General features: G+C 45.4%; 2 protein-coding genes and 3 pseudogenes across 2 annotated transcripts; all 5 read right to left on the reverse strand.

Annotated features, from left to right (window-relative positions):
* Window positions 1–5,197: 5,197 nt before the first annotated feature.
* Window positions 5,198–6,273, reverse strand: LOC129339231 (olfactory receptor 12D2-like; annotated as a pseudogene).
* Window positions 6,274–14,782: 8,509 nt separating this feature from the next.
* On the reverse strand, window positions 14,783–18,648 carry LOC129339232 (Golgi-associated RAB2 interactor protein 5A-like). Its single transcript, XM_054993825.1, has 3 exons — window positions 18,565–18,648; window positions 17,123–17,301; window positions 14,783–14,993 (listed from the first exon to the last, which is right to left on the reverse strand). The coding sequence occupies exons 1-3, from the start codon at window positions 18,646–18,648 to the stop codon at window positions 14,783–14,785; spliced, it is 474 nt and encodes a 157-aa protein (XP_054849800.1).
* Window positions 18,649–23,898: 5,250 nt separating this feature from the next.
* Window positions 23,899–24,851, reverse strand: LOC129339233 (olfactory receptor 12D1-like; annotated as a pseudogene).
* A 16,793-nt stretch (window positions 24,852–41,644) lies between these two features.
* LOC129339234 (olfactory receptor 12D2-like) lies at window positions 41,645–42,720 on the reverse strand (annotated as a pseudogene).
* An 8,632-nt stretch (window positions 42,721–51,352) lies between these two features.
* On the reverse strand, window positions 51,353–55,217 carry LOC129339235 (Golgi-associated RAB2 interactor protein 5A-like). The gene is made up of 3 exons (XM_054993827.1): window positions 55,134–55,217; window positions 53,695–53,873; window positions 51,353–51,563 (listed from the first exon to the last, which is right to left on the reverse strand). Exons 1-3 carry the CDS (start codon window positions 55,215–55,217, stop codon window positions 51,353–51,355), a joined length of 474 nt encoding a protein of 157 aa, XP_054849802.1.
* Window positions 55,218–71,805: the final 16,588 nt, after the last annotated feature.

Here is a 71,805-nt window from a genome sequence, read left to right on the forward strand (position 1 = left end):
TGCTAAATGTTTCAAAGGTCGTGCAGGCCACTGAACAGCCCATGGGCATGGCCTTGTCGATATACCACTTGTCCTGGAACTTAAAGCCCAGAAGTCAGTGGTCAACTGGGTGATCAGGGAGCAAGCGGAAGACTGACTGAACATCACACTTAGCCATGAGGGCACCCCGCCCGCATGCCCTTAGCAGGCAGACGGCCTGATCAAATGAAGCATATCTGACCAAACAACACTCAGGGGGAATCAAATTGTTCACCGACAAGCCCTTGGGGTAGGACAGGTGGTGTATCAGGCGATACTCACTGGGGGTCTTCTTAGGGATGACCCCCAGGGATGAGACCCTAAGGTTGGGAAGAGGGGGGGATGAAAGGGGCCAGAAACCCGGCCTGCCAACACCTCTTTGAACACCTTGGCCGCAACCACCTCAGGCAATTCCCTGGCGGATTTTAGGTTGCTGGCGGTTGTGGCAACGCGGGGGCCTGTGAAGGGGATCCAAAAGTCCACCGAGAAGCCATCCCATAAGTATTGGGTGGCATGCCTGTCTGGATATCGTGCAAGGAGGGGAAGGAGGGCCGCCAGCCAGACGGGGGTGCTGGAGAGGCCCAATGCAAACTGGCCAGAACTAGGTGCTACCACCGGCGGCCTGGGGCGCGATTGAGGCTGGTCCTCCATCCTTTTGTGCAGCTGCGGTGGAAGATCGGCCCCCTCGAAATGGCTGAGAGGGGGCTGAGCCCCGAGGGCACGACGGGCAAGCGTGGGGACCGCCACAGGAATCACAGTTGTGGTCAAATCGACACTTAGGACAGAAGAACTTGCCCTGATTGTATTCCCTGCAGGGGCCCCTGGGCCTGTCACGGCAAACCGAACAGGGCATGCCGCAAGACCCCTCACCCCTACCCTTCATGTGCGGCCCCACCAACCAGAGCCACAGCTTCTCATTGATGAAGTCCCACTGAGCCCTGGGGTTGTGAGAAGCCCTCTTACAGAAGGCCTCGTCGTAATCCATGGCCACCTGCTCCCCGGCCAAGGCTCGGGCCCGGAGAACATTGCTAAGGTGGTTGGAGAGATGCCAACCCCAGTCTGGGTAGGCCACCTGAATCACCCCCATGTATACCGAGAAACCCTCCAGCCAGTTAGCGAATGTGCGATCGGCCGTTGCTTTCCTCCCCACCTTTCTGTCCCGCTTGGAAGAGGGGGCAGACCTCCCATCTTCCGCTTCCAGTTTTAAGAGCAAGAAGATGTCCAAATAATAACCATTAAGAATACGTTCCTGCACCCTGCGGGATAGGTGGAGGCCTGGGGGGTCCTCATCATCCATAAAGGATGAGCCCCGAGGGGGGTTATCATCCACACCCTAAACCTCCTGGGGGTGCACTCCCCCCTGTGGCCCCCCACATGCTGCTGAGCCCAGGCTGGTAAGCCCGGGACCCCTAAAGCCACCTCCCAATACTCCTCCCAGAGGGACCCCTCCTCCGAGGATGAGAACTCACTTGAGGTCTCCCCGCTGTCTGAATCCTCCCAGTGACACTGGCTCCTCTTCCTGCGCGATGTCCGTCCCCTTTTTGCAGGCCTCCTCCGTTCCCTGCTACTTGAGTCTGATGAGCTGGCAGAAGAAGACCGCAGCGCTTCCTCGCTTGGAGCAGAGCGCTTCCTTCCTGGCTTGCCTCTGCCCTGTTGAGGGACCTCGACAGGCCCTGGGGCCCCAGGCCCGGAGGTCCCCAGCTGCTCGACCCAGGCCATGAGGAGCTCCAGGGCCCGTCCAATACTACTCAAGGCTTCAGGTGCAGGCCTATGGTCTGAGAAAGCCTGCCCCCTGGCCCCTTCGGCAGACCCCCGCCCCTCGAGGCTGTCTCCTGTGCCTGTGCAGCTGCAGAAGGCCCCCGAGGCTTGGCTGATCCCTTAGAGGGGCCCCTTGCCTTGGAGCTGTGGCTGGCCCTCCCCCTGGCCAAGGAGGCAGGCAAGAGTTCCTTGGTACCTTTGTTCTGCTGAGGCAAAGGGTGGGGCCTACCCCTTGGGGCCCGGCCTGATGCAGGGGGGTTCCCGGCCCTGCACGTGGAGGCAGTGCCCTTGCTCCCCTGCCCCGACGCAAAGGTGCCTGAGCCCTTGCCAGAAGAGGGGAGGTTGTTCCCTTGACTGCCGCCGGCCCATGCTGGCCGCGGGCCCTTCCCCCCAGCTTTTGCTTTCCTAGAGGGAGCCATGCCGACTTTGCCCTGCAATGCCCAACGCACCCCTGCTGAAGCGGCTCCATAAGGCCCGAAAGAGGGAGTAAAGGGATTTCCCCACTCCCTCCCTGCTGCTCTCGCCGGCGGTGACCAGCTCGGGGTTTTGCCTCCACGCGTTGCGCTTGCCGCAGCGCTCACTTCTGCTCAGCTGGGCACCGCCACTGCGCCGTTTGCTTCCACGAGGCACGAGGCTCAGCTAGACCTCGTGCCTTCGTGCTCTTCAGGCGCTCTTGCCAGGGGTCTTCTGCCAAGGCCGGGCCGACGACAATCTTCTCACTAGGTCGAGGCGGGAGGCTCAGCTCCAACCTCCTGCCTCTGCCCGTGCCCACTCGGACTTCCACTGCTCCGCTCATTCATCCCGCGGCACAATCCGCTCTCCACGTTCCTTCCTGTTCAAACTCCGCCGGCGACTGAAGGGCAGCGGGGCCGGCCTCGGGGCTATAAGCCGTGCAGCCGGACCTGAGGGAAGACTGAAAGCCTGCAGTCTGCTCCTCAGCCCCGCCACCCTCGACCAACCCCGGCCACCAGATTGGCGGCCGTGGTTCAAACCAATTGGCCGGGGCTCACCGCGGCCCGCCGGGCGAGCCCCACAAACATGGCGGCCGCCATGCCTCGCCCCTTCGTCGTGCCGGCAGCAACCTTGCCCCAAATAAGTCTGAGGCCCCTGATTCTTATGACAGCTAATCAGATAAAAGAAGGGAGTCTCCAGAATACTGCAGCTCACCTATGACCCATTCCAGGGCATAGTGCAATGCGGGTTGCTTAGGTAAACCTGCTGGTAGGTGATGGAGCATCAGTGTGGTAAAAGCGCATAAGTAGAACAGCCGTACCCACTGCCAAAAGATACAGTCCAGTTTTTGAGGAGGAGCCTGAAGCTGCAGATAGAACGTGCGGCCGCTGGCCAAGCTAACTTTGAATTGATATCGTCTCGCATCATGGCACCCACCCGGCATTCATTTTCTCCCCCCACAGTCAGAAATGAAGGCAAAAGAGTGCAGCAGAATTAATCCAAGCACCTTGCCTTTCTTTGGAGCCCAGGCCAGCACCCACCCGGCATTCATTTTCTCCACCCCCCCCCCGTCAGAAATGAAAGCAAAAGAGTGCAGCAGAATTAATCCAAGCACCTTGCCTTTCTTTGGAGCCCAGGCTAGCACCCACCCGGCATTCATTTTCTCCCCCCCCCCGTCAGAAATGAAAGCAAAAGAGTGCAGCAGAATTAATCCAAGCACCTTGCCTTTCTTTGGAGCCCAGGCCAGCACCCACCCGGCATTCATTTTCTCTCCCCCCCCCGTCAGAAATGAAAGCAAAAGAGTGCAGCAGAATTAATCCAAGCACCTTGCCTTTCTTTGGAGCCCAGGCCAGCACCCACCTGGCATTCATTTTCTCCCCCCTCCCGTCAGAAATGAAAGCAAAAGAGTGCAGCAGAATTAATCCAAGCACCTTGCCTTTCTTTGGAGCCCAGGCCAGCACCCACCCGGCATTCATTTTCACCCCCCCCCCCCGTCAGAAATGAAAGCAAATGAGTGCAGCAGAATTAATCCAAGCACCTTGCCTTTCTTTGGAGCCTAGGCCAGCACCCACCCGGCATTCATTTTCTCCCCCCCCCGGCAGAAATGAAAGCAAAAGAGTGCAGCAGAATTAATCCAAGCACCTTGCCTTTCTTTGGAGCCCAGGACAGCACCCACCCGGCATTCATTTTCTCCCCCCCACCCCAGTCAGAAATGAAAGCAAAAGAGTGCAGCAGAATTAATCCAAGCAACTTGCCTTTCTTTGGAGCCCAGGCCAGCACCCCTCTGTTTTCACTCGGAGGGAAAGAAATTACATGGGCGGAGCCAAAACCCACGTGACTTCTTTTTAGACCTACTGGAACGCCGTTCCTCTGCGTTCTGGCTCCAAATGAGCCTTGACGCCAGCCTAGCTGGGATCTTCCAACTTGTCTGCAGAGGAGGCAGTTGTGCAGACAGCAAGTAGGAAATCCTGAGCCCACCTCAGTGCTTCCTGTTGCTTGGGAGAGTGACTGGCGTTCCTGCGGGGGGGGGGGGGTGTTGCAAACCTCGCGAGCTGCCATTTGGCCACCCCTGTTATATCCCATTCCTATCCTCAGGGCCACATAGAACCACGAAGAAGCCTGACGGTTAACCACATTACCAAAGGGAAAACTTAAATAAAATATATTGGAATTTAATATTCCTGGTGGCAGCTAACTACCCAAAGGGTGTGAAGGGAAAAATTAAAAGAAATATCTGCCCCCCCCCAAAAGTAAAAGTCATAACACAGAGCTATTCCACCAAGCGTTCGGTGGTTGAAGGGAGTGGTGTCATGTCAGCCTCTCACCTTCGGGGTGGGGGTGGGGGTGGGGGTTCTCCCCACCATTGCACTTGGTTAATTAATTTCATTATTGTTTTGTATATTGATTTTAGTATTGTTGTTTTCTTGTTTTAATTGATTTTAAACTGTATAAACTGTATTGATTTTAAACTATATAAGCTGATTCAAAACTGGGTGGTATATAAATTGAAATATAAATAAATAAATAAATCTCCTGGTCAAGCTATGTGCAAAACCTATAGAGCCTCTTCTTTTGTGTAACGATAAGATAAATGTTCTATTTCTCACTGTATTATCAGCATTTTGTCTTCCCTTCTTCTGCCTTATTGGATCCACTGTTATTACTGGATCTTTTGTCCATGTGATAATGTTCTCTGTGTCCTGTGTCTACTACTTCATGACTTAGTCCAGTGTTTGATCTTATTTGCTTAGGTTATTTCTATGCCACTTTCTATTTATATTTCTATGTCATTTCTTCAGAGCTCTGTTCAAGATGGTTTACAATTAAAAACACCACAATATTAAAAACAAGCCACTGGTCATAAGGAGCATAAAAACTATCCATACAAAACCCGACAGACTATTAAAAAGTTAATATCATAACCCCCTAATTAAAATCCTAAGTAAAAAGATGTGTTTTCGTCTGATGCCTAAAAGTCTGATGCCAAGTGAGCCTCAATGGGGGAGGGCATTCCCAGGAGAGGTGCCACTACTGAAAATGTCCTGTCTTTTGTCACCTTACTTCTGACTGCAGGGGTACAGAAACCAGGACTTGAGAGGCAGATCTTAACTGGTGTCCTGGATAGTATAGGAGGAGATAATCCTTCAGTAGCAGTTTTCACCTCTCGGTTCCTTAGGGTGTAAATCAGGGGATTCAGAGCTGGAGTAACCACAGTGTACATAAGAGTGACCATCATTTCCTGTTCCAGGGATTCTCCAGAAGAGGGAGGAATATACGTCAAGATGGCCCCAATATAGAAAAGTGTTACAACTGTGAGATGTGAGGCACAAGTGGGGAAAGCTTTACCTCTGCTTTCCTTGGATTTTATTTTCAAGAAGAGGACAGAGATGATATAGATGTAGGAGAGAAATGTAAGAAAAAAAGAAGAACAATAATTAGGCCTGTAACAATATTGAGAAGTCTGAGGTTGAGGGCAGTGCTACAGCAAGCCAACCTCAGGAGGGGCTTGATGTCACAGAAGAAATGTTGGATTAAGTTAGGGTCACAGAAATACAGCTTGGAAGTCATAATGGTGTGCATTAGAGCATGGAAGAACCCAGTAGTCCAGCTGGCCATTGCCAAAAAAATGCAGGCCTTCTTGTTCATGATGATGGTGTAACACAGTGGATTACATATGGCCACATAGCGGTCATATGCCATGACACCTAGCAATAAACCTTCACTTTTCCCTAGGAAATGGAAAAAATGAAGCTGAGATAGACAACCAATCAATGAAATTCTCTGACGCTCCCCGAGGAAGCTAGCCAGCATCTTTGGCACAGTGACTGTGGAGTAACAGATATCTAAGCAGGTGAGGTTTCCAAGAAAGAAGTACATTGGTGAATGGAGCCATGGTTCAATCAGTGTTATCAGCAAAATAGTCGTGTTTCCTAGTATGATGGTCAAATACAGCATCAAGAAGAGAAAGAAGAGGACATCTTGCAGCCCAGGGACTTTTGTTAAGCCCATGAGGACAAACTCACCAACATATATACGGTTGTCCATCACTGAAAACATAAGGAAAAGTTACTGTTAAACAGCGGGGGGGGGGCACTGAAAACATAGAGAAAAGGCTATTATTAAAAGATGTTGCCACTGTTGTGAATATTGTGTAAGTATGTATACAAAGGGAGAAAAACATGATTGATGTACAGCTGGAAGTATGAGACTAGAGAAATAGCAGAAATGAAAATTGCTTTTGTGGGCTTCAGTAAATCCCCAGTGAAAGAAGGAATAAAACTGATTCATATATGAAATTGATTCATAAAATTCACTTCTGTCTAGAGTCTTCTAGTTTATGCATGGGCATATAGCCATTCAAGAAACAACTGTGTCTCATCTCCCTTTCATATCCCAAGAATTACGATTGGATTGGGTATAAATTCTGGAATTTTGAAATAATTTTTGTTTTACTTGATTTCTGTTTTCCTCATAAGGTGGTTATCAGCCTTTAGCTGGGAGTTGTTACAGCCAGATTACAGGCTTATTTTGCAACAGCTTGGTTGAAAATATTGATATGGTTCCCAGGGTGAGAAGGATGTTCTAATTTACAAAGATAACTTTTTTTTCCTGAAGCTGTCATATATTCTTAGACCATTTGCTTATCAGTAGTGCCTTCTGGGATGCATGGAACACACTTTCTTTTTGACAGAGATCCTTTTATCTGGAGATAAAAGCTGCATGCCACTGAAATGTGAAATCTCTCTGCACAAAGGGTGAAAATACACTTTACTAAGTACCTAAGGATGTTCAAGTGAACCTCATTTCACTTTACATGTACTCACTCACACAGTCACACTTCAATTTGCTCTGTGTGAATACATTCACGCTTTCACTATCAGTTCCTCCTCAACTGCTAAAAGAATGCCAGTTCCCCTACATCCATTTGTTGAAATGCAGATCTTGACACTTTCTCACACCTTCAATAAATGCAAAATAGCAAGTTCAAGCAGCTTATATTTCTTGTTCTTGCAGTGCAAACAGAGCTAAATTGGCACCTTGCCCTCTGAAATCACTTGCAGATGCAGTCATACAAAGGGAACTCCCGTGAAAGCGGTATTCATGTGTGCCGTGCACATTCAGATGTGTTGAGCAAGAACAGCCTGCATGTGTATTGAGGACTACACATACAATCTTCCTTACACACACAAGCATCCCTAGGTACTTACTAACGTGCCTTTCCATCTAGAGTCTGGGGGCAGTTGTATACATACTATTGCCTTGCTTTGCATCATAACCATTCTTTGTTTTCCACCTCACACAGTTCTGTTTTTACATCCCTCTAAAAGTCATTTTCTATCAGATTTTCATTATTCCCCGGGGGTTGTTTGTATTCACAATCAAATAAATACATAATTGCCCTGTTACTTGAAAGCAAAAAGAGTCAATGAAATTAATTTTCCTCCATACTTGCATTTTTATAGATAGAAACCACTCTCTCCAAGTGTTCTTGCCATGCTCATCTGTGAGTAAGTTTAGTCCTTCTCTGTTAAAAACATTCAGGAGAAAATGGTATGACAAGCAATTGCTTCCTGACCCATAGTCCTTTTATCATAGTCCTGATGCCTGAAATTATCTCATGGGGGAAAACTGTTCTCTTTGGGAGAGAATGTGTGGATATATAAAAAAAAATACTGTGTATAAACTGCTCAAAAATAAGTCTTGTATCTCCTTGGGGAAGTGAAAGGTCATAAATTGGCAAATTATTAATTTGTTTATTCCTTCATTGTAAAGATTTATATCCTACTTTCGCACAGTTCAGACTCGCCAAGGGCAAGCCTCTTATGCTAGAACAAACAACTATACTCTCTCATCCTCCATTTGATGCCCATCTCACAGGAAAAATATGCTAGACACATGCAACATTGATAAAGTCTCAGCGATGGCAATGGGTCCAAAAGCAAAATTTCCCCGGAAGCACCTTCCTCCTACACTTACCAATTTCCAGTGTTGCCCTAATGAAGGATCTCCTTGTGAGTTGGGGGAATTAACATTAAAGGTAACGAAGCAAGAGAGGGTAACTCTGAAATCTCTACCGATGTATACCAGGATTATTTTCTTAGAGAACTCTCAAATAAACAGGTGGATGTACAACTGGAAAGGCTTCTTTATTTTAAGAGGAATAAAAGACAAGTAAGCATAGAACACACGTAATACAGGCAGAAGGCTAGCTAGAAAACAGAGAAAAAAGAGGGAGAGAGTAATTGGGATGGGATGATATTTACCAGTTCTGGTAGGGTTTTGAGTCCCTTCAAAGGGTGATGGTTCTCTGCATAACTTCTACAGCTTATTGTGTTTGGGGATCAGGTCAGAATATATACAGAAATGGCAATGCTCTATAGAATGGTGATAGAGTGTGCCATCAAGTCACAGATGACTTATGGCAACCTCTGCTGGGGCTTTCAAGCCAAGACACTTACAGAGATGGTTGGCCATTGCCTGCCTCTGCATAACAACCTTGGCCTGCTTTGGAGATCTCCCATTCAAATATTAACCAGGGCTGAACCTGCATAGCTTATGAGATGTGATGCAATCGGGCTTGCCTGGGCTGTCCAGGTCAAGATGCTCTTTAGGGTATGAGAAAGATAATAGAATTTGGAATGTATTATCTTTTGGCCTACCCTTAGCTTAAGAGAAAATACCACAAAAACGCTTCACCAATGACATTTCTCCACAGCTTGATTGGGAAGGACGTATCGAGGTATTAGTAACCACTGTTTATACTGTACTGAACCTCATGATATCGTACTACATTAGAGCAGTGAAATGTTTGGAGATGGTGTTTATAATGCTCTCCAATGGAATAGAAGCAGTGAAAGTTCACCAGAATTATTTTTGTTAAGATATGCAGCATTTATCGCAACAAGGTTCCACGTGATAACATGGTATATTATAACATCTGGTAGCTATGGTATGGAAACAGAAAATAAATATCAATGAGAAGAAATTTTCTGAACAAAGTAAAAGACTTTTATTCATATGTTAAGGCCTCATCTCTTCAAAAATTACATATTCCTATCTGAATTTTGAACTCTCATCAATATCAAGAGTCAGGAAGCGATATTTCGGTTGCAATTCTTCTTTAATATATAACACAATCCCTCTTTTCTTTTGCTTAGTTGTTGCCACAAATTGCTTCCCTAATTTTTTATTCTGTAAATATTTTACATCCTGTTCTCTTATATGGGTTTCTTGTAGACAAATCACATTACATTTTTGTTTGGACAACCAATGAAATATTGCTTTGCTCTTTGAAGGTGAGTTAAGTCCATTTACATTCCATGATATTAATTTGTATTCCATAGTTACAGCCTAGTTGATTTTGGTAAGTCCTTTTCAAATTCTGTCAAAAACACATCCATTGCATGTCTTGATTTGATGACTCGCCTCACTGATTGAAACTCAAAGCTCAACCCTTCTGGAATTTCCCATCTGTATCTTATGTTCATTGTTTTTAATTTTTGAGTCAGGTCTCTGTATTTTTTTCGGTCTTGCAAGACCGTTCTCTGTAACTCCTTCATAATTCGAACACGCTTCCCTTCAAGTACCAATGGGGATTCATAATGCTTTCTGATAGTCTCCTCCCTCATTCTCTTGATGGTTAACTGGACAATAACATCTCTTGGCAAGTTTTTTTTGCTCTGCATACATGGAATTAACTCGGTAGGCAATGTCTAGGTTGGCAGCCACTTCTTCCTGCTCTTTACTTAAAAATTCCACAATTATTTCAATTCAATTGAGAGTCTTTCACTTGCTTCTGTAATTCCTGGGCCATTTCTTGTGTTTTTTGTATAGTCTCATTTGTTTCCTTATTGCCTTCTGTTATTTTTTTGTCTAAACTTTCAATCGCTGCCTGCCACTCTTTGTCCTTTTCCCCCGCCATTGGACTCGCCTTGGGACCCCATGAATCGGCTCTCTTTCTCAGCTCCGTCTTTTCTATTTTATTTTACTTAATTAGTTAAGTCCAATAATATAAATGGGAAACTGGATGGTGGAGTTTGTAGGGGAGGAGCAGGCAGGCTTTCTACGAGATAGGCAGATAAAAGACAACCTGACGACAGTATTGAATGCGATAGAATATTATGATAAAAATCCAGGAAAACAAGTTGGTTTCTTCTTTGTGGATGCTGAAAAAGCGTTTGACAATTTGAACTGGGATTTTATGTTTGCAATGATGGGAAAAGTACAGATGGGTAAGATGTTTATTCAAGCAGTTAAGGCGATATATAAGAATCAATCTGCAGCCATAGTTGTCAACCGAGAAATAACAAAAAAGCTGGACATAAGAAAGGGAACAAGATAAGGATGTCCACTCTCTCCACAGTTATTCGTGATGGTGTTCGAAATTTTACTTAGACAAATATGAGAAGACGATGAAATTAAAGGTTTGAAGATTAAAGGATATACATACAAGGTGAGGGCCTTTGCAGACGATGTGATGGTGATAGTGGAGGGCCCTCTACAAAATATGCCAAGGTTAATGGAGAAGATAAAAGAGTTTGGAGATTTGGCAGGATTTTATATAAATAGGAAGAAATCTAAACTGCTTTGTAAGAATATGTCTAAGCAAGAACAACAAGAGTTAATGAAGATAACGGACTGTGAAGTGGTTCATAAATTAAGATATTTAGGTATTGAGTTGACTGCAAAACATATTGATCTATTTAAAAACAATTATGATAAGCTTTGGCACCAAATAGACAGAGACGTGATGGTGTGGAATAAGTTAAATCTATCGTGGTTGGGTCGTATTGCTGCAATTAAGATTAATGTGTTACCAAGAATAATGTTTTTAATGCAGACAATTCCAATTGTGATAGATGATAAGCAATTTGAAAAATGGCAAAGAAAAATATTAACCTTTGTGTGGGCAGGAAAAAAGCCTAGAGTGAAGATGAAGGTGTTATATGATGCAAAGGAAAGAGGAGGACTCCAATTACCAGATTTGAAACTATATCATGAAGCCATATGCTTAGTTTGGGTGAGGGATTGGCTGTTGTTAGAAAATCAAAATTATTGATATTGGAAGGGTACAATAAAACCTTTGGATGGCATGCATATTTATGGTATGGAAAGAATAAGGCTGATGCGATGTTTTTGCATCTCTTTGTGAGGCGGAGTCTATTTGCAGTATGGACTAAATACAAGCGATATTTGAATGAAAGAACACCAATGAGGATTGTACCTGTAGAGGTTGTGAATCCAAAAACTGACTATGAAGGAGCGGAGTGAATGACATATCAGAACATTCTTAGAGTGGATCAGAATTTATACAGTATTAAAAATAATGATGAATTGCCATTTCGATATGGGTGGTTGCAATATATGCAGATAAAAGATTTGTATGACACAGATCAGAGGAAAGTAGGGTTTAGAGTGGAAAATTCAGAATTGGAACAATGTCTACTGCAAAGGGGGGGGAAGTGATATCTAAAGTGTATAAGATTTTGTTGAAATGGTTTACAGAAGATGAGACAGTTAAAGTTCAAATGGTAAAGTGGGCAATAAATTGTAATAAAGATATATTGATGGATGCTTGGGAGAAATTGTGGAAAAATACTATAAAGATATCAACATGTACCACGATAAGAGAAAATGTGTTTAAAATGATTTTTAGCTGGTATCTCATGCCAAAAAAGCTAGCCAATGGAAATAGTCAGATGTCAGATAAATGTTGGAAATGTGGAAAGCATGAGGGTTCTTTTTATCATATGTGGTGGACATGTGAAAAAGCTAAGCATTTCTGGGGGGAAATAGTAGACGCTATGTCAGAGATATTGAAGAAAAAAGTTGTTAGAAACCCAGAATTGTTATTGTTACGTATGAACCTAGAAGACTTTGACAAAATGGACAGAATAATGGTATTTTATATGACTACGGCGGCTAGGATAATTTATGCACAGCTGTGGAAGACAAAAGAGATACCATCGGTGGAAGATTGGATTTTAAAAACATTGAGCTTGGCTGAAATGGATAAACTAACAAGGAAACTTCAAGAGGAAGATATGGAAGAGTATGTAACAAGTTGGGAGAAATTCAAGAATTACATAGAAAAAAAGTGGGACATTAAAGGGAAGGTGTGATCTTTGGATACTTTCTGAGGGGAGGATAGCGTTCTGTTACTTTGAATTAATATAGAGGTAGTAACCATTATATTATATTAGAGGTAAAAAATCTAGTTTGTGATAATATACCATTTTATTGATATATGTAGGTACAATATGTTATAATTTACTAGGTTATAACGTCATGCATTGGATAAAAATATAAAGGATATTAATAATCTTGAACATTATAGATATGATAGATATATGTAATAGTGCTATCTAAAGATATGCAATGGTATAAAATATATTACTATGACCCATTCTTAGAATGTAGTATATAGCTATTAATATAGGGGACATATTATATTGTAGGTTATTGGATATTATGGATAGATAGCACTAAAGGATATGGAATGTTAGATAATGGTATTTATCATTAGATAGGTATTATTATATTATATATATTTTAGCTTGGTTAAGGTTTTATTTAAGAGGTAATAAAGAGAATGGAAAACTGTCGGAAGTCAACAGAAAAGGGTGGGGAAAGGGTGGGGGGTATTACAATATGATGGAAAGTTAACTGTATGTTTTTATATTTGTATAATGACCCATCCAATAATTAAAAAAAAAAAGACTCAGGAAGCAATATAACAATATAAGGCTATAATTAACTGGGTTATATAGTAAGAGAGGATAGTGAACTCGTTCTTTTATAGATATTTATTAGTATAAATTCAAAAAATTAATTATCTGAGTCTAAATCCTTTAGACCAGAACAAAACTTTATTAATCAACAGAGGGGGTGTTAATAATTATATTAATCTTTTAATTAGGGGGAGTAATACCAGGGGTGATATTGTATTACTAGATTTAAATCAATTGGGTTACAGGGGAGGATAAGGGAGGGGGGAAACTTATGCACAATTATAATATATTTCAGAACTAATCAGACTACTGTAAGGATAATTTATATATATACACAACAAGTACTCAAGAAAGAGGGAAGGGGAAAGGGAAGGGGAATTAGAGTTATAAGAGTCTTTTTAATAATTTATACTGTTATTTTTTAATTTAAGGTTTCCTAAGCGATAAATTGTTTATTTATAATATTATAATATTATAAATAATATTATTTATAATATATTTATAATATATATATATATATATATATTATAATAATTATATTAAATTATATTAAATATATTATAATTATAATATAATTTCAGAACAAATTAGACCAGTGTAAGTATACATTTATATATATACATTAAATACTCAAGAAAGGGGGAGGGGGAAAGGGAAGGGGAATTAGAGTTATAAGAGAAGGGATAAGAGAGTATTTACATACTCAATAGTTATCTGAGTCTAAATCCTTCAGACCAGAACAAAATGTTATTATTTAACAGAGGGGGTGTTAATAATTATATTAATATTTTAATTAGGGGGAGTAATACAAGGGGTGATATTGTATTACTAGATTTAAATCAATTGGGTTACAGAGGACGATAAGGGAGGGGGGAAACTTAAGCACAATTATAATATATTTCAGAACAAATCAGACTATTGTAAGGATAATTTATATATATACACAACAAATACTCAAGAAAGGGGGAGGGGGAAAGGGAAGGGGAACTAGAGTTATAAGAGAAGGGATAAGAGGGTATTTACATACTTAATAGTTATTTCTATAAAGTAAAATTGTAGACTCAGTACTCAAGTTGAAACAAACTGATCATTAAGTTTAATTTAACAACTCACATTGTCTTTTTAATAATTTATACTGTTATTTCTTAATTTAAGGTTGCCTAAGCGATAAATTGTTTGTTAGCAATACTGCAAGAAGTTATTCTACACTATAAAATTTAGAAATGTGGACAAAAAAAATTATGAAGATGTTAAAAGGATTGATTTAAATGAAGTTAAATTGAACAAACAATGTGAAGATTATATTTTTTATGTTATTTATATTATGTATATAAATTTATGTTCTCCTGAAATTATGTTTACAAGTAAAAAAATCTTAAGGATGGATTAGGAGGTCCTTAATTTCCTGAAGCCTCCCTCACCTGCACTGCCCCCTCATGTTTTCTCCCATGGAATGAGGCACGGACATATAGAAAGTGGTCAGTTTTAGGCATTCTGAGGCATTCTGGAAACAACCAGAATCTAGGCCTCACTATGCACATTGCCGACTTCACTGGAACGTGTGGCTGATTGGGCTGCATGTCTCTCTTTCTTCCTCTGTTTTCCTAGAAGGCCTACCATCCATTCCCTGGCTCATTGTTCTCTCTGCACTCAGATAGTCAAAGCCCCAAGGTCCCTTTTGCTCGCTCACTCCCCATCTCGCAACTCAGAAGGTTGGCATTCTTTAAAGTTCTTATGACAGCCAATCAGGTACAAGGATGGAGTCTCCAGAATACGGCAGCTCACCTATGACCCATTCCGGGGCATAGTGCAATGCGGGTTTCTTAGTAAACCCTGCTGGTAGGTGATGGAACATCAGTGTGGTAAAAGCGCAGAAGGTAGAACAGCCGTACCCACTGCCAAAAGATACAGTCCAGTTTTTGAGGAGGAGCCTGAAGCTGCAGATAGAACGTGCGGCCGCTGGCCAGGCTAACTTTGAACTGATATCGTCTCGCATCATGGATGAAGATCCGGACAAACTTCAGTGGATGGAGCCTGTTGGATAGGAGATATGTGTGCATGTGAATCAGGAGATCACAAAAAGCAAACCCCTCTCCTATTACCCAGACTCAATCTGTGACTATGTTGTCTATTATGCCTAGTAGATAGCATTCCCTATTGCCCTTATAGATTAATCCAGTGCTGCTGATGATCGAAAAAGCCTTACATGGCCTAGACGCAGTATGCCTCAAAGATCATCTCCCATATATTTTAGCGTAGCTTCTAAGAATGATTAAAAACACACCTCTTACATTTACGGATCAACCAATATCCACCAGAATACAAAGTATTCACAGCAGATTCTCCTAATTTGTAGCATACCCCCCACCCCACCCCTGGAAACACCAAAGCCAGAGGTCCTTCTAGAAGACACTTTTGTCAGATTGGTCACTCAGGAATCTTAGCTAATTAATCCTGTGAATTTCAATCAAGCAAACTATTTTTAAATAGATATCTTCCCAAAGAAGGGTTCTTAGGTGGTGCATGTGGCAGTATTCAGGCTTCATTAGCAAACTGGAATGTGAACCTGGTTAATTTTGGGCTCAAGCTGGCCCTCCTTTCACACATCCAGTTTCTGGTTTGGGGAGTCTTCTTTGATCTAACTCTGGTTTGCAATGCTCTTCAAGCATAGGAGTTTAAATTACTTAGGGTTTGTTTCTTTCCATGTAACTAGGAGGCTCCAATTGGTGCAAAATGCTGTGGCTCAACTATTATCAGGAGTGAGCAGGAGCTTGAACATCACTCCTATCCTACAGTCAGTCCATTGGCTACCTACCAGTTACCATGCTCAGTTCAAGGTATAGGTTATTACATACAAAGCCCTTCACAGCCTTGGTCCAGCATACCTACATGACCGCCTCTCTCCCTATGTCCCCCCATGAGAGCTTTGCTAATCTGAACAGGGTCTCTTGCAGGTGCCAGCTTGTACATGGGCGAAATCAACAGCAGCCCATACTTGGGCTTTCTCTGTGGTGTCCCCTACCCTATGGAACGGCCTGCCTGAGCTTTCCGCAAACAATGCAAAACTGAATTATTCAAAAGGTCCTTTTTTCTCAACTAAGAGGGTGGTATTGTAGGAAAGGGATCCCAAATGTTTCGCTAATGAGTTAGAAACCATAGATTTCACCATTATGTTGCCTTACATATTATCTGTTGCTTTAAATATCCTACCTGTGCTTTATGTTGCTCAGTGTAAGTCCTAGATTGATTATGTTCTGTTTCAGCAATTCCTCAACCCCATACTGGATCCTTGCTAATACCATATCTTTGTAAACATATTCTTTTACCCCATGACATTGTTTCTGGAAATGTTCTTGACACTATGGAAATGACTGCCCTTGTCCTTGCCACTAATTGTACTAATTTCACACTATGTAATCCGCCTTGAGTTTCAGCGAGAAAGGCGGAATATAAATCAATCAATCAATCAATAACATTCTACATCAGGGGTCTTCCTGCCAAATGGATTCTAAACCAGAATCTTTGTTTAGAATAGCATTACCAGGTTCCCTAAAGCTCATGCTCCAGAAAGCTTTCACTTTGTGTTGGTAATGTTGTCATTCCTGGTGAGACACAGAAGCAACGGGTCGCAATGGAGCCGATTTTTGCTGAATCACCCCCTGGAACAACCCACCACTTCCTCATCACTCTGATAATGACGGCCTTCTCAGTGAGCAAAGATACCATGGAAGATCCTGAGATCTCCTTAGCTGGGATTGGTTTTATGTATATTGAAAACAAAATCTAGGGAATCCCTCGGAGCATATGTTTCTCTACCACTGAATAATCACAGCCAACACCCCTCTTTGAGGGTAAGGAAAACACATTCAGAAACAAGACTTCCAGCTAGCATCAAACTCCCTGCATGTAGGGTTGCCATGTTCAATTTGGGAAATCCCTGGACTTTTGGAAGTACAGCCTGGGTAGGGCAGGTTTGGCACCTCAGCAGGGTATAATGCCATATAGTCCACCCTCCAAAGCATCCATTCTCTCCTGGAGAAGTGGTCTTAGATGTCTGGAGATCGGTTGTCATTGCAAGAGATCTTCAGGCTCCACTTGAAGATTGGCAACCTAACCCCCTTGAGAGAAAAATATCATTGTGCAAAGATGTGATGGGAACTCACGCAATTAGTTGCAGTTCTTCTTGAGGGACAGAATTGGGTTTTTTGTGCTTGCCTGCACATTCCTCTAGTTGGTTCTCCACTGGCCGTGCCAGCAACATAAGGTCAGGCAGCTTCAAGCTTGGACTGCTGGCAACAATGCCCATGGTGACCCTGTTGGCTAACTCCCCAAATTTGGTGACCTGGAAAAAGAGAATCACTTTGAATGGCTCCTACAGGAGAATAATGGCCATCACTCTTAGGATAACAATCACATGACTGTTACTAGGCTGGAAAACACACTGCGAGTCTAAATTTCTAATACTGGGAATTTGCTTACTCATCCAGCTAAATAAAAGCCAAGTGGCATAGAACTGACTGAGCTCCCCACCACAGAGCTATCTCAAGTCAGGAAGACAGCATGAGTGAGAGTACAAGGGAGGAGGAAACCTCTTCTCCATGCCTACTGCAATTCTGATATGAAATGGGCAAGGTGAGTATGCAACCCACAGCTCATGTCTGACTGTTACACAAGGCAGCTCCTGTGACTTAGTCCTGTGTCATGAGCTACAACTGCTCCATAGCTAAAAACAGCAGTTGGTTGTGTTGGTTCAGAGAGTCTTTTGTTTTGCCCCACCAAAATATCTTCCCAGTATAATTTGTAATTTGTTTTTCACTTGTAGTTTTTTTTTAAAAAATAGACGATGAAATGTTCTGTTGTGTCTATATATATATTGAGACATTTGATTTGAGCATGTATTAGCCAATAGCCACCTATATCACGAGCCTTTGGTATGCAGCAGGATACAGAATGTAAATAAATTGCAAGGAGAAAAAATGGATCAGGGAAGAGAGGACGTTACGAAAGCCAGAGAGGGCAAATTTTAGGCGAGTAGCTATGTTGGTCTGCAGTAGAACCCCAGGATTTGAGTCCAGTGTCTCAGGGAGGACAAGATGTCTCATACATTCCCCCCAGCTCATTCTCAAGTAACTGGACCAAGGACCCCTGCTGAGCTTTGGGACTGAATGGGAGTTTGAATTTAGGCCTCTCTATCTCCAATCCAGCTACACTGTCTGTCGGAGGAGAAATATTTATTTTTGACAAGGAAAGAAAAAGGTTTGAATAAATTTCAAATCAGGACAGAATCTGTCCTGAAACCTTTGAGGACCTGAGGCAGAAAGTTGAAATGACACCCTACCCCCCACTGCTGCAAAAACAGCACTATTTATGGGACAGCTTGGCCCCTGTCAATGGATCTATATACAGAGGCAGTAAGCCTCTGAAGACACATGCTCAGAGGCAGCATCAGAGCCTCAGTACAGGATGCAAAACTTCATGGCTGATCCAGCAGGACTCTTCTTATGTTCTTAGAATCCCCAAGTCTGCTCTGCCACGATGTGGCAGCTTTGTTCAATCTGTTGGACTGGCCATGTTGTATTCACAGCTCCCTTTCCCCGCGCCTCACCTGTACAAAATTGCCTTCAAAAAGGGGACAGTCCTTCAGCTTTCCATATTCCCCTCCGGCTAGGAATTTCTTCAGATCCCCCATTTCAAAACTGGGACAGTTGGTAGTATCCTGGCTACTGGACACTGGAACCTGCAGGAAGAACCAGAGGAAAATGTGATGCCATGTTGGATTTCTTGTGAATTTCAGTGCTGGCCTGAGCAGATGAGAAAATGTTAATATCTCTGTACAGACTGCCCTGACCTGCAAAGATTCACCTTGCCTTCCCAGGAGGTGCACCTGCTCAGGTGTGAAATGAAGAAAATACTGAGACAATACCAAGACAGTCTGGAAAACAAGATCAAATCATGTCATAATCAAAAAAATACCCAACCTCTGGTAGGCTCTTACAAACCAATCAGCACTCAGCAGTGAACCAGCCAATCAGGACATTATGTCTATGTGGGGGGTGGGGATGGATGGTGGAAGCAGACAACGAAATTACCAGATAAGCTTGGGTTATGAGAGAAATATAATCTATGAATAAGCGTTAGAGAGGATAGCTGTGTGCTGCCTGAGGAGTTTTCTGTGAGAGAAATATAGAGCCTAGAGAAAGAAGCTAACTGTGTGTGAAACCTTACACGAGATCTGTGTGAAGGAGTTTAAATGTAGTAACTTTAAGAACTACTTTTATGAAACCAATATGCTTCTTGAAGAATAAACATTTATTTTGTTTTGTTATATCCCAGAGTAGCTGCCATTGTTATATCCCATTCCTATCCTCAGGGCCACATAGAACCACGAAGGAGCCTGACGCTTAAACACGTTACCAAAGGGAAAACTTAAATAAAATATATTGGAATTTAATATTCCTGGTGGCAGCTAACTACCCAGAGGGTGTGAAGGGAAAAATTAAAAGAAATATCTACCTCCCCAAAGTAAAAGTCATAACAAATGGAGGCATAGCGGTGGGATCTCAAACATCCTGAGGAGAAGAAAATATTTTAAGTGGGATATAATAGCCTGGGAGGAAGGAACATTCTGAGAGAAAGGCATTCTGAAGGGACAGATAGTCAAAGAGACAGAGTGTTCAGTTAAATCCTGTGAGGAATATAGAACTGTTATAAAGGAAAGACACAGAAGAACTAGTAGGATTTATAAGAGAGAACATAATCTGGTGAAGTTTAGTAAAATTGTAGCAGGAATACAAGTAAAAGAGAAAAATGGCAGAGTTTATGGGGATGAAAAAGGAGGCTCTGATTCAGAAGTGCAAAGAGTTAAATTTACCTCATGAGGGGAAAAGTGCAGAAGAACTGAGAGTTATACTAATACAAAGCAGTGTGGAGCCAAGTAGAACTGCAGAGGAGAGGAACTCTGAGGGAATCTACAACCCTAGTCCAGAATATTTAGAGTTTCTGAGGGAAAAATTGAAAATTGAAGCAGAACTTAGAACTCGAGAAATAGAACAAAAACAAAGGGAAAGGCAAGCTGAAAGGGAAGCTGAAATAGAAGAAAAACAGTTTGAGAGGGAAAAGTGGAAAGCTGAAATGGGAGTTCAGGAGATGGAAGGACACACCAGTTTGGAAGCAGAAAGATTACAATTAGAAAGAGAGAGACTTAAGAATGGGGACAAAAAGGAGGGAAACTCTGAACCCAGAGCTGATTTACCTCATGTTACCCCAAAAGATTTTATGGTGTATGTGTCAGGAGAAGATCCACAAATTTTCCTGTCCACTTTTGAGAGATCTGCTCAGAACTGGGAAATCCCAGAGACACAATATATGAAGTATTTATCCAGCTTAATTAGAGGGGAATTGGCTGAGATCTACAACACATTTCCCTCAGATAAACCTGTTGTTTATGCTGAATACAAAGAGGCAGTATATGACAGATTGAGGCTAGGTGCTGATTACTTCAGAAAGAAGTTTAGAAGCCTAGTGGCTCAGAAAGAGTAGTCATTTAAGTCTTTGAGTGCCAAACTGACAGACTATTTTGATAAATGGATTTCATCTGCCAAAGCTAACTCTAAAGAGGGAATAAGGGATTTAATGATTTTGGATCAGTTTTTATTTCAACTTCCTTCAGAGATCAGACTTCTGTTTAAAGATAAACTTCCAGAGAATGTCAAGCAAGCATCAGAATGGGCAGATAGATTAACACTTAATAGAGGAGGATGGGATTGCCGTGAAAGGAAAGACTATTCTTATAAACCAGAGTTTAAATCAAGTAAAGGACAAGAGGGAGAAAGGACAGGAACATATGAGAGAGGTGAGATTATAAAAAGTCAGGATAAAAATATAGAAAGAAACCAAGAGGGATACTGGAATAATAAAAGATGTTTTGTATGTGGTCTGAAAGGGCATTTGGCTTACAAATGTCTAAAGAACCAACCCAAGCAAACAACGTTTGAGCATGTAAGGAGGGTCACTAGAACTGACTCAGATGATCGGCGTGAGGAAGATGCTAGAAACTCCCCTAACTCAGCAAACACAAATGAAACCCCCAGTAAGAACACTGCCTTACCCATAAACACTGAAGAAACAGTCTACTTATGTGGGGTAAAGACAGATAAGGTTGCTCAGGGTACTGAACTGAGAGAGGTGGTACAAATAAATGGGAGAGATACTTTAGCCATTCTAGACACAGGAGCCTCAGTAACACTGGTCAGGGAGGATTTTGCTGATAAGAAAAACCTGATTGCAGATAAGCAAATATCCTTGCAAGGTGTGTGGGGAAATTCTAAAAGAGTGCCACTCGCACGGCTAAAAATTAACTGGAGAGGAAAGGAAGAATATTTTCCTGTAGCAGTTATTAAAGAACAAAAAATACCAGTAGTATTGGGAAGAGATGTAATGGGAGCAAAAGCAAGAATTCAAATATGCACTGACTCCGATGATTTGCTACAAGTTGAAGCCGAGGGAGCAGAAGACAAGCCCCTAGGTATCTTAGCAACAGACACAATTGATACATTGCAGGAGAGAAAAAGAGAGACACAAACTCCTGTTAGTAGTACTGCTGAAATGTCCCAAGAAAAAGCAGGAAGCATAAATAAAAACTGTTGAGGAGTTTAAAAAAGAAATTATGAAGGATCCTGAGTTAAAGGACATAAGAGAGGAGGCCAGGCAGAATGAGATGAATGCAGAAACAAACATTTTTGAATGGGAAAATGAGTTGTTACAGAAAAGGGTTACTAAACTAAAGCTAATTTGTGAAAAAATAGATATGTCAGAGCAAAAAAACTCTTATCTGGATATAGAAAATAGAATGCCGAAAAAGACTCTAACTAGCCAGAGAAACCTCAGATTTCAGCTAGAGTCCTTAGAGAAACAGAATACACCAATTGATGAAGAGAATAAACTATTCCCTAAGCCAGAGGAAGCTGCACACAACTCTTCTGAAAAAGAGATGTGTTCCGCTTAAAGGAGAAGGGGGGGGGGAGGATTTGTAATGATTTCAAGAAATGGGTGCATGTTTCTTTAAATGCTGGATGAAATAGGTGAAGAGTGGGGGTGAGAGAGAGAGATGAGTGAGTGATATGATTGGTTGATGACAGAGTCCGGGTGGAGTGAACGCAGTTGAGACTGACAGGCAAGGGAGAAAGGTTTTGGGGAGTGAGAAGAAAGCAGGCTGGCTGTGTGCTGCCTGAATATGTTGAAGTGGTTATGAGAGAAATATAATCTGTGAATAAGAGTCAGAGAGGCTAGCTGTGTGCTGCCTGAGGAGTTTTCTGTGAGAGAAATATAGAGCCTAGAGAAAGAGGCTAACTGTGTGTGAAGCCTTACAGGAGATCTGTGTGAAGGAGTTTAAATGAAGTAACTTTAAGAACTACTTTTATGAAACCAATACGCTTCTTGAAGAATAAACATTTATTTTGTTTTGTTATATCCCAGAGTAGCTGTCATTGTTATATCCCATTCCTATCCTCAGGGCCACATAAAACCACGAAGGAGCCTGACGCTTAAACATGTTACCAAAGGGAAAACTTAAATAAAATATATTGGAATTTAATCTTCCTGGTGGCAGCTAACAACCCAGAGGGTGTGAAGGGAAAAAATAAAAGAAATATCTGCCCCCCAAGAGTAAAAGTCATAACACAGAGCTATTCCACCAAGCGTTCGGTGGTTGAAGGTAGTGGTGTCATGTCAGCCTCTCACCATCGGGGTGGGGGTTCTCCCCACCATTGCACTTGGTTAATTTATTTCGTTATTGTTTTGTATATTGATTTTAGTATTGTTGTTTTCTTGTTTTTATTGATTTTAAACTGTATGAACTGTATTGATTTTAAACTACATAAACTGATTTAAAAATTGGGTGATATATAAATTGAAATATAAATAAATAAATAAATAAATCTCCTGGCCAAGCTATGTGCAAAACCTATAGAGCCTCTTCTTTTGTGTATCGATAAGATAAATGTTCTATTTCTCACTGTATCATCAGCATTTTGTCTTGCCTTCTTCTGCCTTATTGGATCCACTATTATTACTGGATCTTTTGTCCATGTGATAATGTTCTCTGTGTCCTGTGTCTACTACTTCATGACTTAGTCCAGTGTTTGATCTTATTTACTTAGGTTATTTCTATGCCACTTTCTATTTCTATTTCTATGTCATTTCTTCAGAGCTCTGTTCAAGATGGTTTACAATTAAAAACACCACAATATTAAAAACAAGCCACTGGTCATAAGGAGCATAAAAACTATCCAACAGACTATTAAAAAGTTAATATCATAACCCCCTAATTAAAATCCTAAGTAAAAAGATGTGTTTTCATCTGATGCCTAAAAGAAAATAAAGTCGGTGCCAAGTGAGCCTCAATGGGGGAGGGCATTCCCAGGAGAGGTGCCACTACTGAAAATGTCCTGTCTTTAGTCACCTTACTTCTGACTGCAGGGGTACAGAAATCAGGGCTTGAGAGGCAGATCTTAATTGGTGTGCTGGATAGTATAGGAGGAGATAATCCTTCAGTAGTCTCAGCACATAGGTGATACAATCCCTCTAACCAGCCTGGCCACAGCATTTTGGACTAACTGAAGTTTCTGGACCATTCTCAAAGGCAGACCCACGTAGAGTGCATTAGAAAACATTACCCAGCAGATGTGTTCAACTCCTACGTTAATAAGGAGGACTTCACATTTGCTCCAGCTCATAAAGCGAGATGAGGAATTTACTTCATTAAGGTCCAACTTTAATTATTTATTTATAAATGTCCAAATTTAGGAGATTTTATGCCACGTCTCAAGAGCCCTGCTCAAAACAAATACATTGCAGATATAATGGGAAAGACTTAACCTATAAATAGCTTCCCTAGTTGTCTATAGCCAATATGGACACCAATCATCTGGATAGCTTGTCTTTATTCTTTGGAACAAGAACCAAAAGAGCCCATGTTAATTTCCCATTTGTGAAGGAAGGAGCTTTGACCTATTGCTTTCCTAATAGCAGTTTTTACCTCTTGGTTCCTTAGGGTGTAAATCAGGGGATTCAGAGCTGGAGTAACCACAGTGTACATAAGAGTGACCATCATTTCCTGTTCCAGGGATTCTCCAGAAGAGGGAGGAATATACGTCAAGATGGCCCCAGTATAGAAAAGTGTTACAACTGTGAGATGTGAGGCACAAGTGGAGAAAGCTTTTCCTCTGCTTTCCTTGGATTTTATTTTCAAGAAGAGGAAGGAGATGATATAGATGTAGGAGAGAAGTGTAAGAAAAAAAGGAAGAACAATAATTAGGCCTGTAACAATATTGAGAAGTCTGAGGTTGAGGGCAGTGCTACAGCAAGCCAACCTCAGGAGGGGCTTGATGTCACAGAAGAAATGTTGGATTAAGTTAGGGCCACAGAAATACAGCTTGGAAGTCATAATGGTGTGCATTAGAGCATGGAAGAACGCAGTAGTCCAGCTGGCCATTGCCAAAAAAATGCAGGCCTTCTTGTTCATGATGATGGTGTAACGCAGTGGATTACATATGGCCACATAGCGGTCATATGCCATGACACCTAGCAATAAACCTTCACTGCTCCCTAGGAAATGGAAAAAATGAAGCTGAGATAGACAACCAATCAATGAATCAGCATCTTTGGCACAGTGACTGTGGAGTAGCAGATATCTAAGCAGGAGAGGTTTCCAAGAAAGAAGTACATTGGTGAATGGAGCCATGGTTCAATCAGTGTTATCAACAAAATAGTCGTGTTTCCTAGTATGATGGTCAAATACAGCATGAAGAAGAGAAAGAAGAGGACATCTTGCAGCTCAGGGACTTTTGTTAAGCCCATGAGGACAAACTCACCAACATATATACGGTTGTCCATCACTGAAAACATAAGGAAAAGTTACTATTAAACAACGGGGGGGGGGCACTGAAAACATAGAGAAAAGGCTATTATTAAAAGATGTTGCCACTGTTGTGACTATTGTGTAAGTATGTGTATACAAAGGGAGAAAAACATGATTGATGTACAGCTGGAAGTATGAGACTAGAAAAATAGCAGAAATGAAAATTGCTTTTGTGGGCTTCAGTAAATCCCCAGTGAAACAAGGAATAAAACTGATTCATATATGGAATTGATTCATAAAATTCACTTCTGTCTAGAGTCTTCTAGTTTATGCATGGGCATATAGCCATTCAAGAAACAACTGTGTCTCATCTCCCTTTCATATCCCAAGAATTACGATTGGATTGGGTATAAATTCTGGAATTTTGAAATAATTTAAATTTTGCTTGATTTCTGTTTTCCTCATAAGGTGGTTATCAGCCTTTAGCTGGGAGTTGTTACAGTCAGATTACAAGCTTATTTTGCAACAGTTTTCTTGAAAATATTGATATGGTTCCCAGGGTGAGAAGGATGTTCTAATTTACAAAGATAACTCTTTTTTCCTGAAGCTGTCTTATATTCTTAGACCACTTGCTCATCAGTAGTGCCTTCTGAGATGCATGGAACACGCTTTCGTTTTGACAGAGATCCTTTTATCTGGAGATAAAAGCTGCATCCCACTGAAATGCAAAGTCCCTCTGCAGAAAGGGTGAAAATACACTTTACTAAGTACCTAAGGATGTTCAAGTGAACCTCATTTCACTTTACATGTACTCACTCACACAGTCACACTTCAATTTGCTGTGCGTGAATACATTCACGCTTTCACTATCAGTTCCTCCTCAACTGCTAAAAGAATGTCAGTTCCCCCACATCCACAATAAATGCAAAATAGCAAGTTCAAGCAGCTTATATTTCTTGTTCTTGCAGTGCAAACAGAGCTAAATTGGCACCTTGCCCTCTGAAATCACTTGCAGATGCAGTCATACAAAGGGAACTCCCGTGAAAGCGGTATTCATGTGTGCCGTGCACATTCAGATGTGTTGAGCAAGAAAAGCCTGCATGTGTATTGAGGACTACACATACAATCTTCATTACGCACACAAGCATCCCTCGGTACTTATTAGCGTGTCTTTCCATCTAGAGTCTGGGGGCAGTTGTATACATACTATTGCCTTGTTTTGCATCATAACCATTCTTTGTTTTCCACCCCACACAGTTCTGTTTTTACAGCCCTCTAAAAGTCATTTTCTATCAGATTTTCATTATTCCCTGGGGGTTGTTTGTATTCACAATCAAATAAATACATGAAAGCAAAAAGAGTCAATAAAATTAATTTTCCTCCATACTTGCATTTTTATAGATAGAAACCACTCTCTCCAAGTGTTCTTGCCATGCTCATCTGTGAGGAAGTTTAGTCCTTCTCTGCTAAAAAACATTCAGGAGAAAATGGCATGACAAGCAATTGCTGCCTGACCCACAGTCCTTTTATCATAGTCCTGATGCCTAAAATTATCTCATGGGGGAAAGTGATTCCCTTAATTGTTCTCTTTGGGAGATAATGTTTGAATATATTTTTAAAAATTACTGTGTATAAACTGCTCAAAAATAAGTCTTGGATCTCCTTGGGGAAGTGAAAGGTAATAAATTGACAAATTATTAATTTGTTTATTCCTTCATTGTAAAGATTTATATCCTACTTTCCCACAGTTCAGACTCGCCAAGGGCAAGCCTCTTATGCTAGAACAAACAACTATACTCTCTCATTTTCCATTTGATGCCCATCTCACAGGAAAAATATGCTAGACACATGCAACATTGATGAAGTCTCAGAGATGGCAATGGGTCCAAAAGCAAAATTTCCCCGGAAGCACCTTCCTTCTACACTTACCAATTTCCAGTGTTGTCCTAATGAAGGATCTCCTTGTGAGTTGGGGGAATTAACATTAAAGGTAACGAAGCAAGAGAGGGTAACTGGGGAATCTCTACTGATGTATACCACGATTATTCTCTTAGAGAACTCTCAAACAGGTGGATGTACAACAGGAAAGGCTTCTTTATTTTAAGAGGAATAAAAGACAAGAAAGCATAGAACACACAGTACACGCAGAAGACTAGCAAGAAAACAGAAAAAAGAGGGAGAGAGTAATTGGGATGGGATGATATTTACTAGTCCTGGTAGGGTTTTGAGTCCCTTCAAAGGGTGATGGTTCTCTACATATCTTCTACAGCTTATTGTGTTTGGGGATCAGGTCAGAATATATACAGAAATGGCAATGCTCTATAGAATGGTGATAGAGTGTGCCATCAAGTCACAGATGAATTATGGCAACCTCTGCTGGGGCTTTCAAGCCAAGACACTTACAGAGATGGTTGGCCATTGCCTGCCTCTGCATGACAACCTTGGCCTGCTTTGGAGATCTCCCATTCAAATATTAACCAGGGCTGAACCTGCATAGCTTATGAGATGTGATGCAATCAGGCTTGCCTGGGCTGTCCAGGTCAAGATGCTCTTTAGGGTATGAGAAAGATAGTAGAACTTGGAATGTATTATCTTTTGGCCTACCCTTAGCTTAAGAGAAACTACCACAAAAACGCTTCACCAATGACATTTCTCCACAGCTTGATTGGGAAGGACGTATCGAGGTATTAGTAACCACTGTTTATACTGTAATGAACCTCATGATATCGTACGTTTGTGGTGGAACTACATTAGAGCAGTGAAATATTTGGAGATGGTGTTTATAATGCTCTCCAATGGAATAGAAGCAGTGAAAGTTCACCAGAATTATTTTTGTTAAGATATGCAGCATTTATCGCAACAAGGCTCCACATGATATCATGGTATATTATAACATCTGGTAGCTATGGTATGGAAACAGAAAATAAATACCAATGAGAAGAAATTTTCTGAACAAAGTGAAAGACTTTTATTCATATGTTAAGGCCTCATCTCTTCAAAAATTATATATTCCTATCTGAATTTTGAACTCTCATCAATATCAAGACTCAGGAAGAGATATAACGATATAAGGCTATAATTAATTGGGTTATACAGTAAGAAAGGAGAGTGAACTAGTTCTTTTATAGATATTTATTAGTATAAATTCAAAAAATTAATTATCTGACTCTAAATCCTTCAGACCAGAACAAAATTTTATTAATTAACAGAAGGGGTGTTAATAATTATATTAATATTTTAGTTAGGGGGAGTAATACCAGGAGTGATATTGTATTACTAGATTTAAATCAATTGGGTTACAGGGGAGGATAAGGGAGGGGGGAAACTTAAGCACAATTATAATATATTTCAGAACAAATCAGACTATTGTAAGTATAATTTAATATATATATACACATTAAGTACTCAAGAAAGGGGGAGGGGGAAAGGGAAGGGGAATTAGAGTTATAAGAGAAGGGATAAGAGGGTATTTACATACTCAATAGTTATTTCTACGAAGTAAAATTGTAGACTCAATACTCAAGTTGAAACAAACATCATTTGCCCCACTATTGGGAGTAAGAGACAGAGACAGTATCTCGGGTTATAAAATGGGCCAGTTTTCATTTTAATAAACAACAAGCAAACATTAAACTACGGCAAGGGCCGTACTAGCCGTACAGGTCAGGCCCTGGGGTCACTCCGTACCCCGCCCTGACCTGTCTGGGCGAGACACCTGCTGCCCCGGGTGTGAGCCATCATCAAATGGCTGGGACCTAGCCTGGCCAGGCAAAGTGGTTCCCCCTTCAAAGCTCCCCCACCCAGCCGTACGGCAGCAGGGGGAGACTGGCTTATACAGGGGTACCCCACCCAGGACGTCAAACCACGCAACTGGGCCGTACGGCAGCCAGTCACTTCTGGCAGACCCCAATTCCCCACCAATGGGGAGTTGCCAAGGGTGCTCACCAGCCTGCTACAGATTGTTCCCTAACTAACATCCTGCCACCGCAGAGGCCAAGCCTCTGCTTAGGCCTCCACGCCCCACAAATGTCTTAAGGCCAAGTGCAGCCCGTGCCGCAGGTCATTCAAGAAAATATTGTTACCTCTGCTAGAGAGGTGAACACCATCCCCTCTGTAGAGGTCTGCAGACTTGGCCCGGATCTGCGGATGGGGTAAATAGATCCCCAACCCACCTGTCATTGTTTTAAAGAGGGTTCTATTGGCCATCTGCCTAGCCCTCTCAATAGCACTGTGGTCCAGTGCTTCCTGCCACACCCGGCGCGGAAGCATCACCGACCGAAAGATCAGGACACCGGGCCATCTCCTCAGAATCTCCCTGAAGTCGTCCTGTGCCTGCCAAGAAAGGGCCACACCCTTCATAAGACCTAAATTGTTGCCACCTAAATGGACAACAAGGATGTGCGGGGGAGGGGAACTCCTTGCCCCAAAAAACAGTGGCAATAAACCAGCCCATCGCAGGCCTCTTCTGCCTTGCCACTCCACCGTGGCCCAACGGCTGAGTCCAAGCTAGGACCCCATCTGTGTCCTCCTCGCTTGGTGTGCCGCCCAAAAGACCATACTATGGCCACATATGAGGATGCGTATCCTCTCACGCCACGCCACCGCACCTGAAAGAAAAACAGCGTCAGCATGATTGGCCCCTGATCAGAGGCCTCACGTAAGACTTATAAGCGGCGGAACACCACTCCCCCACTCTCTGTATGTCGGCCCCTGAGTGGAAGCCGCACCTATGCGAAAAGAGTGAGTCCCAAATTTGACCCCTTCTAACCCCAACTTCAAGAGGGCTCTGCCCGCGACGGTCCAAAACTGGTACTTTGTCGGCAGGGAACCAATGTCACGGCAAAACAGCGTCCCTGGCCCTGAGGTATTTCCTCAAAGCCTCCACTGGGCACAAATCCCTAATGGCACACTGACTAAGCGTCAAATCTACCCCTTTTTGACACTGGTCAGTCTTAGAACGCCTAAGACGAATCACTACCTGGTCCCCCTGAAACTTAACATCAGCTGCTGAAATAGCATGACCAGATTCGTCCTTAAGGGACTGGGGGACGAGCTCACTGACTCTAAGCGCTCCAAAGAATGCGATCAAGGAAGCGGCATGGAATAACAGTTCCTCAAAAGGTGAACTACAAACCAAGGGCCACACATTCCTCAAGCCCTGCAAGATACTGGGGGAAATAGGCTGCCTTCATAACAGCCGTCTCCTGGGACCAACCCTCCAACATCTTCCTTATGCGGAAGTCACTGGTAGGGTCAACAAGGCCGCGGGCCTTCGAGGCAAAACTCAACGTGGCAAGCTGACTGCGAATGTATTTAACCCTGTGCCCCCTACCTTTCTGAGCAACACAAAAATGAGCTACATGCTCGACAGGGATTGGCCAAAACTGAGGGAGACCCACCTCCTGCCTGAAACCCCCGAAGCGACTTACCGCCCTGTCGTAAGCTCTCCTGGTACTAGGGGCCAGAGCTAACTGGATAGCTCTGAAGGCCTCGGATTCCCAATCCTCCATAGCTCCAGAGGAACCTGGGTGGGCAGCAAATCCGCCTCTGGGGCAAGCTGTCAAAACCGGTCCATCTGCAGACGAGACAACGCATCTGCCACCTCATTGTTAACCCCAGGTACATGCCTGGCTAAAAACAAAATATTAAGGTGCAGACACCTTAAAGTGAAGGCTCGGACCAGCTTCATCACCCTGGGGGATCGAGAAGAGAGGGAATTCACGACCTGTACCACTGCCATATTGTCACACCAAAAGTGCACCGAGTGGTTGGCCGTTTCCTCTCCCCAAAGGTTAACAGCCACTAAGATTGGGAAGAATTCAAGAAATGTCAGGTCCCTGCACCAGCCAGCTTCCACCCAGTCCGCGGGCCACTGCGAGGCACACCAGTGCCCCCTAAAATAAATCCCCAAACCTATAGAGCCAGCTGCGTCAGAGGAAACCTGCAAATCCCCTTCCAACAACAACTCCTGCCTCGAAAAAGAAATGCTATTGAAGCAGCTCAAAAACTGGCTCCAGACTTCCAGGTCCTGTCTCATCCCAGAAGAAATCCACGTCCTATGATGCGGGAGCCTGAGCTTCCCCATCGCACCACAGAGATGCCTCAAAAAGGCTCTGCCGGGCACCAACACTTTGCATGCAAAGTTAAGATGTCCGACGACCTGTTGCAGCTCCAAAAGCGAAACCTTCCGCTTGTCTAAGAGAGACCACAATCGCACCCTCAAATCTTGTAGCTTCTCGAGGAGCAGCCTGGAAGTTTGATGCTCTGTATCTAACTCTATACCGAGGAAGGTCAGAACCGTCATGGGACCCTCTGTTTTCTCATGGGCTAAAGGAACGGCCAGCTCATCAGCTAAAGCTATAAACCCCCTCAAAAGCCAGGCACACTAACCTGAACCCGGGGGCCCAACCAGGATAAATTCGTCCAAATAGTGGGCGGAGTCACGGCAGCGCTGCCTCTGACGTAGGGCCCACTCCAAGAACGTGCTAAAAGGTTCAAACACTGCACATGAAACGGAGCAACCCATCGGGAGCGCTCGGTCCATGTAATATTTGCCCTCGAAGGCAAACCCAAGGAGCTCAAAATCCTCCGGGTGTATGGGGAGAAGACGAAAGGCCGACTTAATGTCACATTTCGCCATCTCCGCGCCTCTTCCACAATGCCTCACGACTTTGACCGCTTGGTCAAAGGACGTATAACGCACCGAGCACAAGTCCTCTGGTATTGCATCATTGACTGAACCACCCCTGGGGTAAGAAAGATGGTGAATCAAGCGGAATTCACCAGCTGCCTTCTTAGGGACTACCCATAAGGGGGGAGACCTGCAAACAAGGAACAGGAAGGAAGGGGAAAGGGCCTAAAACCCTGCCCTCCGCACATTCCTTTTGAATTTTTGCCCTTACAACTTCCTCCATGCCAACCACCGAACGCAAATTCGGTGACATGAAGGCTGTCCTGGGACCCTGAAAAGGTATCCTAAAGCCAAACAAAAAACCATGTAACAAAAACTGGGCATCATCTCTGTTAGGATAATTGGCCAACATGGCCTCAAGTACCCTCACTTTTATTGGTCTGGGGCCCTTTACCAAGCACCTGGCTAGGCCCCGGCGACTGGCACCAAGAGCCCCATTCCGCAGCCATCCCAGCCCCGGGAGCCATTCCAACACCCGAAGTACCTGCGAGAGCTGCGGGTTGTGTGTATGTAGTGTGTTGTGCAGACTGATTTGGTTGACCCCATGGCCACGCACCCAGCTGCTGAGGCCAGGGACACTTACCATCGCTGTCCGGGGGCTGAACCACCAGGGCCACCTGACCTGCCTCCTGAGGCCAGACAGCTTCCGTCTCAGATGCCGCAGGCTCTGCCGCCTCTTCCTCCGTGGCCTGACCAACCGATGATGCTGAAGGAACCGTGGCACACTCAGCAGAAGATCCTTCCAAAGCAGCCAAACAAGACAGAATATCATTAATGGATGCAGCCTTGGAAGCCGCTCGAGCTGGCCTCTTACTAGCAGGCTCCCATTGTGTGGGGACAGATGGCCTGGCCTGTTCCAATGCAGCAATCCTGGCCAATATATCCCGCCTGACTGAACCCTCCTCTTCCTCATCCGATGATAATGCTACCACAGGATGCTTGGGAGGGCGCCGGGCGGGCTGCTTGCCCTTGGTGTTGCCAACCCCTTTTTTTGGATCCATCCTATTCTAAAGCACAACTTGGTTTTATTATTTATTTTATAACAACAACAACAACTATTATGTTATTATTATTATTGTTTTAATACTCTCCCTGGCTACTGCTCACCAGAAAGTACCAGAGGCCGATGGGCCAAAACCACCAGGGGGTGTAATAGCAGCGGGAAAAAACCAGGCCGCCCTTGAATCTAACAAAACGGCCGCCGTCTCCTGACCCACAAAATGGCCGCTGCCTAGACGAGCCAACTCCCAACCCCATCAACAAGGAAAAGGCAACCCCTAGTGCCACTCAGAAGCACTCAAAACGGCTACCCAGCCTAACCCAAACGAAGGGTGGAGGGCAGCAAAGAGATGGGAATGAATGCCCCGAGTAATGGGGGTGGGAGTGCCGGCACAAGCGACACAAAAGCTGCCCGAAAGGCAGGCCCTTCCCGCCCGTGAGCACCCACGCAATCTGTAAAGGCCACCCAGCCTCAAACAACAGAAAACCCGTCACTACACCACCCTCGGCCACTAAGCGCCAAGTGGCCCAGCCACAAGCCATGGCGCGGCCGGGACAAGCAGGGCAGACGGGAACCAAGCGGCGAGCCGGGGCGCGCGGGCGAGCCACGGGAAAAGAGGAAGGTGTGCGGCAAAGCCTTGAGCAATGCTGGCCCCAGCCGCGGCGCCGAGCCAGGACGCGCAGGCAAGCCGCGGGGAAAATGGAAGGTGCGGGGCAAAGTCCGGCGCAATGCCGGCCCTGGCTGCCGAGCGCGGAGCGGCCCTTCCTCCGCCCCAAACCCCTGCAGCGAGGCTTCTCGGAGGAGCCTAAAGCGGGCTAGATGGGGACGACAGCGCCCAACCACCAATGGCCGCTCAGCGTCGTCTCGACGAGGGAACCGGGGATGAGCTCTCCGTGCCCTCCTAGGCCTCGAGCCAGGCAAGCACCCAACACGACCTTGCTTGCCTGAGCAGGAGGCAAGACTGAGGCCAAAAGGGGCGGAGGAGCCAGCGAACGCTGCAAAGCTCCGCCCCCAAGGCTAAACCCCAGATGAGGGGAGGACTCTGTCTCCCTCCCTTCAGCGGGTCAAATGGCTGCCACCTGCCTAAAGGGGGCTAGCCCCTGGCACGGTTGGCAGTATAAGTTTAATTTAACAACTCACATTGTCTTTTTAATAATTTATACTTTTATTTTTTAATTGAAGGTTGCCTAAGCGATAAATTGTTTATTAGCAATACTGCAAAAAGTTATTCTACACTATAAAATTTAGAAATTTGGATCAAAAAAATTGTGAAGATGTAAAAAGGATTGATTTAAATGAAGTTAAATTGAACAAACAATGTGAGGATTATATTTTTACGTTATTTACATTATGTATATAAATTTCTGTTCTCCTGAAATTATTTTTATAAGTAAAAAAAATCTTAAGGATGGATTAGGATGTCCTTAATTTCCTGAAGCCTCCCTCACCTGCACTGCCCCCTCATGTTTTCTCCAATGGAATGAGGCACGGACACATAGAAAGTGGTCAGTTTTAGGCATTCTGAGGCATTTGGAAATGTTGAAACAACCAGAATCTAGGCCTCACTATGCACATTGCTGACTTCACTGGAACGTGTGGCTGTTTGGGCTGCATGTCTCTCTTCCTGTGTTCTCCTAGAAGGCCTACCATCCATTCCCTGGCTCATTGTTCTCTCTGCACTCAGATAGTCAAAGTCCCAAGGCCCCTTTTGCTCCTTTTACTCGCTCACTCCCCATCTCGCAACTCAAAAGGCTGGCATTCTTCATATTTGCTGCCTATGCTGAGAGTGTGGAGGCGAAGCGTGGAATGACCATGCTGAGACAAGCGTTGGGGTAAAATTAACATAACAATAGGAACATTGGCGCAGCATGAGGGGCAGATTCCAGCACACTTCGGCTGGCCTGCCACCAGCCGAAAACCCACCCCCCTCAGCCATGCCGAAGGGGGGCCCCCAAGGAGTGGCATTTGGGGGAGTCACCTGGGTGTGCACCCCTGAGTGGACTCCCCTGCCACCTGGGAGTGAGGTTTCCTCGCCACACCCGAGCTGGGCAGGCCCTACCGTAGCTCACTCCCAAGATCCCCTCTGGGGATCCCCTGATAGGGGGCGTGGACTCACAGAACCTGGCCCCCCAAAAACGAGATCTGCCCCAATGCCCACCACCACAGAAGCCTCCTCTGGGCTCCCCGTCAACGCTCCTACCACTGAAGCCAAGTCAACAGGCCATCCCTGATGTCCTGCAGCCAGATGTCCTGACCCCAGCTGGAGAGGTGGACCCCAGCAGTCCGGAATAGAGCCTCCAGGCGATGTGAAATGTCCGGGTGCCTGATCAGGAGGCCCTCCTTATCCAAGATAAACCGCTCCATGGTGTGGGCGAGTCTCTGCCTGATGCCGTCCACCTTCTTGGGGCAGCGTGCCTCTCGCCAGACGTGCCTCTGCAGCAGGTCCAAACAAAGCAAGGCCGTCTGAGGGAAAAGCCCCTGTAGGTGTTCCAAATCAGCGCATATCGACCGCTTCAGATCCGGACACTCGCACTTGCCGATATCATTCTCCCTGATCTGGAACACGATGGCATCAGGCGGGCCCTGCTGCCGGGCCTGGTGTGTCAGCATAGGGACAAGGGCATCCCACAGCATGCCGCAGGGGGGGCTAGCTTGGCCCAACCCTCAAGGGCCCTATGGGCGATGAAACCACAGCATGGGTCGGGGAAGCCCTGAGCCTTGCTGAAAAAAGAAATGGAGGCCAGATCCCTCCTCATGGACAGGGGTGAAAGCCCCAGACCCCTGAGGTGCCCCATGTACTGCAAGACCATGTCCTGAGAAGTGGGCCAGGACCCCCGGCCACCAACAGTCTTGGAGAAAGCCAGAAAGTGGGTGGCTGCTGCCGAGTAAGCCCAGAGGTTGGATGGGGCCACTGACCATAATACTCCCTGCATCACGGAGTACCTCCAATCAGCCACAGGTCCTCCAGAAAGGGATCGAGGGTGCGTCGAGCCTCTGGAGCCAGCACGAAGAACCTCTCCATCTGGAAGCGAGATAATGCATCAGCCAACCCATTATCCACACCTGCAACATGGCGGGCTGAGAAGGTAATGTTAGCAGCGGGACATGTTAACATGAAGCGGCGGATGAGGCGCATGACCCGCTCAGAGCGAGAGGACTGCCGGTTGATGACCTTGACCATGGCTAGATTGTCACACCAGGTGACCCGCCTGTCCTGAAGCAGGGACCCCCAGATGACCACCTCTACCACAATGGGGAAGAGTTCTAAAAATGTGAGGTCCCGGAGGATCCCCGAGCCTGCCCATGAGGAAGGCCAGCGCTGGGTGCACCAGCATCCCTTAAAATAAACCCCAAATCCCAGGCTACTGGCCACATCTGAATGGACTTGCAAGCTCGAGCCCAAGTCCAGGAGGTCTTGCCAGAGGGAGACCCCATTAAATCGTGACAAGAAATCCAGCCACACCTGGAGGTCAGCTTTGATGCCCTTGTTGAGCCAGATGCGATGATGAGGGGCGGATACCCCCCGGCAATCCCTGGAAAGACGAGAACAAAAGGCCCATCCTGGGGAGACCACCCTGCAAGTGAAGTTGAGGTGGCCTATGATAGACTGAAGCTCCCTTAGGGTGCACTTCTCCTGGGGAAGGGTGGCAGTTATGAAGGCCTTAAGCCAGGCAAGCTTGTCTGCCGGGAGCCGAGATATGCTGGCAACTGAGTCCAGTTCGATGCCCAGGTATGTGAGGCAGGAGGAGGGGCCCTTCGTCTTTTCCTGCGCGAGGGGCACCCCCAGTTTGCTGGCCAAAGCCTGAAAGGCGATGAGGCGGTCGGCACAAACTGCCACCTGGGGGGGTCATTATCAGGAAATCATCTAAATAATGTGTGATAAAAGGGGACCCCATGCGGTCCTTGGCCGCCCACTCGAGGAAGGTGCTAAATGTTTCAAAGGTCGTGCAGGCCACTGAACAGCCCATGGGCATGGCCTTGTCGATATACCACTTGTCCTGGAACTTAAAGCCCAGAAGTCAGTGGTCAACTGGGTGATCAGGGAGCAAGCGGAAGACTGACTGAACATCACACTTAGCCATGAGGGCACCCCGCCCGCATGCCCTTAGCAGGCAGACGGCCTGATCAAATGAAGCATATCTGACCAAACAACACTCAGGGGGAATCAAATTGTTCACCGACAAGCCCTTGGGGTAGGACAGGTGGTGTATCAGGCGATACTCACTGGGGGTCTTCTTAGGGATGACCCCCAGGGATGAGACCCTAAGGTTGGGAAGAGGGGGGGATGAAAGGGGCCAGAAACCCGGCCTGCCAACACCTCTTTGAACACCTTGGCCGCAACCACCTCAGGCAATTCCCTGGCGGATTTTAGGTTGCTGGCGGTTGTGGCAACGCGGGGGCCTGTGAAGGGGATCCAAAAGTCCACCGAGAAGCCATCCCATAAGTATTGGGTGGCATGCCTGTCTGGATATCGTGCAAGGAGGGGAAGGAGGGCCGCCAGCCAGACGGGGGTGCTGGAGAGGCCCAATGCAAACTGGCCAGAACTAGGTGCTACCACCGGCGGCCTGGGGCGCGATTGAGGCTGGTCCTCCATCCTTTTGTGCAGCTGCGGTGGAAGATCGGCCCCCTCGAAATGGCTGAGAGGGGGCTGAGCCCCGAGGGCACGACGGGCAAGCGTGGGGACCGCCACAGGAATCACAGTTGTGGTCAAATCGACACTTAGGACAGAAGAACTTGCCCTGATTGTATTCCCTGCAGGGGCCCCTGGGCCTGTCACGGCAAACCGAACAGGGCATGCCGCAAGACCCCTCACCCCTACCCTTCATGTGCGGCCCCACCAACCAGAGCCACAGCTTCTCATTGATGAAGTCCCACTGAGCCCTGGGGTTGTGAGAAGCCCTCTTACAGAAGGCCTCGTCGTAATCCATGGCCACCTGCTCCCCGGCCAAGGCTCGGGCCCGGAGAACATTGCTAAGGTGGTTGGAGAGATGCCAACCCCAGTCTGGGTAGGCCACCTGAATCACCCCCATGTATACCGAGAAACCCTCCAGCCAGTTAGCGAATGTGCGATCGGCCGTTGCTTTCCTCCCCACCTTTCTGTCCCGCTTGGAAGAGGGGGCAGACCTCCCATCTTCCGCTTCCAGTTTTAAGAGCAAGAAGATGTCCAAATAATAACCATTAAGAATACGTTCCTGCACCCTGCGGGATAGGTGGAGGCCTGGGGGGTCCTCATCATCCATAAAGGATGAGCCCCGAGGGGGGTTATCATCCACACCCTAAACCTCCTGGGGGTGCACTCCCCCCTGTGGCCCCCCACATGCCGCTGAGCCCAGGCTGGTAAGCCCGGGACCCCTAAAGCCACCTCCCAATACTCCTCCCAGAGGGACCCCTCCTCCGAGGATGAGAACTCACTTGAGGTCTCCCCGCTGTCTGAATCCTCCCAGTGACACTGGCTCCTCTTCCTGCGCGATGTCCGTCCCCTTTTTGCAGGCCTCCTCCGTTCCCTGCTACTTGAGTCTGATGAGCTGGCAGAAGAAGACCGCAGCGCTTCCTCGCTTGGAGCAGAGCGCTTCCTTCCTGGCTTGCCTCTGCCCTGTTGAGGGACCTCGACAGGCCCTGGGGCCCCAGGCCCGGAGGTCCCCAGCTGCTCGACCCAGGCCATGAGGAGCTCCAGGGCCCGTCCAATACTACTCAAGGCTTCAGGTGCAGGCCTATGGTCTGAGAAAGCCTGCCCCCTGGCCCCTTCGGCAGACCCCCGCCCCTCGAGGCTGTCTCCTGTGCCTGTGCAGCTGCAGAAGGCCCCCGAGGCTTGGCTGATCCCTTAGAGGGGCCCCTTGCCTTGGAGCTGTGGCTGGCCCTCCCCCTGGCCAAGGAGGCAGGCATGAGTTCCTTGGTACCTTTGTTCTGCTGAGGCAAAGGGTGGGGCCTACCCCTTGGGGCCCGGCCTGATGCAGGGGGGTTCCCGGCCCTGCACGTGGAGGCAGTGCCCTTGCTCCCCTGCCCCGACGCAAAGGTGCCTGAGCCCTTGCCAGAAGAGGGGAGGTTGTTCCCTTGACTGCCGCCGGCCCATGCTGGCCGCGGGCCCTTCCCCCCAGCTTTTGCTTTCCTAGAGGGAGCCATGCCGACTTTGCCCTGCAATGCCCAACGCACCCCTGCTGAAGCGGCTCCATAAGGCCCGAAAGAGGGAGTAAAGGGATTTCCCCACTCCCTCCCTGCTGCTCTCGCCGGCGGTGACCAGCTCGGGGTTTTGCCTCCACGCGTTGCGCTTGCCGCAGCGCTCACTTCTGCTCAGCTGGGCACCGCCACTGCGCCGTTTGCTTCCACGAGGCACGAGGCTCAGCTAGACCTCGTGCCTTCGTGCTCTTCAGGCGCTCTTGCCAGGGGTCTTCTGCCAAGGCCGGGCCGACGACAATCTTCTCACTAGGTCGAGGCGGGAGGCTCAGCTCCAACCTCCTGCCTCTGCCCGTGCCCACTCGGACTTCCACTGCTCCGCTCATTCATCCCGCGGCACAATCCGCTCTCCACGTTCCTTCCTGTTCAAACTCCGCCGGCGACTGAAGGGCAGCGGGGCCGGCCTCGGGGCTATAAGCCGTGCAGCCGGACCTGAGGGAAGACTGAAAGCCTGCAGTCTGCTCCTCAGCCCCGCCACCCTCGACCAACCCCGGCCACCAGATTGGCGGCCGTGGTTCAAACCAATTGGCCGGGGCTCACCGCGGCCCGCCGGGCGAGCCCCACAAACATGGCGGCCGCCATGCCTCGCCCCTTCGTCGTGCCGGCAGCAACCTTGCCCCAAATAAGTCTGAGGCCCCTGATTCTTATGACAGCTAATCAGATAAAAGAAGGGAGTCTCCAGAATACTGCAGCTCACCTATGACCCATTCCAGGGCATAGTGCAATGCGGGTTGCTTAGGTAAACCTGCTGGTAGGTGATGGAGCATCAGTGTGGTAAAAGCGCATAAGTAGAACAGCCGTACCCACTGCCAAAAGATACAGTCCAGTTTTTGAGGAGGAGCCTGAAGCTGCAGATAGAACGTGCGGCCGCTGGCCAAGCTAACTTTGAATTGATATCGTCTCGCATCATGGCACCCACCCGGCATTCATTTTCTCCCCCCACAGTCAGAAATGAAGGCAAAAGAGTGCAGCAGAATTAATCCAAGCACCTTGCCTTTCTTTGGAGCCCAGGCCAGCACCCACCCGGCATTCATTTTCTCCACCCCCCCCCGTCAGAAATGAAAGCAAAAGAGTGCAGCAGAATTAATCCAAGCACCTTGCCTTTCTTTGGAGCCCAGGCCAGCACCCACCTGGCATTCATTTTCTCCCCCCCCCCCCCCGTCAGAAATGAAAGCAAAAGAGTGCAGCAGAATTAATCCAAGCACCTTGCCTTTCTTTGGAGCCCAGGCCAGCACCCACCCGGCATTCATTTTCACCCCCCCCCCGTCAGAAATGAAAGCAAATGAGTGCAGCAGAATTAATCCAAGCACCTTGCCTTTCTTTGGAGCCTAGGCCAGCACCCACCCGGCATTCATTTTCTCCCCCCCCCCGTCAGAAATGAAAGCAAAAGAGTGCAGCAGAATTAATCCAAGCACCTTGCCTTTCTTTGGAGCCCAGGACAGCACCCACCCGGCATTCATTTTCTCCTCCCCACCCCAGTCAGAAATGAAAGCAAAAGAGTGCAGCAGAATTAATCCAAGCAACTTGCCTTTCTTTGGAGCCCAGGCCAGCACCCCTCTGTTTTCACTCGGAGGGAAAGAAATTACATGGGCGGAGCCAAAACCCACGTGACTTCTTTTTAGACCTACTGGAACGCCGTTCCTCTGCGTTCTGGCTCCAAATGAGCCTTGACGCCAGCCTAGCTGGGATCTTCCAACTTGTCTGCAGAGGAGGCAGTTGTGCAGACAGCAAGTAGGAAATCCTGAGCCCACCTCAGTGCTTCCTGTTGCTTGGGAGAGTGACTGGCGTTCCTGCGGGGGGGGGGGGGTGTTGCAAACCTCGCGAGCTGCCATTTGGCCACCCCTGTTATATCCCATTCCTATCCTCAGGGCCACATAGAACCACGAAGAAGCCTGACGGTTAACCACATTACCAAAGGGAAAACTTAAATAAAATATATTGGAATTTAATATTCCTGGTGGCAGCTAACTACCCAAAGGGTGTGAAGGGAAAAATTAAAAGAAATATCTGCCCCCCCCCCCAAAAGTAAAAGTCATAACACAGAGCTATTCCACCAAGCGTTCGGTGGTTGAAGGTAGTGGTGTCATGTCAGCCTCTCACCTTCGGGGTGGGGGTGGGGGTTCTCCCCACCATTGCACTTGGTTAATTAATTTCATTATTGATGGTTGTTGGGGGTTTTCCGGGCTGTATTGCCGTGGTCTTGGCATTGTAGTTCCTGACGTTTCGCCAGCAGCTGTGGCTGGCATCTTCAGAGGTGTAGCACCAGCCACAGCTGCTGGCGAAACGTCAGGAACTACAATGCCAAGACCACGGCAATACAGCCCGGAAAACCCCCAACAACCATCGTTCTCCGGCCGTGAAAGCCTTCGACAATACAATTTCATTATTGTTTTGTATATTGATTTTAGTATTGTTGTTTTCTTGTTTTAATTGATTTTAAACTGTATAAACTGTATTGATTTTAAACTATATAAGCTGATTCAAAACTGGGTGGTATATAAATTGAAATATAAATAAATAAATAAATCTCCTGGTCAAGCTATGTGCAAAACCTATAGAGCCTCTTCTTTTGTGTAACGATAAGATAAATGTTCTATTTCTCACTGTATTATCAGCATTTTGTCTTCCCTTCTTCTGCCTTATTGGATCCACTGTTATTACTGGATCTTTTGTCCATGTGATAATGTTCTCTGTGTCCTGTGTCTACTACTTCATGACTTAGTCCAGTGTTTGATCTTATTTGCTTAGGTTATTTCTATGCCACTTTCTATTTATATTTCTATGTCATTTCTTCAGAGCTCTGTTCAAGATGGTTTACAATTAAAAACACCACAATATTAAAAACAAGCCACTGGTCATAAGGAGCATAAAAACTATCCATACAAAACCCGACAGACTATTAAAAAGTTAATATCATAACCCCCTAATTAAAATCCTAAGTAAAAAGATGTGTTTTCGTCTGATGCCTAAAAGTCTGATGCCAAGTGAGCCTCAATGGGGGAGGGCATTCCCAGGAGAGGTGCCACTACTGAAAATGTCCTGTCTTTTGTCACCTTACTTCTGACTGCAGGGGTACAGAAACCAGGACTTGAGAGGCAGATCTTAACTGGTGTCCTGGATAGTATAGGAGGAGATAATCCTTCAGTAGCAGTTTTCACCTCTCGGTTCCTTAGGGTGTAAATCAGGGGATTCAGAGCTGGAGTAACCACAGTGTACATAAGAGTGACCATCATTTCCTGTTCCAGGGATTCTCCAGAAGAGGGAGGAATATACGTCAAGATGGCCCCAATATAGAAAAGTGTTACAACTGTGAGATGTGAGGCACAAGTGGGGAAAGCTTTACCTCTGCTTTCCTTGGATTTTATTTTCAAGAAGAGGACAGAGATGATATAGATGTAGGAGAGAAGTGTAAGAAAAAAGGAAGAACAATAATTAGGCCTGTAACAATATTGAGAAGTCTGAGGTTGAGGGCAGTGCTACAGCAAGCCAACCTCAGGAGGGGCTTGATGTCACAGAAGAAATGTTGGATTAAGTTAGGGTCACAGAAATACAGCTTGGAAGTCATAATGGTGTGCATTAGAGCATGGAAGAACCCAGTAGTCCAGCTGGCCATTGCCAAAAAAATGCAGGCCTTCTTGTTCATGATGATGGTGTAACACAGTGGATTACATATGGCCACATAGCGGTCATATGCCATGACACCTAGCAATAAACCTTCACTTTTCCCTAGGAAATGGAAAAAATGAAGCTGAGATAGACAACCAATCAATGAAATTCTCTGACGCTCCCCGAGGAAGCTAGCCAGCATCTTTGGCACAGTGGCTGTGGAGTAGCAGATATCTAAGCAGGAGAGGTTTCCAAGAAAGAAGTACATTGGTGAATGGAGCCGTGGTTCAATCAGTGTTATCAGCAAAATAGTTGTGTTTCCTAGTATGATGGTCAAATACAGCATCAAGAAGAGAAAGAAGAGGACATCTTGCAGCCCAGGGACTTTTGTTAAGCCCATGAGGACAAACTCACCAACATATATACGGTTGTCCATCACTGAAAACATAAGGAAAAGTTACTGTTAAACAGCGGGGGGGGGGCACTGAAAACATAGAGAAAAGGCTATTATTAAAAGATGTTGCCACTGTTGTGAATATTGTGTAAGTATGTATACAAAGGGAGAAAAACATGATTGATGTACAGCTGGAAGTATGAGACTAGAGAAATAGCAGAAATGAAAATTGCTTTTGTGGGCTTCAGTAAATCCCCAGTGAAAGAAGGAATAAAACTGATTCATATATGAAATTGATTCATAAAATTCACTTCTGTCTAGAGTCTTCTAGTTTATGCATGGGCATATAGCCATTCAAGAAACAACTGTGTCTCATCTCCCTTTCATATCCCAAGAATTACGATTGGATTGGGTATAAATTCTGGAATTTTGAAATAATTTTTGTTTTACTTGATTTCTGTTTTCCTCATAAGGTGGTTATCAGCCTTTAGCTGGGAGTTGTTACAGTCAGGTTACAGGCTTATTTTGCAACAGCTTGGTTGAAAATATTGATATGGTTCCCAGGGTGAGAAGGATGTTCTAATTTACAAAGATAACTTTTTTTTCCTGAAGCTGTCATATATTCTTAGACCATTTGCTTATCAGTAGTGCCTTCTGGGATGCATGGAACACACTTTCTTTTTGACAGAGATCCTTTTATCTGGAGATAAAAGCTGCATGCCACTGAAATGTGAAATCTCTCTGCACAAAGGGTGAAAATACACTTTACTAAGTACCTAAGGATGTTCAAGTGAACCTCATTTCACTTTACATGTACTCACTCACACAGTCACACTTCAATTTGCTCTGTGTGAATACATTCACGCTTTCACTATCAGTTCCTCCTCAACTGCTAAAAGAATGCCAGTTCCCCTACATCCATTTCTTGAAATGCAGATCTTGACACTTTCTCACACCTTCAATAAATGCAAAATACCAAGTTCAAGCAGCTTATATTTCTTGTTCTTGCAGTGCAAACAGAGCTAAATTGGCACCTTGCCCTCTGAAATCACTTGCAGATGCAGTCATACAAAGGGAACTCCCGTGAAAGCGGTATTCATGTGTGCCGTGCACATTCAGATGTGTTGAGCAAGAACAGCCTGCATGTGTATTGAGGACTACACATACAATCTTCCTTACACACACAAGCATCCCTAGGTACTTACTAACGTGCCTTTCCATCTAGAGTCTGGGGGCAGTTGTATACATACTATTGCCTTGCTTTGCATCATAACCATTCTTTGTTTTCCACCTCACACAGTTCTGTTTTTACATCCCTCTAAAAGTCATTTTCTATCAGATTTTCATTATTCCCCGGGGGTTGTTTGTATTCACAATCAAATAAATACATAATTGCCCTGTTACTTGAAAGCAAAAAGAGTCAATGAAATTAATTTTCCTCCATACTTGCATTTTTATAGATAGAAACCACTCTCTCCAAGTGTTCTTGCCATGCTCATCTGTGAGTAAGTTTAGTCCTTCTCTGTTAAAAACATTCAGGAGAAAATGGTATGACAAGCAATTGCTGCCTGACCCATAGTCCTTTTATCATAGTCCTGATGCCTGAAATTATCTCATGGGGGAAAACTGTTCTCTTTGGGAGAGAATGTGTGAATATATAAAAAAATTACTGTGTATAAACTGCTCAAAAATAAGTCTTGTATCTCCTTGGGGAAGTGAAAGGTCATAAATTGGCAAATTATTAATTTGTTTATTCCTTCATTGTAAAGATTTATATCCTACTTTCCCACAGTTCAGACTCGCCAAGGGCAAGCCTCTTATGCTAGAACAAACAACTATACTCTCTCATCCTCCATTTGATGCCCATCTCACAGGAAAAATATGCTAGACACATGCAACATTGATGGGTCAAAAAGCAAAATTTTCCCGGAAGCACCTTCCTCCTACACTTACCAATTTCCAGTGTTGCCCTAATGAAAGATCTCCTTGTGAGTTGGGGGAATTAACGTTAAAGGTAACGAAGCAAGAGAGGGTAACTGGGAAATCTCTACCGATGTATACCAGGATTATTCTCTTAGAGAACTCTCAAATAAACAGGTGGATGTACAACAGGAAAGGCTTATTTTAAGAGGAATAAAAGACAAGTAAGCATAGAACACACATAGTACACGCAGAAGGCTAGCTAGAAAACAGAGAAAAAAGAGGGAGAGTGTAATTGGGATGGGATGATATTTACTAGTCCTGGTAGGGTTTTGAGTCCCTTCAAAGGGTGATGGTTCTCTGCATATCTTCTACAGCTTATTGTGTTTGGGGATCAGGTCAGAATATATACAGAAATGGCAATGCTCTATAGAATGGTGATAGAGTGTGTCATCAAGTCACAGATGACTTATGGCAACCTCTGCTGGGGCTTTCAAGCCAAGACACTTACAGAGATGGTTGGCCATTGCCTGCCTCTGCATAACAACCTTGGCCTGCTTTGGAGATCTCCCATTCAAATATTAACCAGGGCTGAACCTGCATAGCTTATGAGATGTGATGCAATCGGGCTTGCCTGGGCTGTCCAGGTCAAGATGCTCTTTAGGGTATGAGAAAGATAATAGAATTTGGAATGTATTATCTTTTGGCCTACCCTTAGCTTAAGAGAAAATACCACAAAAACGCTTCACCAATGACATTTCTCCACAGCTTGATTGGGAAGGACGTATCGAGGTATTAGTAACCACTGTTTATACTGTAATGTACCTCATGATATCGTACTACATTAGAGCAGTGAAATATTTGGAGATGGTGTTTATAATGCTCTCCAATGGAATAGAAGCAGTGAAAGTTAACCAGAATTATTTTTGTTAAGATATGCAGCATTTATCCCAACAAGGTTCCACATGATAACATGGTATATTATAACATCTGGTAGCTATGGTATGGAAACAGAAAATAAATACCAATGAGAAGAAATTTTCTGAACAAAGTAAAAGACTTTTATTCATATGTTAAGGCCTCATTTCTGATAATCTCCTCCTCATTCTCCTGGTGGTTAACTGGACAATAACATCTCTTGGCAAGTTTTTTTGCTCTGCATACATGGAATTAACTCGGTAGGCAATGTCTAGGTTGGCAGCCACTTCTTCCTGCTCTTTACTTAAAAATTCCACAATTATTTCAGTGACTTGTTTCAATGCAGATCCCGCCATTACCTCTGGAATACCTCGAAAACGAAGCTCTTTTTCCATAGCTCTGCATTCCATTACAACAACTCTATCCCTCACTCCCGCTGCCTCTGCTCTTATACACTCCATTTTCTCCTCCACCTCTTGCACTTTTTGTTTCGTAGTTTGGAGCTCTGTTCTTATTTCATCAATACTCTTTGCCAATTCTGCAACCTCTGATTTTATTGCCTCTTTGATCTCTTTCACTAAATTCAATTGCGAGTCTTTCACTTTCTTCTGTAATTCCTGGACCATTTCTTGTGTTTTTTGTATAGTCTCATTTGTTTCCTTATTGCCTTCTGTTATTTTTTTGTCTAAACTTTCAATCGCTGCCTGCCACTCTTTGTCCTTTTTCCCCGCCATTGGACTTGCCTTGGGATCCCATGAATCGGCTCTCTTTCTCAGCTCCGTCTTTTCTATTTTATTTTACTTAATTAGTTAAGTCCAATAATATAAATGGAAAAGAGGAAAAATCATTTAATCTTTTGCAAACCTTCAAAATATTGGGCCTTTTTTCTCAATGGTACTCTCTATGGTTGCCCTCAATTTTTCCCTTGTCCAAAATGGCGTACTCCGCTTCTTCTTTAAAATGTCAGGTACACTTTCTCTTTACTGAAGCCTTCTGAAGCCTTCTGCCCTTCCCACACTCAAAATGGCTAACTTCCACTTCCTCTTCTGGTCTCTTGTTCTGCTTTGTTTTTCATCCTCTGTTCCTGCCATCTTCCTGCCCTTCTAGCCACCACTCACTTGTATTACAGGCAGTTCACTCACAGTCTCACGATGTTCCAGCCTCCAGCCTCTTCCCAGACTCCTCCCTCGCGTCGTTATCTCCCAAACCACAGGTATGCAAAACAAAAGTTCTTTTTGCTCTTTTTAAGCTCATTAAGTCATTAAAATCACTTTCTTCACTCCCGGCCACTTTTTAATGCCTTTGCTTTAGGAATTTGTCTCTTTACTTTATAACGTTCCAGTCCTTGAACAGAAATTACGTCCGTTAGGGGAGATAGTGTTCTTTACTCTCTCACTCTCATAGGGTTGTACTCACAGCCTCTTTTGGCTCCCTTCTGGTTAAAATCTGTTTCTGAAGCTTGGGTACGAAGATCCTATGCCAATAAAGTGACTCCAAAGGTTGCTGCAGAGATATTAGCCGCCCCTCTTGGAGGGGATCTTCAAAGCAGATGGAGAATCCTTGATTCAGAACCCCCCCCCTCTGCCGAGATCACACCCTCTTAGGGCTATCGAGCGTCCTTGCCCAATTTCTACCTGAAATTGGGGGGCTGTGGGTGATCAAAGCACCCTACTAGCCCCAAAACAGCAACCTGGATGACTCAGCTCCCTGAGACACTTCAGATCTCCATGATCCCAAGCAGGAGTCCTCCATTGATTTTTAATGACAAGGAGGGGAGATATTTGGCTGTGGAATTTGATTGTAATGCCAAAAAAACCCTGATTGTGGGAATATATGCGTCAAATGGGGCTAAAGAACAATTTTTTGATGAAATTAAGGATCGACTTGGACAGATGACATATGATCAAGTGATTGTGACGGGGGACTTTAATGGAGTGGTAGATCCACAAGTTGATAAAACAACGGATTTGATAAGAAACAAAGGAGGTAAGCTCCCAAAATCCTTTTTTGAATTTCAAAGACAGGAAGGTTTAGAGGATGTATGGAGGAAACAGAATCCGGGTGCTAAGCAATATACTTTTTTTTCAACTAGACATTAATCTTTTTCAAGAATTGACATGATTTGGGTATCAAAAGAGCTTGCTGTATGTACAAAAGAAACGGATATTTTGCCAAAAATTAGTTCAGACCATAATCTTGTGTTCTGGAAATTTGGAACGAAAGGGGGGAAAAGGAGATGGAGAATAAACGAGGATTTGTTAAGTAGTGATGTTAATGTGGATGTTCTTAAGGAAGAGACTAAAAGCTTTATACAATGCAATGTGGATCAAGGAGTGGTAATTTATAAAGTATGGGATGCGTATAAAGCTGTGATTCGGGGAGTTCTTATGGACTTAAATGCCAAAGATAAGAAAAACAAAGTCGAGGTTGAAAGAAATTCAAGAAAAAAATCAAATTTAAAGAGCAGCAATTAAAGAAAAGACCTGGTAAAAAGAAAATACAACAGGAAATTAAAATACTGCAGGAACAAATAAGAGCAATGGAAAATAAGGAGGTGGAATGGGAGTTGAAAAGGCTGAAACAAAAATCATTTGAAAGAGCTAACAAACCAGGGAAATAAGGTTTGAAGATTAAAGAATATACATACAAGGTGAGGGCCTTTGCAGACGATGTGATGGTGATAGTGGAGGACCCTCTACAAAATATGCCAAGGTTAATGGAGAAGATAAAAGGGTTAGGAGATTTGGCAGGATTTTATACAAATAGGAAGAAATCTAAACTGCAATGTAAGAATATGTCTAAGCAAGAACAACAAGAGTTAATGAAGATAACGGATTGTGAAGTGGTTCATAAAATAAGATATTTAGGTATTGAGTTGACTGCAAAAAATATTGATCTATTTAAAAACAATTATGATAAGCTTTGGCACCAAATAGACAGAGACATGATGGTGTAGAATTAGTTAAATCTATCGTGGTTGGGTCATATTGCTGCAGTTAAGATGAATGTGTTACCAAGAATAATGTTTTTAATGCAGACAATTCCAATTGTGATAGATAATAAGCAATTTGAAAAATGGCAAAGAAAAATTTTAACCTTTGTGTGGGCAGGAAAAAAGCCTAGAGTGAAGACGAAGTTGTTATATGATGCAAAGGAAAGAGGAGGAGTCCAATTACCAAATTTGAAACTATATCATGAAGCCATATGCTTAGTTTGGGTGAGGGAGTGGATGTTGTTAGAAAATCATAAATTATTGATATTGGAAGGGTACAATAAAACCTTTGGATGGCATGCATATTTATGGTATGGAAAGAATAAGGCTGATGCGATGCTTTTGCATCACTTTGTGAGGTGGAGTCTATTTGCAGTATGGACTAAATACAAGCGATATCTGAATGAAAGAACACCAATGTGGATTGTACCTGCAGAGGTTGTGAATCCAAAAACTGACTATGAAGGAGCGGAGTGGATGACATATCAGAACATTCTTAGAGTGGATCAGAATTTATACAATATTAAAAATAATGATGAATTGCCATTTCGATATGGGTGGTTTCAATATATGCAGATAAAAGATTTGTATGACACTGATCGGAGGAAAGTAGGGTTTAGAGTGGAAAATTCAGAATTGGAACAATGTCTACTGCAAGGGGGGGAATTGATATCTAAAGTGGATAATCACCTCACAGGGTGATTGTTGTGGGGTAATAATAACACTTTGTAAACCGCTCTGAGTGGGCATTAAGTTGTCCTGAAGGGCGGTATATAAATCGAATGTTATTATTATTATTATTATAATGGTATTTTATATGACTACGGCGGCTAGGATAATTTATGCACAGCTGTGGAAGGCAAAAGAGATACCATCGGTGGAAGATTGGATTTTAAAAACATTGAGCTTGGCTGAAATGGATAAACTAACGAGGAAACTTCGAGAGGAAGATATGGATGAGTATGTAGCAAGTTGGGAGAAATTCAAGAATTACATAGAAATAAAGTGGGACATTAAAGGGAAGGTGTGGTCTTTGGATACTTTCTGAGGGGAGGATAGTGTTCTGTTACTTTGAATTAATATAGAGGTAGTAATCATTATATTATATTAGAGGTAAAAAACCTAGTTAGTGATAATATACCATTTTATTGATATATGTAGGTACAATATGTTATAATTTACTAGGTTATAACATCATGAATTGGATAAAAATATAAAGGATATTAATAATCTTGAATATTATAGATATGATAGATATATGTTATAGTGCTATCTAAAGATACGCAATGGTATAAAATATATTACTGTGACCCATTCTTAGAATGTAGTATATAGTTATTAATATAGGGGACATATTATATTGTAGGTTATTGGATATTATGGATAGATCGTACTAAAGGATATGGAATGTTAGATAATGGTATTTATCATTAGATAGGTATTATTATATTATATATATTTTAGCTTGGTTAAGGTTTTATTTAAGAGAATGGAAAACTGTCGGAAGTCAACAGAAAAGGGGGGGAAGGGTGGAGGGTATTACAATATGATGGAAAGTTAATTGTGTATGTTTTTATATTTGTGTAATGACCCATCCAATAATTTTTTTTAAAAAAGACTCAGGAAGCAATATAACAATATAAGGCTATAATTAACTGGGTTATATAGTAAAAAAGGAGAGTGAACTAGTTCTTTTATAGATATTTATTAGTATAAATTCAAAAAATTAATTATCTGAGTCGGGAATCCTTTAGACCAGAACAAAATTTTATTAATTAACAGAGGGGGTGTTAATAATTATATTAATATTTTAATTAGGGGGAGTAATACCAGGGGTGATATTGTATTACTAGATTTAAATCAATTGGGTTACAGGGGAGGATAAGGGAGGGGGGAAACTTATGCACAATTATAATATATTTCAGAACTAATCAGACTACTGTAAGGATAATTTATATATATACACAACAAGTACTCAAGAAAGGGGGAGGGGGAAAGGGAAGGGGAATTAGAGTCATAAGAAAAGGGATAAGAGGGTATTTACATACTCAATAGTTATTTCTATAAAGTAAAATTGTAGACTCAATACTCAAGTTGAAACAAACTGATCATTAAGTTTAATTTAACAACTCACATTGTCTTTTTAATAATTTATACTGTTATTTTTTAATTTAAGGTTGCCTAAGCGATAAATTGTTTATTAGCAATACTGCAAGAAGTTATTCTACACTATAAAATTTAGAAATGTGGACAAAAAAAATTATGAAGATGTTAAAAGGATTGATTTAAATGAAGTTAAATTGAACAAACAATGTGAAGATTATATTTTTTATGTTATTTATATTATGTATATACATTTCTGTTCTCCTGAAATTATGTTTACAAGTAAAAAAATCTTAAGGATGGATTAGGAGGTCCTTAATTTCCTGAAGCCTCCCTCACCTGCACTGCCCCCTCATGTTTTCTCCCATGGAATGAGGCACGGACATATAGAAAGTGGTCAGTTTTAGGCATTCTGAGGCATTCTGGAAACAACCAGAATCTAGGCCTCACTATGCACATTGCTGACTTCACGGGAACGTGTGGCTGTTTGGGCTGCATGTCTCTCTTTCTTCCTGTGTTCTCCTAGAAGGCCTACCATCCATTCCCTGGCTCATTGTTCTCTCTGCACTCAGATAGTCAAAGCCCCAAGGTCCCTTTTGCTCGCTCTCTCCCCATCTCGCAACTCAGAAGGTTGGCATTCTTCAAAGTTCTTATGACAGCCAATCAGGTACAAGGATGGAGTCTCCAGAATACGGCAGCTCACCTATGACCCATTCCGGGGCATAGTGCAATGCGGGTTTCTTAGTATACCCTGCTGGTAGGTGATGGAACATCAGTGTGGTAAAAGCGCAGAAGGTAGAACAGCCGTACCCACTGCCAAAAGATACAGTCCAGTTTTTGAGGAGGAGCCTGAAGCTGCAGATAGAACGTGCGGCCGCTGGCCAGGCTAACTTTGAACTGATATCGTCTCGCATCATGGATGAAGATCCGGACAAACTTCAGTGGATGGAGCCTGTTGGATAGGAGATATGTGTGCATGTGAATCAGGAGATCACAAAAAGCAAACCCCTCTCCTATTACCCAGACTCAATCTGTGACTATGTTGTCTATTATGCCTAGCAGATAGCATTCCCTATTGCCCTTATAGATTAATCCAGTGCTGCTGATGATCGAAAAAGCCTTACATGGCCTAGACGCAGTATGCCTCAAAGATCATCTCCCATATATTTTAGCGTAGCTTCTAAGAATGATTAAAAACACACCTCTTACATTCATGGATCAACCAATATCCACCAGAATAGAAAGTATTCACAGCAGATTCTCCTAATTTGTAGCATACCCCCCCCCCTGGAAACACCAAAGCCAGAGGTCCTTCTAGAAGACACTTTTGTCAGATTGGTCACTCAGAGAAAGGAATCTTAGCTAATTAATCCTGTGAATTTCAATCAAGCAAACTATTTTTAAATAGATATCTTCCCAAAGAAGGGTTTTTAGGTGGTGCATGTGGCAGTATTCAGGCTTCATTAGCAAACTGGAATGTGAACCTGGTTAATTTTGGGCTCAAGCTGGCTCTCCTTTCACACATCCAGTTTCTGGTTTGGGAAGTCTTCTTTGATCTAACTCTGGTTTGCAATGCTCTTCAAGCATAGAAGTTTAAATTAATTAGGGTTTGTTTCTTTCCATGTAACTAGGAGGCTCCAATTGGTGCAAAACGCTGTGGCTCAACTATTATCAGGAGTGATCAGGAGCTTGAACATCACTCCTATCCTACAGTCACTCCATTGGCTACCTACCAGTTACCATGCTCAGTTCAAGGTATAGGTTATTACATACAAAGCCCTTCACAGCCTTGGTCCAGCATACCTACGTGACCGCCTCTCTCCCTATGTCCCCCCATGAGAGCTTTGCTAATCTGAACAGGGTCTCTTGCAGGTGCCAGCTTGTACATGGGCGAAATCAACAGCAGCCCATACTTGGGCTTTCTCTGTGGTGTCCCCTACCCTATGGAACGGCCTGCCTGAGCTTTCCGCAAACAATGCAAAACTGAATTATTCAAAAGGTCCTTTTTTCTCAACTAAGAGGGTGGTATTGTAGGAAAGGGATCCCAAATGTTTCGCTAATGAGTTAGAAACCATAGATTTCACCATTATGTTGCCTTGCATATTATCTGTTGCTTTAAATATCCTACCTGTGCTTTATGTTGCTCAGTGTAAGTCCTAGATTGATTATGTTCTGTTTCAGCAATTCCTCAACCCTATACTGGATCCTTGCTAATACTATATCTTTGTAAACTTATATTCTTTTACCCCATGACATTGTTTCTGGAAATGTTCTTGACACTATGGAAATGACTGCCCTTGTCCTTGCCACTAATTGTACTAATTTCACACTATGTAATCCGCCTTGAGTTTCAGCGAGAAAGGCGGAATATAAATCAGTCAATCAATCAATAACATTCTACATCAGGGGTCTTCCTGCCAAATGGATTCTAAACCAGAATCTTTGTTTAGAATAGCATTACCAGGTTCCCTAAAGCTCATGCTCCAGAAAGCTTTCACTTTGTGTTGGTAATGTTGTCATTCCTGGTGAGACACAGAAGCAACGGGTCGCAATGGAGCCGATTTTTGCTGAATCACCCCCTGGAACAACCCACCACTTCCTCATCACTCTGATAATGACGGCCTTCTCAGTGAGCAAAGATACCATGGAAGATCCTGAGATCTCCTTAGCTGGGATTGGTTTTATGTATATTGAAAACAAAATCTAGGGAATCCCTCGGAGCATATGTTTCTCTACCACTGAATAATCACAGCCAACACCCCTCTTTGAGGGTAAGGAAAACACATTCAGAAACAAGACTTCCAGCTAGCATCAAACTCCCTGCATGTAGGGTTGCCATGTTCAATTTGGGAAATCCCTGGACTTTTGGAAGTACAGCCTGGGTAGGGCAGGTTTGGCACCTCAGCAGGGTATAATGCCATATAGTCCACCCTCCAAAGCATCCATTCTCTCCAGGAGAAGTGGTCTTAGATGTCTGGAGATCAGTTGTCATTGCAGGAGATCTTCAGGCTCCACTTGAAAATTGGCAACCTAACCCCCTGGAGAGAAAAGTATCATTGTGCAAAGATGTGATGGGAACTCACGCAATAAGTTGCAGTTCTTCTTGAGGGACAGAATTGGGTTTTCTGTGCTTGCCTGCACATTCCTCTAGTTGGTTCTCCACTGGCCGTGCCAGCAACATAAGGTCAGGCAGCTTCAAGCTTGGACTGCTGGCAACAATGCCCATGGTGACCCTGTTGGCTAACTCCCCAAATTTGGTGACCTGGAAAAAGAGAATCACTTTGAATGGCTCCTACAGGAGAATAATGGCCATCACTCTTAGGATAACAATCACATGACTGTTACTAGGCTGGAAAACACACTGCGAGTCTAAATTTCTAATACTGGGAATTTGCTTACTCATCCAGCTAAATAAAAGCCAAGTGGCATAGAACTGACTGAGCTCCCCACCACAGAGCTATCTCAAGTCAGGAAGACAGCATGAGTGAGAGTACAAGGGAGGAGGAAACCTCTTCTCCATGCCTACTGCAATTCTGATATGAAATGGGCAAGGTGAGTATGCAACCCACAGCTCATGTCTGACTGTTACACAAGGCAGCTCCTGTGACTTAGTCCTGTGTCATGAGCTACAACTGCCCCATAGCTAAAAACAGCAGTTGGTTGTGTTGGTTCAGAGAGTCTTTTGTTTTGCCCCACCAAAATATCTTCCCAGTATAACTTGTAATTTGTTTTTCACTTGTAGTTTTAAAAAAAAATAGACGATGAAATGTTCTGTTGTGTCTATATATATTGAGACATTTGATTTGAGCATGTATTAGCCAACAGCCACCCATATTCACGAGCCTTTGGTATGCAGCAGGATACAGAATGTAAATAAATTGCAAGGAGAAAAAATGGATCAGGGAAGAGAGGACGTTACGAAAGCCAGAGAGGACAAATTTTAGGCGAGTAGCTATGTTGGTCTGCAGTAGAACCCCAGGATTTGAGTCCAGTGTCTCAGGGAGGACAAGATGTCTCATACATTCCCCCCAGCTCATTCTCAAGTAACTGGACCAAGGACCCCTGCTGAGCTTTGGGACTGAATGGGTGTTTGAATTTAGGCCTCTCTGTCTCCAATCCAGCTACACTGTCTATCGGAGGAGAAATATTTATTTTTGACAAGGAAAGAAAAAGGTTTGAATAAATTTCAAATCAGGACAGAATCTGTCCTGAAACCTTTGAGGACCTGAGGCAGAAAGTTGAAATGACACCCTACCCCCCACTGCTGCAAAAACAGCACTATTTATGGGACAGCTTGGCCCCTGTCAATGGATCTATATACAGAGGCAGTAAGCCTCTGAAGACACATGCTCAGAGGCAGCATCAGAGCCTCAGTACAGGATGCAAAACTTAATGGCTGATCCAGCAGGACTCTTCTTATGTTCTTAGAATCCCCAAGTCTGCTCTGCCACGATGTGGCAGCTTTGTTCAATCTGTTGGACTGGCCATGTTGTATTCACAGCTCCCTTTCCCCATGCCTCACCTGTACAAAATTGCCTTCAAAAAGGGGACAGTCCTTCAGCTTTCCATATTCCCCTCCGGCTAGGAATTTCTTCAGATCCCCCATTTCAAAACTGGGACAGTTGGTAGTATCCTGGCTACTGGACACTGGAACCTGCAGGAAGAACCAGAGGAAAATGTGATGCCATGTTGGATTTCTTGTGAATTTCAGTGCTGGCCTGAGCAGATGAGAAAATGTTAATATCTCTGTACAGACTGCCCTGACCTGCAAAGATTCACCTTGCCTTCCCAGGAGGTGCACCTGCTCAGGTGTGAAATGAAGAAAATACTGAGACAATACCAAGACAGTCTGGAAAACAAGATCAAATCATGTCATAATCAAAAAAATACCCAACCTCTGGTAGGCTCTTACAAACCAATCAGCACTCAGCAGTGAACCAGCCAATCAGGACAGTATGTCTATGTGGGGGGTGGGGATGGATGGTGGAAGCAGACAACGAAATTACCAGATAAGCTTGGGTTATGAGAGAAATATAATCTATGAATAAGCGTTAGAGAGGATAGCTGTGTGCTGCCTGAGGAGTTTTCTGTGAGAGAAATATAGAGCCTAGAGAAAGAAGCTAACTGTGTGTGAAACCTTACACGAGATCTGTGTGAAGGAGTTTAAATGTAGTAACTTTAAGAACTACTTTTATGAAACCAATATGCTTCTTGAAGAATAAACATTTATTTTGTTTTGTTATATCCCAGAGTAGCTGCCATTGTTATATCCCATTCCTATCCTCAGGGCCACATAGAACCACGAAGGAGCCTGACGCTTAAACACGTTACCAAAGGGAAAACTTAAATAAAATATATTGGAATTTAATATTCCTGGTGGCAGCTAACTACCCAGAGGGTGTGAAGGGAAAAATTAAAAGAAATATCTACCTCCCCAAAGTAAAAGTCATAACAAATGGAGGCATAGCGGTGGGATCTCAAACATCCAGAGGAGAAGAAAATATTTTAAGTGGGATATAATAGCCTGGAAGGAAGGAACATTCTGAGAGAAAGGCATTCTGAAGGGACAGATAGTCAAAGAGACAGAGTGTTCAGTTAAATCCTATGAGGAATATAGAACTGTTATAGAGGAAAGACACAGAAGAACTAGTAGGATTTATAAGAGAGAACATAATCTGGTGAAGTTTAGTAAAATTGTAGCAGGAATACAAGTAAAAGAGAAAAATGGCAGAGTTTATGGGGATGAAAAAGGAGGCTCTGATTCAGAAGTGCAAAGAGTTAAATTTACCTCATGAGGGGAAAAGTGTAGAAGAACTGAGAGTTATACTAATACAAAGCAGTGTGGAGCCAAGTAGAACTGCAGAGGAGAGAAACCCTGAGGGAATCTACAACCCTAGTCCAGAATATTTAGAGTTTCTGAGGGAAAAATTGAAAATTGAAGCAGAACTTAGAACTCGAGAAATAGAACAAAAACAAAGGGAAAGGCAAGCTGAAAGGGAAGCTGAAATAGAAGAAAAACAGTTTGAGAGGGAAAAGTGGAAAGCTGAAATGGGAGTTCAGGAGATGGAAGGACACACCAGTTTGGAAGCAGAAAGATTACAATTGTCACCTAGGGGCTATGTCGGTCTGCGTTACGGCTAAATGATCACACCAGACACTTGCGTGGGTTAGAAATGGCCACAACTTTATTGATTACAGCTATATGGAGCATTGGCCTGGCATCTGGGCTGGATCCCCGTTGGCATCGTAGGCCTTCCTGCCGACCAATGCATCCCCTGCCAGCCTCCCGCTGGCCCATCGGCTCATTCTGCTCCGTCGCCGGCTCCGCCTGGCGACCCTTGCTTCCAGCTCCGTCGGGGTGAGCAGTCCCGCAGGCCAGCTCACCCTGATGGGATCCGGCCCAATGCCTCGAAAACTGCCAACCCATAAAGTTGTGACAGAGCCCCCTCGAAACGCTCTCAGTCTGCGGAGGGTGGGAGGGTGCTAGTTGATCCGGCAGATGCTCGAACAGTAATGGCGCTGACCATGCGGCTGGACCCTCATGGGATGGATGCTCCGCCTCCGCTCCGGTCCCGCCTCCATGCCGTCCGGCCCCAGGTGCCAACCCTGCTTGCAGGTGAGTCTGCCGCTTCCTTTGTCACCTAGGGGCTATGTCGGTCTGCGTTACGGCTAAATGATCACACCGGACACTTGCGTGGGTTAGAAATGGCCACAACTTTATTGATTACAGCTATATGGAGCATTGGCCTGGCATCTGGGCTGGATCCCCGTTGGCATCGTAGGCCTTCCTGCCGACCGATGCATCCCCCGCCAGCCTCCCGCTGGCCCATCGGCTCATTCTGCTCCATCGCCGGCTCCGCCTGGCGACCCTTGCTTCCAGCTCCGTCGGGGTGAGCAGTCCCGCAGGCCAGCTCACCCTGATGGGATCCGGCCAAATGCCTCGAAAACCGCCACTGGAGGCAGGCCGAAGGCCCGCCTCCCGCCAACGCTCCAGCTGCTGTAACCACAAAGGTGGAGCCACCCCCAATCCCCGAGGGGGGCCCTGACTTAGATGCCCAGAGGGAGGCGAAAAAACCCAAGTGGCCTCGGCCAATCTGGTGACCGCCGGTGCCGCCTTGGGGGTGGGGTGGGGTGTTTTGCTGCACAGGCGGCTCTCCTACACGCCTCCCCTTCCTCACATCTGCTGGGGGAGGTGGGATGATATAATAGTAAAGGCTGATTTCTGTGCAATGGGTGTCTGTGTTCTTTGCCTTGGGATGGGGACGAGGGGGCAGGCCCGCTGTGTCTGCCTCTTGGTGGCGGCCTCAGGCCAGCCCTCCCCTTCAGCGCCACTTGGGGGCTGTCCCCTGCTTCCAGAGACTGGCTGCTGCCCTGGATTCCTCATGGCAGGGCGCCTGCCAGTCCCATGCCAACCTCTCTGGACGCGGCCGCCACGGACTTGGTGCTACATTGGGCAAACGGGGGAGAGGCTCCTCAGACCACGCCCACCTCTCTCCTTCCCAACTGCGAGCCCCGCCCGACACACGAGCCGAGGCAGTCTGCCGGCATGGGCACGGTTTCCCTGCTGCTCTGGGGCCTGGCCGGGATCGCGTGCTGCCCATAGGCTGCGCCTTTCCTGGCCCCTCCCCCTGCCGCTTGTCAGGAATAGCGCCCTTTGGCTGCGCCTGGCGGCGGCCGTGCATCAGACCCGCCCACAACACTTTCTGGTTCTCCAAATTTGCATCTCTGCGCCGCTGCAGGCGCCACTGCGGCCACACTTTGCTGGCACAGGATCCGGCCCGGCGGCGCCACCACACCACCAGTGCAGCCGCGCCGGCGTTGGGGCCGGCCATAGGATTGCGCTGTAAATCCTTTAGACCAGAACAAAATTTTATTAATTAACAGAGGGGGTGTTAATAATTATATTAATATTTTAATTAGGGGGAGTAATACCAGGGGTGATATTGTATTACTAGATTTAAATCAATTGGGTTACAGGGGAGGATAAGGGAAGGGGGAAACTTAAGCACAATTATAATATATTTCAGAACAAATCAGACTATTGTAAGTGTAATTTATATATATACACAACAAGTACTCAAGAAAGGGGGAGGGGGAAAGGGAAGGGGAATTAGAGTTATAAGAGAAGGGATAAGAGGGTATTTACATACTCAATAGTTATTTCTATAAAGTGAAATTGTAGACTCAGTACTCAAGTTGAAACAAACTGATCATTAAGTTTAATTTAACAACTCACATTGTCTTTTTAATAATTTATACTGTTATTTTTTAATTTAAGGTTTCCTAAGCGATAAATTGTTTATTTATAATATTATATATATATATTATAATTATATTAAATAATTATATTAAATTATATTAAATATATTATAATATATTTCAGAACAAATCAGACTAGTGTAAGTATAATTTATATATATATATATATATATATATATATATATATATATATATATATATATATATATATATATATATATATATATATATAATCACATTAAGTACTCAAGAAAGGGGGAGGGGGAAAGGGAATAGGAATTAGAGTTATAAAAGAAGGGATAAGAGGGTATTTACATACTCAATAGTTATTTCTATAAAGTAAAATTGTAGACTCAGTACTCAAGTTGAAACAAACTTATCATTAAGTTTAATTTAACAACTCCCATTGTCTTTTTAATAATTTATACTGTTATTTTTTAATTTCAGGTTGCCTAAGCGATAAATTGTTTATTAGCAATACTGCAAGAAGTTATTCTACACTATAAAATTTAGTAATTTGGACAAAAAAATTTATGAAGATGTTAAAAGGATTGATTTAAATGAAGTTAAATTGAACAAACAATGCGAATATTATATTTTTTATGTTATTTATATTATGTATATAAATTTCTGTTCTCCTGAAATTATGTTTACAAGTAAAAAAATCTTAAGGATGGATTAGGAGGTCCTTAATTTCCTGAAGCCTCCCTCACCTGCACTGCCCCCTCATGTTTTCTCCCATGGAATGAGGCACGGACATATAGAAAGTGGTCAGTTTTAGGCATTCTGAGGCATTTGGAAATGTTGAAACAACCAGAATCTAGGCCTCACTATGCACATTGCTGACTTCACTGGAACGTGTGGCTGTTTGGGCTGCATGTCTCTCTTCCTGTGTTCTCCTAGAAGGCCTACCATCCATTCCCTGGCTCATTGTTCTCTCTGCACTCAGATAGTCAAAGCTCCAAGGTCTCTTTTGCTCCTTTTGATCGCTCACTCCCCATCTCGCAACTCAAAAGGTTGGCATTCTTCATAGTTCTTATGATAGCCAATCTGGTACAAGGAGGGAGTCTCCAGAATACTGCAGCTTACCTATGACCCATTCCAGGGCATAGGGCAATGTGGGTTGCTTAGGTAAACCCTGCTGGTAGGTGATGGAGCATCAGTGTGGTAAAAGCGCAGAAGGTAGAACAGCCGTACCCCTTTCCAAAGGACGCCCGCAAATCAGCGCCCCTGAGAAACTGATGGAGGGATCCGAGGAACTCTTCAGTCATGACTTGGTGACCATTGATGCTGCACAGTTGAGGAGCTCTTCACCCAAGCCCATGGGAGACCGTGAGTCATGGCGTGGTTTCTTCACAGTGTCACACCTTTTGTTTTCTTTGTTTGCATTCCCTTCCACATCTCTCAACTGATGACACAACTGTTTTTGTTATGTTTCTAGAGCAGAACTCGTCATCATCCACAGATATCACCGACGAAGACCTTGACCGCACTTTGGATGGCCTGGATGACAAGGGTGAGCATGGTTTGGCAAGATGGCGCTGACCGTGGTCAATCTAAGTTGTCATTGCTACATATTATTCTGCATAGATTATCTTTTTGAGGCCCTTTCAACCAAAAATGTCATTTGTCATGTTAGCACTTATACAGTATGTGTTGTTGTTACAAATTTATAATGGGTCAATGTCTCCAAGCCTTGATTGGGCTGAGAATTTTTATGTTGATGGGCTAAAATCACACCTATTATGGATAACCAACAATTAACACATTTCTTTCATAGAGAATGACCCCACAAGTGCAAACGCAATGGAGGACGAGGACAGTGACTCAGACCTTCCCTTGGCTCATCGTTCACGCTCAAATCCTGGGAAGTTCACCATTCATGAACATGACAATGTTTCTATGGATTTCTCTTATGTTCAGTCACGCATTGTCAAACAAAGGGTAATCTTTTCTGCAGGAGCAATGGCATGATTTCCCCCACACTGGCTGTGATGTCTTTATCATACGTTGTGGAGAAACTCAGTTTTTAATACAAATTAAATGTGTTTGTACCTGTAGAAGAGCCATGATGTCGACATCAACTCAATTGACATGTCCCGCGCTTTAATAGTTTTTTTTGGACACACAGGCACTGTGTTGGTTAGCTTGGTTTTATGTCAGTTAAACCAATCTTCAGAATGCAAAATGTGTCCTAATTCACCAGCACAGTGTGTCCCAGACGAGTGAGCTATACAGTGACCGCATACTCAGGCTGGAACATTGTGTACCTCATGTTTCCTAAGAAAATACGGCTCACCTGTTGTTGCAGCTTTGCTCTCACTTGCAACTTCAATACCATGCTCATTTCATACCCCATCAATACATGTGTACAGCTGTGAAATTTTCAATATGTCTTATGTGAAACTTGTTTCTGGCCTCTGAGCCAAACTGTACTGACAGAACTCTCCATCCAGTGAACGACGCCACTTGATCCTCACACATGCGAGGTGATCCAGACACGGTGAACACATTGAACTTGGTAGGGAATATTTGGAAATCTCCATACACCTCTATGAAGTAGATGTGATTTGTCATAGAAATGTGTTCAGTCATGTAGCCTGTTGTTGACCAAAATAAAACCATAAATTTTTCTTTCTCCAAGAATCGCAATTCTGAGTGATGTTCGATAGTTTGTTTGATTATTCTTACATCCTTGACTTTTATTTACACCTGCAGGGGGAGATAACAGATGCTTGGCAGATGCTTGGCGTGGTGGCGCGCGCCTGTAATCCCAGTCTAAGCACGGGAGGCTGAGGCCGGCGGATCGCTTGAGGTCGGGAGTTCGGCAATGCAGTCAGCATATAACGTCAGAAGAGAACTATCACCAGGAACAAGGCTCAGCAACATTAAAAACAGAAAACGCAGGAACGCAGCGCTTTACGGAGTGGCAGATCAAATGATGCACCATTCTCGAGAGGAACATGATGCCCAGCTTGCAGAATGGAGGATTGACAGAGAAGTCATGTGTGGTTGGAAGGCGGATGAGAATCACATTCAGAAGGAATTTTTGGAGCACACAAAGATAGAGAGTGAGAACTTTGCAGAGGCATGGAAGCAAAACATTGCAGTCATGTGTGATGCGGTAAATATCTTGAAGGCATTGGGAGAAATGCTTGCCCATCAGCGTCAACAAACCATCCCCACGCTTGAAAATGAACAAACTTCTCAACCTGCCTCATATGTGCCCGCAAAGCAGTCAACAGCTAAGCACTCATGCGTTGGCAAAGCCAGAGATAGGTTGATGCTGTGAGGCACAAAGTTCTATGTTGCCTTGAGGATATACCGCATGCCATGTTTTCAAATGTGTTCTTTCCTATAAATTGTTCTATTGCAATGTTGTTCTTGAATTCTAGTGGAATTTGTGTGCAGATTAAATTTTTAAAAAAAACCTTTGTAGAGGGGCTGCCACACCAACTAGGTAGATCTGTGCAATTATGATCTCAACAGTGGATGCTCCAGCATTTTCATGTTGAAAGACACCACTAGGGGTGTGCAAGGAAAAAACTTTCGGCTTTCTTGTTTCGGGATTACCCGAAACAAGATTCTCTACCGTTAAAGCCGAAAGCCGAAACAAGAATCTCTTTCGGGATTCGGGATTCTTTCGGCATTCTTTCGGCATTCTTTCGGGTTTTTTTTTTGGGAAATTGCCTCCGTATTTCAGGACGCCTGGAGGAGGCATTTTCCCACCTAATAAGCCCAAAATTGGTGGGGACCTTCCTCTAACCCTTCTCTAACAACCACCCAAGTTTCAGACAGATTGGACTTTGGGGGGCCATGTTATGGCCCCCCAAAGCAGGTCCCCCCATCCTCCCCATAAGAAAGCAAAGGAGCAGCATATTGTTAGCATGCTGCTGCTAATCTTTCTTCATTATTTCCTATGGGGAAAAAATGAAGAGGCAGGCTTCCTTTGCCAGGGGTGGCATTTTGCATGCAAAATGCCCCCCTACCCTCAGGGGCCCTTCTCCCACCCTTCCTCCCACCCCCCCACCAAGGCTCAGCCTGCTCCCACTTGGGGGGGCCATTTCATGGCCTCCTCAAGTAGGTGCTCTGCTCTCATCTCTACCACTGTCAGCTGGGGGAGGCTTGTCTTGCCAGGGGTGGCATTTTGCATGCCAATTGCCACCCTTACCCTCAGGGGCCCTTCTCCCACCCTTCCCACCACCCCCCACCACATGCATTCCTTGACAATCAAGAAATCTGGAGTTAAATATAATGTTCATGTAAGTCCCTCAAAGACAGAAGCAATATGGAGGTAATGACCCATTTGATTTCCACAACCTCAGACACAATTAGGGATCCGTTTCCCCTTGGTGGGGGATCCCCCACTCTCACCTATCACCCCGAAGGGGGAAAGTCAGTGAATGAGCCTTCAAGGTACGCTCCAGGGGCTGCTGCCGTGATGTCACTGATGTCATCTGGCTGCCCTGAGAGTATTCCTGTGCTTTGCAGTGGGCTGATTTGGGCCCTACAGGCCAAAGCAGGATCCCTTGTGGCCCAAATCTGCCTGCTGTGAATTGTGCGTGCTCCCCAGCCTTGTGTGATGATCACATCACTTCCTAGAACAGACATCATCATGCCAGAGCATTGCCATTAAATGATCATGCGTGTGTGAACAGACCCTAAGTATCCTGTAGGCTTCAGTGATGGTATAGTAATGTTTTCACTCACATTACAGAGAGAGAGAGAGACAGAGAAGGGGGGGAGGCACTGAACCTAGATTATTTCTTCTATTTTACTGTCCCCTTCCAAAGCCAGGGTGGCATTGGCACAATGCCCCCCTCCCCCCGGCCAGAGCCTTAGTACCAGTATGCATTGACAGGCCCATGCATCATAGTCCTTTTTGAGACCCAGCCAAGTTGTGTGCCTTTTGGAGAAAAATGTTCAAGTTGCTGGTGGGGGTATGAACAATTTTTAGATATCCACTGTAGTGCAATGGCTAGAGAGTTGGTCTAGAATCTGGAAGACTCTGATTCTGTGCCTTGTAGGCTTGATGGATGTTCTTGGCTCAGCCTAAGTAAACAATTGTGTTGTGTTTTCCAGAGGCAGTCTAGGTGATTTTGGGGCCCTGGACAAATGTTCTGGACGGGGCCCCAGAACCAGTGCCGCCCCACCACTGGCTCCTTGCCAAGGCCAAGCAATTTGGTCACCTAGGCCCCAGATAGAGTGGGCAGGAGTGCGTTGTTTCCTTCCTCCCCCCCCTCCACCCCCTCATACAACTAAGAAGGCCATCGGTGGATGTAGTCACTCCAATGTGGGGCATGGAGCAGCTGTCTATTGTTAGCCTGGTTGTGATGAGGGTGAAACAAATCAAGGGAGAACAGCAATGTGTAAACCACTCTAGGTTCCCATGGGGGAGAAAACCGGGGCATAAGATAAACCTTTAATTTGGTGGGAAGGGGGTATATACATTTTATGTGTATGTGTCTGTATGTTTTATGCATTCAAATCACTTGTGGTGTACTTTAGAATTATATTGAGCTCCACAGTATCCCAAAAACCTTGTCCATGTATTGCAAACCGAAGTCAATCTACCACATCTAGGGTATTCTTCTTTTCCCTACTGCCTTCAATTTTTCTTAGCATTATTGTCTTTTCTAGTGAACCTTGTCTTCTCATGATGTGACATAAGCACTATCATCAATTGATATCTTCAAGGGAGAAAGCAGGCCTGATTTGGTCTGGATGCCACTTACATGTCTTTTTCGGAGTCCATGGTACATGTAAATTAAAACTTTCTTCCCACTTCACAGTGTGAATGCTTTTTCTTCCTATGAGCTTTGTCTAAATTTTACTGTACTGATACTGCTCATTTGGCCAAAAGGCCTGCCCTTGATCAATGCCACATTAAATACTTCATAATAAAAATATGTTTTTAGAACCATTTAAAAGTGTCTTTAAGTGCCATACGCTGATTTAAAAAAACATAAGCTAAATGTTTGGGAACACAACCAGATATGTGAATGACTGAAATGCAGCCCAATCCCACTGCTACTTAAAATCCATTTTTGATGGAGGTCTGGATTGTCTTACAGTGGTGTAATTGGGCTTGGAATCAGGAACCTGGAAGTGTTCCATGGGGGCTACAACTTTCATGCCAAGGCTAAGAGGGTGGGAACGGGATCTCTCTGGGGTGGCAAACTCTGGCCTTGGAAGTTACTGGCAATTTGGGGGTGGGACTTGTGGAAAGGAAAATCTGAGTAGGGATCTCCCCCAGAATCCATGGTCCGCATTTGCCCTCTAAAGAGATTGCCCTTGGAAGCAGCCAGTTTCTCTGTAGGGAACTACTCTCTCTAACCTGAACTCAAGCCCAACCAGGAGTTTGGCAGCCCTAGGAAAATTTCTGAAAAAGATGGCAAAGGAGGGCCAGCAACTGATAGAGGCATGGAAGCCCACACCAGGACAGTAGCAGGGGCCTACTTGGGCACAAAGGACGACCAGTGCTCTCATCCCCCATAGTCCACTCCTTACAGCCCCACACAAACCCAGTTCCCCCACCCCAGCTGCCACACACAGACCCAAATCCTCCACTCAGCCCCTCTCAGAACCAAAACCACCCTCAGCTGCCCCACACCCAGTACCCCAGGAACAGGCTGGCCAGCCTGCCCCATTGTTCCCTATGCTGGGAACCAACCTCCCATCAAAGAAGGGAACACAGACACACAATCATTAAGTTTAAAAAACCTTTATTTTCTCATTTTCAAATTACAAGTGGTCAACAAATCACAACATATTACACTTATTGTCCCTCACAGCACAACACAACACAATTAACTACACATCAGAGAATCTTAAAAACAATTTTTCTTTTGAAATGGACAAACAGTAAAGTTTTGAACATTTCCACAGGTTACATAGTGAGCGGGCACAACAGGGCATGGAAACAGAAGATGATCATAACTACCAGCCTAATACAACTCTCCCTCCATAAAACGACTTAATGGGGGGGAACCACTGCAACAGGGTCCAGCAGAACCTATGTCATTTCCTGTGGCTGTGCTTTCAGTTCAGACACACAAAGCTGAACTGGGCACTTCCAAGGCACTGGACAATGGTATTTCTGGAGCAGTTCTGCAGAGGTCTCCCCCCACCCCCACACCAGCCTCAGAATTTACCTGGGAACATCTGCGAGAGATCATCATTGGCCGGTGCCCATCCACCACTCTTCCCGCATCCCCCAACCATGCAAACCCAACATTAACATCAATTTTTTTTTTTAAACATGAACATTCAATCAACTTTTAAAAAACATAATCACAACATTTTTTGGGGTTTTTTTTTTTTAAACATGAACATTCAATCAACTTTTAAAAAACATAATCACAACATTTTTTGGGTTTTTTTTTCCTTTTTTTAAACATGAACATTCAATCAACTTTTAAAAAACATAATCACAACATTTTGGGGGGGGGGTTCTTTTTTTTACATGAACATTCAATCAACTTTTAAAAAACATAATCACAACATTTTTTGGGGTTTTTTTTCTTTTTTTTACATGAACAGAACATCAACTTTCAAAAAACAGTACAACAATTCTTCTTCAATTTTTTTTTACAAGGATTTCATCTGATAAAAACACCTAAGCAATCCCTATCTAACCTGTTTCTCCCTCCAGTAGCAATCCATGTTTCTGGGGCATTATTTTTCATAATAAATTTGGTCCCACAGGGTATGTCTCAGTGATGGGAGATGTTTTGAATACCCTGGGGGGGGGGGCTTTCAAATTGCTGGGTGTTTTCCCTTTGCCACTGGTTCCTAACCACCCTCCCTCTACTGGCCGGTTTTAACTGTATATACAGGGTTTTATACAGGGGAGAGCGCGATTCCAAAGGATTGGACTCATAGAGGATGCAGGCCACAAGTTGGGCTCACCTCAGTCACTCTGGAAGTCCAGTCCTGAGAAATCGAAGAGGCGAGAGTTGACCTTCAGGAAGGTCAACTGCTCGACTCTCCATGGGAGAAGGCGAGTGCGATGTGGGCCGACAATGTCGCCCGCATGTGAAAAGACGCGCTCGCTCTCCACGCTCGTCGGAGGGCATGAGAGCAGCCACTGCGCCTCGAGGGAGAGGTCCGGCCAGACCGACTCCTTCCTGGCCCAGTAGCTGAGCGGATCGGTGGAGAGCGACTCGCAGGGCTCCGCGAGGTAGTCCCTGACCATCGCCTCCGCCCGATCCTCTCTCACGGTCCTCACGACCCCAGAGGGGACGAGGGCCCACCGGAGCATCTCCATCTCCATCGGCACTCCGGTGGTGGCCTCGGGGGGGGCCTGCGCAGAGGGGGCGTCAGAGGGACCCGCACGGCAGGGCCCCTCTTGCGTCCCCCCTGTCGACAGGCGTCCCCTCTTGGCCTGCCTGCGCCTCACCCAAGAGCAGAGGCCGTCTCTGGCTTGGGTGAGGTTCCCATCCCGCTCGGCGAAAGTGCCCTTTATGCGCAGGTCACACATGGTCGCCAACATGTATGACTCTTCCTTAGTGAGAGGAGTTAGCCTGGCAGCTATGCCCTGCTGCAGCCTTCTCACTAATGCGCGCACCGCTGGAACAAGGTCAGCACGGGGCGCGACCCGGTCTGCAAGGGTGGCCAGATTCCTCTGGAGCGTGTGCACCAGGGGAATGACCAGACCGAGGGTCGCCGTGTCTGACGAGACCGCCACAGTGAAGTCCTTGAAGGGCTTCAGGACCTCCACTGTCTGGGTGATGGTGAGCCAATCCTCCCGGCTGAACTCACCCACCTGACTCGCACCGCGGTTCTCGGAGAGCCACGCGTGGAGTGCGGCCTTCTGCTCCACCAAGCGCTCAAGCATGGCGCAGGTGGAGTTCCAGCGAGTGCTGACGTCAGTGATCAGAGCGTGCTCTGGCACACCTGTCCTGACCTGTGTCTGGCGCAGTTCGTGCGTGGCCTTCACGCTGCGCGAGAAGTGACCCGTGAGCCTCCGACATTTCTGGACAAGTAACTGGAGTTCACGGGTCCGGGTATCCACGGGTTCCTTCGAGGAGCCCAACCCCAGCGCATCTCTCACCACTAGGTGAAGCTTGTGAGCGGCACAGTAGACGCTCTCTCGGCTCACTAGATGCGCCGCTGCCCTCATGTTCTTGCCACCGTCCGTCACCATGCATCCCACGGTGGCGGGTCCCTGGCCTATCCACTCGTCCAACTGTCTCCTTAAGGTGGCAGTGATGTTCTCCGCCGTGTGGGACACGTCGAGCACCTCGGCGTGAAGCAAGGCCTTGCAGTAGCCGGCCTGGCGGTCTCGCATCCTTCCCTGTCTAGCTGTGCTAGGCACCTCCCCCCGGCCCCCACCCAGAACCGACTCGGGTTCCCACCAGTGAGCAGTAAGCGAGAGGTACGCTTGCTGCACACTTGGGCAGGTCCAGATGTCCGATGTGAAGTGCACAGTTCTCCCGGCAACCCGGGACAGCTGTGCCTTCACATGATCCCTGGCAGCCCTGTAAAACGAGGGCACCACCGATCTGCTCAACGACGTGCGAGCAGGGACGGCGTACCAGGGAAAGCAATCTTGGAGCAGCCCTGAGAAGCCGAAGTCTTCAACTATGGAATACGGTTGCCCATCCACTGCTATCATGTTGACGATGTGGCGCGTGATGCGCCTGCTCGCCCTCCGGATCCCCTCTCTGGGCACACTAGCGCCCTGCATACCAAGCATCTCCGGGAGAGAGGCTTGGCGTCCCTTTCCTGCAGGTACCCTTAGGGGGAGAGCACCAGAGGAGCCTGCCTCCTTCTGGCTAGCTGGCGGCCGTGCGGCACCACTCGAACCCTCCTCCCGAAGAAGCACCGCCTGGTGGTGCCTCTTCATATGGTACCTCATCCCAGACGTGGAGAGATGCCACACATCTTTGCCACGGCTGACGCGCTGCCTACAATGCAGGCACAGGGCTGCTCGGGGATCCTCCGCTACCTGGAAGTGCTTCCAGATTTCGGAGGAAAAGGGCAACCCACGCTTCCCAGGAGAAGCGCTTTCCGGATCACCCTGAGGCACCTCCTGTGAGGTGCTCTGGCCGGACACACCGTGTCCCACTCTCGGCCGGGCAGGTGGGGATGGACGAGGCTGAAGGGGCAGAGATGTGGGCTCTTCCACCACAGTCTCTGCCTCTTCCTCCCGCATCCTCTCCTCCTGCACAGCCGCGAGAGGCCTGCTGCTGGCCTCAGAGGAAACTGGGGTGGACCGCCCCAGGGGGGGTCTCACGGGCAGTTCCTCCAACATCCTCCGGGTTCCTGGGGTGAGCGGGAGCGCAGGGAAAGTCATGTGCTCCGCGCCCATCCCAGGAGACACCACATGCTGCCCCTCCTCCAGCAGCTGGCTCGCAACCACTGGAGGAGGAGGAGCCTCAGCAGCAGGCCCCCGCCCAGTGCCAGCCCCTGCCTCACGCACCCGGGTTGGGGGTGGCCCTCCAGCAGCTGCCTCAGGAAAGAGAGTCTTGCGAACCCTCTTCCTGTCACCAGAAGCCAGGCTGGTGAACGGCAGCAGCGCAGGGGAGGGCCTCCTCCGCTCAGATGGGGGGGCTGCCGCAGCAGTCCCCCTCCCCCTCCCCTCCTCCCCTCTAGATTTCTCCCTAGCCTTTCCCCCGGGGCCCCTCTCTGCTTTCCTCTCTGACATACTTTCCCCTCCCAAATTCAACCCTAACTAATCAGAAAAGATTTAGAAAACAAAGGTCAACTTTGTTTTCAAGACCTAACTAACCTGCTCTAAATCTGTGCTTCTAGTGGCTCTGTGACTTGGAGATGAACAATCAAGTGCCTTTTTAAGCAACCCTATTTATGTCAGGGAACCTGAGCCTGCCAATCAGCTGAATTCCTCTGGAATTGAGCTGGCCCTAAACCCCAATAACAGGTGACAAAGCCTTAAACACTCACACACTAGTATGCCCGGGCCGGCCTGGCACCACCACGGGTGCCAGAGATGGGCAGTGGAACCCTAGTTATGGGGGCACTAATGGGAAGCCTATTGACAGCTATTACAAATTTTTTATATATATATATATATATAGAATTCAAACCTAACACTCACTCACTAATGCTTTCCCTGCTGAGTCCCTATTTAGTTTTTTTAAAAAAAACTAGGCTCGGTTTCCCTAATAATTATGTTGAGGGCAATTATCCACTGATCACCTACCAACTGGCCTACCTACCTAAGAGACACTATTTAGCGGGACCAATGTATCTGTGGTATGTCGGTGTGGGGTGTGGATGTGGTGTTTTGAAGATGAGCCTCCCCCCTCCCAAGCTAGCAAGAACCCACCCCCAAGGCCACCCAAATGTGAACCCGGACTCGCTCACACTAACACCAGTCCTGCAGTCCAGCGATGTTCAGGCGGTCTTGCAGCTGGTCCTCCTCTCCTCCACGATGCTGTCAAGAAAATTGGAAATGTTAGCAGAGTCAACACCACACGCCGCACACGCAACCCCCAAAATTCAAGGCCCCGTTGCACAAGCCAAGTCAGCCCCCCCCCTGAAAGGCTAGGGCCAACCAGCAGCAAAACAAAACACATCCACCCAGCAGAGCTTCTGGCCTTTGCAGGCCAAAAGCTGGCACACTCATTTTTTAGTCCTGTGAAACAGTAGTTCATGCCCACCCCACACTCAAACTTGAAAAATGAAACATGAAAGAAAGCAGGCACTGCGATCAATGCTGGCCCCCCTAACCCCCAAACAATATCCTCTTGCCCAACCAGAAAATGCCCCCCCCCAGCCCAAGCCATAAAGACAGAGCCAAAGCATATGCTCGCAGGTAGGCACAGCAGCAGACATAAGCTCAAAAACCAAATTTTACAACAACCCTACCAGTCCACCACTGCAGATGTCCAGCAATGTTGATCCTCCACGCAGAGATCTGCAGGCCGATGTCCACCAAGTGCAGTCCAGTCCAGAAGAGGTCCACCAACGATAAACAACCTGAATGTGAAGCAAAACAGTGAGTGCCAGGCCAGCAAACGGGAAGGGTTACCAAAGCCGGAGCAGCAGGCCTGTGTGTGGCCCACAGGCTGGCACAGTTGATCAGGACGGAGCCTGTTGGGAATCCTTGCAAGCAGGGGACCAGACACAGAAAAACAAGCCACACCATTCCAGATTGTGGAGCACAACTGTGAATGCCAGGCCAGCAACCAAAAAGGGTTACCTTGGCCAAAGCAGCATACCTGTGTATGGCCCACAGGCTGGCACAGTTGATCAGGACGGAGCCTGTTGGGAATCCTTGCAAGCAGGGGACCAGACACAGAAAAACAAGCCACACCATTCCAGATTGTGGAGCACAACTGTGAGTGCCAGGCCAGCAACCAAAAAGGGTTACCTTGGCCAAAGCAGCATACCTGTGTGTGGCCCACAGGCTGGCACAGTTGATCAGGACGGAGCCTGTTGGGAATCCTTGCAAGCAGGGGACCAGACACAGAAAAACAAGCCACACCATTCCAGATTGTGAAGCACAACTGTGAGAGCCAGCCAGAAGAAAGGCTTCTGGCCTGTGTAGGCCCAAAGCTGGCACACTCTTGTTTTAATCTTAAAACAGTGGATCAAGCTTAAAGAAGGCAAGCACAACAAGCAATGCTGAACCCCCCCCCCCCACCATCAAACATTGTCTGCCCAACCTGTCCCCCAGGCCATACCTGTGTGTGGCCCACAGGCTGGCACAGTTGATCAGGACGGAGCCTGTTGGGAATCCTTGCAAGCAGGGGACCAGACACAGAAAAACAAGCCACACCATTCCAGATTGTGGAGCACAACTGTGAGTGCCAGGCCAGCAACCAAAAAGGGTTACCTTGGCCAAAGCAGCATACCTGTGTGTGGCCCACAGGCTGGCACAGTTGATCAGGACGGAGCCTGTTGGGAATCCTTGCAAGCAGGGGACCAGACACAGAAAAACAAGCCACACCATTCCAGATTGTGAA

The sequence above is a fragment of the Eublepharis macularius genome, chromosome 12 (genome assembly GCF_028583425.1).
Source record: "Eublepharis macularius isolate TG4126 chromosome 12, MPM_Emac_v1.0, whole genome shotgun sequence".
Lineage (NCBI taxonomy): Eukaryota > Metazoa > Chordata > Lepidosauria > Squamata > Eublepharidae > Eublepharis > Eublepharis macularius.

Excerpts from the sequence above, each read along its gene's own strand:
- LOC129339232 (XM_054993825.1), bottom strand. The coding sequence starts at position 18,648 with ATGGGGGATCTGAAGAAATTCCTAGCCGGAGGGGAATATGGAAAGCTG. Across the intron at positions 17,302-18,564 it reads TTGAAGGCAATTTTGTACAG|GTCACCAAATTTGGGGAGTT; the intron begins GTGAGGCGCGGG and ends CTCTTTTTCCAG. Across the intron at positions 14,994-17,122 it reads GAAGAACTGCAACTAATTGC|GCTCCATCCACTGAAGTTTG; the intron begins GTGAGTTCCCAT and ends CCTATCCAACAG.
- LOC129339235 (XM_054993827.1), bottom strand. The coding sequence starts at position 55,217 with ATGGGGGATCTGAAGAAATTCCTAGCCGGAGGGGAATATGGAAAGCTG. Across the intron at positions 53,874-55,133 it reads TTGAAGGCAATTTTGTACAG|GTCACCAAATTTGGGGAGTT; the intron begins GTGAGGCATGGG and ends CTCTTTTTCCAG. Across the intron at positions 51,564-53,694 it reads GAAGAACTGCAACTTATTGC|GCTCCATCCACTGAAGTTTG; the intron begins GTGAGTTCCCAT and ends CCTATCCAACAG.